The following is a 72089-nucleotide window of genomic DNA, read 5'->3' on the forward strand; positions in this document are numbered from 1 at the left end:
TCAACAAATGAATAAATTTGTACTAAGCAAAAAAAGCGAAAAGGACTCAGTTTTTATGTACATTTTGTACTACTCAAATAAATGAAGGAATAAATTTGGCTGGCACATTTAGTTTTGTACCTACTATGAGAAAAAAGCGAAGAAGGTCCCTTTCAACTAGCTCAATATTTTGTGCTCCTCAGATAAACGAAAGAATAAATTTGAATGGCCTATTCAATTTAGTACCAATGAGAAATGCCATTTTAAGTAACTTGCCATTTTTTCCTTTTTGTGCTATTTAAATAAACAAAGAAATAAGTTTTTACTAACCAGAAAAAAAGCGAAGGAGGACCATTTTTAACTAACTTAGAATTTTATATCTTTTGTAGTACTCAAATAAACGAAGGAATAAATTTGTGTGATCTATTCAGTTTTGTAGCAAGTACCATTTTGTACTAATCAATTAAACGAAGGAATAAATTTGGGTGTCTCATTTAATTTTGTACCAACCAAGAAAAAAAGCGTAGAAGGTTCATTTTTACTACCAGTAGCTCAATATTTCTGTACCATATTGTGCAACTCAAATAAACGAAGGAATAAATTTGGGTAGCTCATTTATCTTTGTACCAATCAGAAGAAAAGCAAAGAAGGTCCATTTTAACTAGCTCTGCATTCCTAATGAAATTACACTAAAAAGGTCTTGTTAATAGCCGTTTGCCTTCCATACTAGTAAGGTGCCCTATATTATATAAAAACAAATTTGCGCTCAATAGACTGTGCCTTAGGACTGTCACTACACTAAAAATACAAATGTTCGGTAACGCATTCGTAACGTTGCTTAAATATCTGCAGCAACCGAAAGAATAATAGTTTTGAGAGTTGAGTAATTTAGCACTATCTATAGATGGTGGGCAGCTTGGAACTTGAAAAACTTTTCTGTTTTTGATGAACTGATTTTTACTTTGATATGACCTCTTCTTCGTCTGGTTTCCCTTCTGCCTTTTTTTTATCAGCGCGATGACACAAAAATGGCCGAGCATGATGTTTCTTCTTTTTTTCTTTAGTACGTCTTCATTCCTTAATAAAGCTAATTGCTTTGGAGTTTGCTCTACAGACGCTACTCTTCTCTGTCACCAATAGTAGCTCTGGTTGGTTAAATCTTACGTTCAAATATGTAGTTAATGACCGGAAAACTTTGAACTTCAGTGTCGGCGTTAGTATATTGTCAACCGATACTAAATATAAACTTAATTCGCTAAACGCACATCTATTAACCATATAACTATGAGCCTTACTTAGTGACGGGAGAGGCAATTAAATTTTATTTAGCAGTGCTACTTTAAAGTGGCCCTTTCTCTGGTGACACAAAATAAAAAATCTAGCACCACAACTAAATAGACCACTCAAACTTATTCTTTTGTTTATTTGAAGCCCCAGCAAAAAATGCTGAAAAACCGACATTGTTAAAATAGGGGTTGAAAAAATGCTCATAAAAGGGAATGAATACACCCCTATAGTCTTATGTTCTGTGCTATGTTTAGCTCTGCTATCTTCGTTATATTAAAATAGGGGTTGGAAAATAAGCCACATTCTTTTACTAGTTCTGCTATGTTTAAACAGGGGTGGAACGAATACAGCCCTACTATGTTAAATAGTTGTGTGTTCGTAGTCTTATGTACAACCCCTTTGCTATATTACATTTGGAACTTGTAGTAGTTGATGACCAATTACTAAATGTGGAAACACCACCTCAATATGTGGATCCGTTTCCGAGTTTTTAGGTTTTAAGTATTTTGACCTTTGACCTCGATGGTCATTATTTTTGGAACTTGTAGTAGTTGATGACCAATTACTAAATGTGGAAACACCACCTCAATATGTGGCTAAGTTTCCGAGTTTTTAGGTTTTAAGTATTTTGACCTTTGACCTCGACGGTCATTATTTTCGAACTTGTAGTAGTTGATGACCAATTACTAAATGTTGAAACACCGCCTCAATATGTGACTCCGTTTCCGAGTTTTTAGGTTTTAAGTATTTTGACCTTTGACCTCGACGGTCATTATTTTTGGAACTTGTAGTAGTTGATGACCAATTACTAAATGTGGAAACACCACCTCGATATGTGGCTGCGTTTTCGAGTTATTAGGTTTTAACCTTTGATTTCGATGGTAATCATTCTTGGAACTTGTAGTAATTGATAACCAATTACTAAATGTGGAAACACCACCTCAATATGTGGATCCGTTTTCGTGTTTGACCTTTGAGCTCGATGGTCAACACTTTTGGGACATGTGCTTTTTGATGATCAATTACTAAATGTGGCTTCGTTTACGAGTTTGACCTTTGTTCACGATGGTCAGTAGTGTGGGGACATGCTTTTGTCATTTCTGCTATGTTAAGTTAAGGTTTGGGAACGAAATCTGTGGGGTGGAGATTGTGTTCATAATGTTATGTATATTTTGCTATGTTAAAATAGGGGGTTGAACGAATACAGCCCTGCTATGTTAAATAGTAGTGTGTTCGTACCCCCTTTGCTATGTTACATAGGTATTCATTGTCTTAAAATAGGGGTTGAAAAAGTGCTCATAAAGGAGGATGAATACACCCCTGCTATGTTTCGTAGTCTTATGTAATTTCTGCTATGTTAAAATAGGGGTTAGAAAATAAGCCATACTGTGCTTTGTTTAAATAGGGGTGTTAAATAGTTCTTTGTTCGTACCCCCTTTGCTATGATACATAGGTATTCATTGTCTTAAAATAGGGGTTGAAAAAATGCTGATAAAAGAGAACCAGTACACCCCTGAAGTTTCGTAGTCTTCTGTATTCCCTGCTGTGCTATGTGTTCGTAGTCTTATGTATTTTCTGCTAAGTTTGAATAGGGGTTGGAAATGATGCTATGTTAAAATAGGGGATGGAAAATATGTTCATAAAAGAGAACGAGTCCACCCCTAAAATGGACTATGTTCAAATAGGGATAAAAAATAGGTCATCTGCTATGTTAAAATAGGGGTTGAAAATATGCTCATAAAAGATAACGAGTACACCCCTGCTATGTTATGTTCAATTAGGGGTGGATTCTAATTTCTGTTATGTAAATTAGGGGTTGAAAATATGCTCATAAAAAGAACGAGTACACCCCTGCAATGTTATGTTCAATTAGGGGTGGATTCTAATTTCTGTTATGTAAAATAGGGGTTGGGAAAGTTCTCGTAAAAGAGAACGAATACACCCCCTTATTATGTTACGTAGTCTTATGTATTATCTGCTATGTTATGTGTTCTGTGCTATTTTAAATAGTGGTTATTAGCTCTGCTATGTTCATAGGGGTTGAAAAAGTGATCATAAAAGAGAACGAGTACACCCCTAAAAAGTGCTCATAAAAGGGAACAAATACACCCCTAAAATGGGGGTCGTAAAACACCGTGGGTGGACGGTTCAAGGTGCTCGATTTCCCATATCCCCCTGTGTCCCCCGGCATAGTGTGTCAGGCGACACTGGGAAATTCATTGTCTGCTTCAGGCGGGACTGAGAAAGTGGGTAGAGGGTCAGTGGCGCAGAAGCCCTATTTGTCTACTACTGTAATGCTATTTTATGTAAAAGTGGTAGTTAGTCCCGTGACCAGGTTGTTTCATCCCGTTTTGTAATGTTTAGTAATCAGAGAGTTATGAGGAGTTATGTGGGACTGGTCCACGGATATTCCATACAGTGAATTCAGTCAGTCAGTGAATACTCGATTTTCTCGCATATTAATATTTGTTCTTTGTTAAAATATGAATTTCTAAGAAAATTAAGCTTTCAGCATTTCTGACAAAATTACATCGTAGGAATTATGCAGAAGAGTAAATCAGTAGTGACGAATTTTTAACAGGATATTCTAACTAATGGTCCTCGTTCAAATCTAATCCGAAAACAAACAATATTAATTTAGTATCGACTACAGGATAATAGCAGAATTTTCTAAAGATAATATACCAAGAGGCATTTTTTTGCGTACTATTGATAGAGCAATCACTGAGACGGAAAAACGCTTTGGACAACGTAGCAAAATCACTAGATCAATCGCCACTCCACATCCAAAAAGTGCAAACTTCCTAAATTACAAAATTGTCGAGCCTATGGACCAGCATTATGGAACTGATCTGGAAATATTTAAATGTGAATACAAAATCCCCGCAAAACAATTAAGTCGTATGAAGACGAGAGAAACCCAAAGTTGATTTTTTGATGAATTTAAATCCTTAGATATTGTTGAAGTTGTTGATAAGTTTACTGCTGTCCACAAGAATAGAAAGATCCTCTTTTAAGTAGATGCATGAACCTATGAGTTATTTTCTTTACCTGTAAAAGTGTATTTCTCTGTTTCCACTTAAATCAACAAGCCACACTTGTTTTAAATGCAGTGATTAAATAACTACTTATATTAGAAATTAATTCTATTAATGTACCCTAGTTGTTTGAGGTAGTAGATTCTTACATTTTCACTGTAAAAGAGTAAAATCATGAACAATAAAGATGAAAACACACCCACCCACACCCACCCACACACATACACACACACACACACACACACACATATATATATATATATATATATATATATATATATATATATATATATATATATATATATATATATATATATATATAGGGTAACTTCGGAAAATAACACCATTTAAAGGTTTCCACTATGCTAGCATAAACGCGTGGTTCGTAAGGTGACCCCTTATGAGTGTATGATAAACAGTGATGCCTATTGTCTTTGTAAGCATAAAGAATAGAGGCAATCCAGGCGTCAGTAAAGAGAAACCGGTGAACAAATGTTGACGTGACAGCCGCGGAGCAGAGGAAACAGCTCGCAAATTTTTAGTATGTGAAACGAGGTAGGCGAATTGTTTGGGTAAAAGTGAGATTTTACTATTACTAAAGGCATGCGTTGATAGGGCCGTACTTGCATAATATTATGATATAGATAAAATATGCAGGACCACTATTCTTATATAGAAATAATGACCAAAACAAAGTCTATTGTTTCTGGAAATAACGCCACTATCGCGACGGGAAATAACGCCTCTTCATCTAATCGCTAATCGAAACTAATACTAGTGTTAAAAGTTTGCATTTCTTTGTGGTAGTTGTAGAGCCGGAATAGTCTAGTTTTATGCTTTCATGGCAAGACACTCGAATATCGTGTGCAGAAAGGCGGAGAATTTGAGCTATGGTAATCTAATGCGTTTCAAAAGAACTACGTGAACGAATTGTATACGATATTGGGAAATACACTTGATGCTGTGAATCTTTTGTGACAATCCTGAACTTATTTGCAATGCAGATTAAATGCAGGACTATAACTAACATACAACAGTAGCCTAACAATATTGGCACATAAAGGGAGCAAGCGAGTATTTAATGCCACACATGGCGAAAAAGGTGAAACTGTGAGTGTTAGTGCGTGCACTAATGTATCAGGTTCAAATTTGATCCCTTCGATGGTGTTATACAAGAGAAAGTATTAAAAAAATAGTTTAGTGATGATCTTCCTCCAGATAACACTTATGCAATGACACCTAAAGGCTGTGTTACAAAGGGAGAATTCCGTACATTTCTAGAACATCTCAACAGACATCGGATCCCTGGCCGAGCGCTGCTTATTGTAGACTGCCATCGCAATCATGTTGATATTACCATTTTAAATGCTGCTGAGACCATGTATATTAAACTGCTGTGCTTGCCTGCACATTGCACCCATGAACTTGAACCACTCGACAAAAGCTTCTTCAAATTCATTAAAACTGTAACTGCCCTGAAACATTTGACAGTAATCGACGAACGCATCCCGGAATAACACTTGGGAAGCTACAGTTTCCAAAACTGTTTTCACAGCCATGATTCCGTTCAGCAACACCTCAGACCACAATTTTGGGCTTCAGCGTTACAGGGCATCCTTTTTAACAAAAATGTCGCTTTTTCTACAAATGATGTCTCAGAGCAACAGCAACCTCCACCAAACCTCCAAACACATGACCAGCCTCCATCTCTCCTTCAACACCACCGAGTGCCTTCTCCATCCACGAGCTTCTACCTACAGCTAAAATAACTAAGAACAAATCTCATCCCAGGGGGATTTCTCTTACTGCCAGAGGAGTATTGGTAACACTAGAACTATTCGCAAGAGCTGCCTCTAACTTCTTCCGGCACGAAGAAACAAGCATCCTCTGGAAAGACAAAGGATGGAAATATGCTCCGTGGAAACTTTGGAGGATATTACTACGATCTCAGGGGTCTTAAAACGTGGATTCAATGTATTGAATGCAAGATTATGGTTTCACGACTTATGTGATTCTGACAGCATTGTTAAATATGGCTTCTGAACATTTTGTGACGCAGGTTGTGCATTGTTGTCTGCCTCCGACGAGTAGTGCTCCATATGACTGCAGCTGTTATGTTAAGAGGTTCGTAACCATCACAAGAGTTACCGGTTAACATGTACGATGACTATGAGTTTTGTGTACCAGCAAAGCAGGTAGCACATTGCCAAGAACATTATTTAGTTGTGTTCAAAATGTATTTCATTACGATTCCAACACCTTTCTGTTGTTGTAAAGCAAGTGGCGTTATTTGCCGACACGTCTGGTAATAACGCCATCTCATACTCACTCCGATTCTCAGTGCATTGTGGTCGACATTGTATGTGTAGGATCTTTGTTTTCTCATTTCATTATAGCGGAGGGTTCACTCCATCTTCCATGTAATGTGCACAGCTCTAGATATAAGAGCACTTGAACACCAGAACAATATGTTGAATTGGTGGCGTTATTTGCCGAAGTTACCCTACATATATGTCTCATTATGTTTTTCTGTTGGCGCGAAATTGCCTTTATCCTCATTGGTTCCCTCCGACCAATGAGAGAGAAGAAAGGGCGTGGCCTTTCACTTTCTCATGTATATAAGATCTGCTGTCACCTAAGATTAACGCCGAGAGAAGAGAAGACGCCGAGACACACCAGTAAACCTTGCGGTGTTAACTGAGGTGTGTTCACCAGCAGAGTGATCTCATAGCTGAGATACATTAAGACTCAATATAGAGTCCATTAGAGAAGAGAAACTGTGTTTCACTGTGTTCTAATAAAGGAAAAATTCACAACACATTTAACACACACCGCTTCCTGTGGAAATAGGCATTGTTTTTCGTCGGCTGGACCCCCTATTGTGAGTCAAGCTTCGCGCTGGCCATATAGGTTGTACAGCCTTTGGTGACAGTCGGCTGACGAGAACGAATACTATCTCCCCGGGACAGCTTAGAGAAGCACAAGACACTTATAATTAGAGACTAACGGGCCCTTTCAAGGACCAAGCCAACCCTATAGTGAAATAGTGACATTGTGTGTACTCAGAAAGTGTGGCCCTTTTCAGGACCAAAGTGCAAAGTGTTACCAATCATGCCGCGTCCAAGAAAGATGACTCCTACCCGGAGAGTGCCAACCGTGCAAGACAAGACGGAGCGAGAGGAAGCTTCCTTCGAGTTCACCAACCCAGATGCTTCAGAAGATTTTGACCTGCCAGTAACGCTAGCCAATCTTAGCGGAGGGTTCAAAAAAGGAAGGGACATCATGGACCTTGTAGCAAAGAAGATGGACCTAACAAACGTGAAGTTTAGAAAAACTGGACACAGGGAAATTACTTTTCTGTTTTCCAACCTCGTTACAAGAAAGATGTTCCTTCGGCTACTCAGAGCTTCCGAGTTCGGCCCACAAGCGTACTTTATGGAAGATGAAGAAGCCAACAACACAGAAGAAGAAGTCCACCAAGAGAAATACGATAAACAAGATCAAGATAGGAAGAATCCAACAACTCACAAAGAAGAACTTCCAGTCGGAAAGAACCAAGTAACCAATGAAGGAAGAGCTCCAGAAGAATCGAACGGCTTCACCCTGGTGAAGCCAAGAAGACAGAAGAAAGAAGCCACCCAAGAAGACAAGAAAAAGCACACCGGCCCTCTTCAGGACCAGCAACCCAGAGAAAACCAGAAGAAAGAGCATCAACCACCCACAACAGCCAGCAACCAAACCCACTCTTCACCCCTGCCAAATACTAGAGAGAATCATGATGGACCAATAGCTACAATAGAATCCAGGAGAACAAATCAAAGCAGAAGAACCAGCACCACGTTTACATGCGTTGTAAAGAGTGTACCTACTAACCTAGATGTGGAAGAAATAAAGATAGACTTTAGGAAACAAAAACTCAATATCCGGAACATCACAAGAATCAAAACGGACAGAGGCCCAACACCATTACTGAGAATTTTCTCTGACGACCCACAGCAAGTCAACCAACTACTAGCAACCGGAGTGAAGATACAACAAAAGCTATACAAAGTAGAAACTTCGAGGACGCTCCCAAGACCGATGCCATGTCATAACTGCTACCAGTACGGGCATTTGAAGTACTGGTGCAAAGAGGAGAGAGTATGCAACCGCTGTGGCAAACAGCACAAAGAAGATTGCAACAAACAAAGAAACAATAACTTCTGTGCCACGTGCATCAGCGATTCCCACCGTACTGGTAGCAGCAGTTGCCCAAAAAGAGCAAAAGCAGAACAACCAAGACGACCACCACCACTAATAACAATAGAAGACAAATCAGATCCAACCACCGGCTCTTTTCAGGACCACCAGTCACCACAAACGCCCACAACCAGTACAGAAGAAGAATGCAACAGTGAAATGAAGAAATGGATAGAAGCAGCAATAGAAAAAGCCACAAACAAAATAGTAACTTGGACGACATACATACTCACAACAACCACAAGTCAACAACAACGCAGAAACCTCACAATAGCCATAAAAGCAACGTCCAGAAAAATCTTCGGAAATGCAGTCAATGCAATTACAACCACTACAGGCCAGATATACATCAGCAACACCTACGCAGATACTGTGAAGAGGAATACAAACATAGACAGACCACCATTAAAGCAGAAGAAGCAGTGCGGAGATAACAGTATAGAGCAGGGGTAATCAACGCAACTGGGACTGATGCAAACCGATGACGACCTGGCGAGACCATGGACAATGAATACAAATATGCATGCTTAAAAAATAACAGACTTCCCTACTAACAAAACACATCCCAATTACAGACAACACAGCTAGTGTAACATTTACAGATAGGTTTTGTAATTTAAATTAAAATATAATTTATTAATTTATTATACAGACATTTTTACATGGATTTTTACCACCCTTCACAAGTGGTTTTGCCATGTAAATACTATTGCATGCAGCATGACCGATACAGGGTTTTTTTCCTGGATTCCAGGTTTTTTGTCCCTCTATCAAGACAATAAAATCTTCTTACGCGCTTTCCTATCTTCTAATTTACTCTTCTTTCTTTCGATTTACACTTTATTCACAGATACGCGTGTAAATGTCTTCCAAAAAGATAGAAACCGCGAGACATACCCACCGACAGCAGCTTTAGGCTACTAATTGCATGGGGGAGAGGCATGTAGAATGTTGGTTGATGCCTTACCCACTATCCAGGGCGCGGGCTTTCCCGAGGGGCGTCCTTATTTTTAACTTTTCTGTTTCTGTTTCTGTCTTTTCTCAGTGTTTGTGTCTGATGAAAAGGACGTTAGGTCCTTGAAACTGTAACACATTGTAAGTATAGTTTTTAATAAATTTCATTCTGCTCTGGTCAGAACTGTGTCTTATTTATTACTCTTCAAAAGTGTTGTTTCAAAAGAGTAATTCAGTGTTGCCAAGCGTAGCAGAATTCCGCTAAACGTAGGGACTTTTGGTTGCCCTGGCGACAAATTGGCGACGGACGAAATATATGGAAAATGTAGCTACTTTTGACAACCTATCTTAAAACTTCGAATTTTCCGCCATAGCTTGAAAGAAGTTAAGAAATTAGGTTATTACAAAACATTTATATTAGGTTAGAAAACATGTGACAAAATTTAATCAATTTGGGCTTTATGCAGAGTTGTTCTGACGCTTGATTAGCGCCATACTAAAGAGATCGTCTAACATATTTCCTGTAATAATCAGGCCTTTAGTATGACGCTAATCACACGTCAAAACGACTTTGCATAAGGCCAAATCTATCTTCTGCATTTAATGCTGATCCAGCCTTAATGAGAGTATTGTTTTCGGGAAAGAGGGTTCACTTGTTGTAAGGTATAAGTACTATTGAGACAAAAGTATAGAATTTTTTATGTTGTTAAATAGTATTTTATAGTAGAGAGAAATTAAAAACAAAGTAGGATTAAACGAAAAACTTCTTTTTTTAAAATAATTGTAATGAAACATTTTATAAATTTTATATTTGATACATGTATCGACATTATTTGCACGCTCATCTTTGTTTAATTTATGTCAAGTGACATTATTGTAATTATTCTTACATTAAAATTTAGAAGTTATTGTACGCAATAAGAATAAAACACATGTGTCCCTTTTCTTTCATTTCTTCTATTTTTTAGAAGAAAAAGATGTTTACAATTGCAACTGATGTTACATAATGTTAGTATGTTAGTATAAAATGAAATGAAATCTTTGAGTTTTACGTCCCTCGATTATGCCAGTTAGGCTAAAGGAGACGGTGATTATGAGAAATGAGTGAAATGGTGGAATGAAGAAGGTGGAAGAAAACGGGAGAGCCCCAGAATACCCACAAGCACGGTGTTTGTCCACCTCAAGGTCCACACGGCACGAGCTGAGATCGAACTAGGGACCGAGCTGAACGATCCACCACTGAGCTATCGCGTCTCCTTAATATGTTAATAAACAAAGTTATAATAAAAGAACGATAAGTATTGACCGTGACTTTTACTTTATTAATATTAACTGAAATAAGACTGAAGTTCTTTTTTTAAATCATGAAATTTAATGAAGTACTAAATCAAGGTTTTCCGTTTAGAATTTAGTCCTATTATTAATTTGTGAAATATTTTGCACTTTTGTTAACAGCGTTCTTTTTTTTTTTTACCATTTGTGTTTAATTTTATAATGCAGTGAAAAATAGCGGAATTTCAGTAAGGGTAGCGGAACGTGGCGGAATTTTGGCGGCCCAGTAGTGACTTCTCGACTTAGGGACCTGGCAACACTGGAGTAATTATATTGTAATTTATAAAGATGTGATTGCATGTTTGATTGCAAGTATAAAATTGCTTCTATGAACGTTCTTGTAAGCCATTTCATTAACACATGCACCATAAAATAAAATGGAAGTATCAAGCATAGTTGCAAGTTCGTATTAAATTTGTAGCGATAATGGCTGGTGAAGCATCTGTTAAGTTGGAATTTTTGTACAAAGAAGAAATTGATTATGGTTTTCCTCAGGAAGATCCACTCGAAGGGAAAGGATGGACGTACGAAATGATAACTGACAGTGAAGAATTAATATTATCTTCAACCGAAGGGGAGCAAACAAGAGAGAAAGATGTAGCTATGTATTCTTCGGATGTCAAATTAAACATTGGTATGATGAAATCTGAATTTGCAGTAAAAGACCCTGCCTTTGAAAATAATATAGAAACACTAAGAAAAGTAGAGGTTGAAGAGACTTGCGCTTCATTGGGCGATGACAACAAACAATTAACTACAAGTAGTTCAAATTCAGTTGGGACAGAAAGGTAATGTTAAATTTTATATACAATAACTGGTTCAGATTGATAATACAGTTACATGGGTACGAAATTTTATACTTGTAAGGAATACTTTTCGAGAAATAGTTACGGAAGGTAGATTTACGTGTAACGTAAATTAATAATCAACAGTTTGGAAGTGGCGCAGCACACATAGACTAGTTGTACCCAGAAGCACAATTGAGTGCACCCATCTTAATGAAGGAATCATTACCTAAAACTGAATACACATTTCAAACCAATTCTTGTAGATATTTTTGATATGGGTACTTTGCGATAGTGTTCCATATATAAAGGCTTGTTTAAGAAACCTCCGTGGCTGAATGGGATCAGAAAATTTCCGTAATACTACCGTGATTTTTTTTTATACCGGACCAAACGTATAGATGTTTGTAACTTTATCCCCAAGTTATCTCGAATACGCCACTTATCCGAAGGTCTTCTAAAGTCATTAATAAAACATAAGTCTAACTAAAAAAAGGTGGATATTTATTGAAAAACCTATACATAAATTCATTGCATATTTTACTTCATTTGCTGAAAGTCGGCTGTTTTTATTTTCAAAATCATTTTTGGGGGACGGAGTTGCACTTATCTATATAGTTTCACATCAGCACTTTAGTGTACGTATACACCAAGAATTATTATGTAAAAGACACGAATCAAATTGTGCTGGCTTGCCACTAGAAAGAAGTAACGCTGTGTATGCCTAAGTCAGGGCAGGACTGCAGCATGTTTGCCGGAGAAGGAGCGAAGTGTTGCGTAGGGAACAGGCGCGTCACAAAAGGTCAATATACATGTAAACAAGCATAGGACAAAACACTCTATATGGCATAAAGTGTATTATTTTTCATGCTGAATTGTGTATTTGTACGCTAGTAAAGATGTTATATGAAACATTCCAATATGTTGTCATTGCTTACATATTTGTGTTCCAATATAATACACTACTAACGTAAATTTTGCAATTATCTTGATCCTTTAAGTCTCGGTTTTTTCTCTAGTACCGCGACAATTACATTTATACTTCATTTCATTTACAATGGTTAATAGCTTCTTTGTGTGTGAATCCGCGCATAACAGGTTCGATCTTGATTAATTTATTTTTATGGAGGTAGGTATCTTAGAAGTAAGAACACAAGTTATTTACGATATCTATGTACTAGTCTATTAAAATATTATTTCGAATTGGGTCAAGATTTTACTTTGGCTCGGGCAGTGACTTCAATCGGTTCTTATGGGTTCAGTCACTTCCTGGAACTGTTTCCGCCTCAGTCAGTTCTTGGAACTGTTTGTGCCTTTGGAGCTTTCACGTGGTATATACTTTTCAGACGCAAATTCACTAACCGTTTTGTACATTGGACCTCGCGTTTGCAGAATTAACGTCTTAGTTTTACTTTCACAACACTTTCTCTAATTATTTAATTAATTAATTACATTAATGAATTTCATACAGTCCACGTTTCTATGACATCATTACACAAAGTCACACATATATATATATACGAATTGCATATCTTCCCTACACATTACATATATTAATACTTAGAAGTAAAATAGGACATTTTTTATACACGGAGCAAATTCAAATATGTCTAACATTTCTTCTCTTGTTACATTTGTGGTAGATATGAGGGTAAATATATATTGGAGGGCTCGACGTTTTTACGCATGAGTACACTTGAAGACCTACGAGCTTTTATTTTAGATATATATTTACTATTCTTACAATTCAATTACTCTTAGTATATGTACCTGTATTTATTAGTATTTTTATAAAATATATAACTAGTACTCTTTAGGAAATTGAAAAACTTATACTAGCAAAAAACATGTTTCAAATTCGATACTAGTCATGAATTTTGCTGAGCATAAGCTAACAGTCTTTTTTCAGGTCTTTGAAAAGATGCTTACAACCCATGGTACTTTGGAGAACACTTCTGGTGTAACCTCTCTTGACACAGAAAACACATTTTTCTTGTACAAGATTTGCACACTACTCATCGTTCTTGTGATGTATCTACAATGTAATGCGTGTCAGAGTTTCGAGCTTCGATAGGGATATACGATCTTGGACCTGGCCTAATTGATGTCATGTTTCCAATGCGAAGAAGACACATGGTAACTTCTCTCAAAAACTAGATATGTGAGTTCATTGTTCTTGTTAAATTCGCAATGCAATTTCCAAGAAGAATCAACTGCTAAATTGAGCGCATTATTGAAAAGATTCCACCACCGTTTCTTGGATCTGAGTTTGGGTCTGTATGATGCAAGAAGACGATCCATAACGTCAACTCCTCCCATTCCTTCATTGTACTTTTGAATAACGAGTAGTCGACTAATTAGAACCTTGGGCCGTTCGCCTCTGGTGCTTGGGGTCCCGGGTTCGATCCCACCATTTCATTCATTACTCATCATCACCGTCTCCCTTAGTCTAACTGGCATAATTGTGAAACTCAAAGATTTCATTTTTTAATTGGAACCTTTATTTTATGTACACGAGAGTATCTCCTCACTGATTCTACTGGCAAGTTTGTAAAACAGTTTGAACCAACAGTTACAAGCGGACTCTAATTTCACCTTACAAAGCACACATTACCATCACTTTTGACGTCAAACTTTCCTTTTTCGTCCTTAGCAAGTTTTTCTGTGGAGTCAGAGGACACTGTTGAACACGATTATCTCTTACATTTTTTTTGCTCAATTGCCTTTTCCTTCTAATTCTAAAACAACATCATAAGATGTAAAGAAATTTAAAAAAAAGACTTCGTGCTGTGCATTATTTTCTATGATGTGAGAGTACGAATAACTCGTTCCTAATGGGATATCCTCAGTAACGTTATCAGTACTATTGTCTTTTACACCATAGTGGTCCATTGCATATGGATAACCGTCAGAAGAACATAAAAACCATATTTCGTAACCAAAACGAATTGGTTTTCTACTAATAAACAGTTTGCATATGTGATGCCCATAGTACGGAACCATGCTTTCATCAATGCTCAGAGATTGGTGAAAGATATCAAACTACTGTCAAAGATATCAAAGATATCAAAGTTCTTCTGTAGCTCATCGTATATAGGTCTTATTTTCCCAAATTTTTCACCTCTTGGTAAGTTAGAATTGTCAACAATATGGTAATATTTTTTGTTCGAAACGGGCTCTTGGCTTTACGGATGACACATTCGGTATACACAGGTCGTCTGCTGTACTCCAATAGGACTTCTCAGAAGGAGAATATGATACCCACTGAGAAGTAGTAAACCAAAAAATTGTAGTAACTGTTCATATGCTACTTTTATGTGTGGAGCTCACTTCTGCTGTGCGTACAAATTATACATTAGAACAAGGTGCTCAGTGTATGATGGAGGCAAGATCTTGAAGAAATTATCTGTCGGAGAACTACCGTCAAGATGAGGATGAGAAACCCAAGTTTTTCTGGTGAACAAGAAATGGGATTGAGGCTAATTTTTGCAATTAGGCACACACTGTTTCTCTTCCTTTTTTAGATGATCAAGTTTATGGTATATTTTCGAGCTCATTTGCATCATAGATGTCATTATTCACTGCCTCTATCAACTCACCACATACGTCCTTACGCATAACAGGAACTAATTCGTCTTCATTTATGTGCTCCTCGTTTGAAATGTCATCTGTTCAATCTGGAGGGAGAATGTAAACATCCGTTTCCTCATGATCAGAAACACACAAAGTGTCCAAAGTGCCTACTATATCATCCAGCGTAAAAAATTGCCTTGCCATTTCGCGATTTCAGACAAATATTCAAACTAACTTGCTACGTACCAATGTTCCCAAATGGGAACATTAAATATTTCATTTGCGCAATAAGAAACGATGGTCTCAGACGCACGTTCTCACCCTAATAACAAACATTAAACTCTCAGCTGTCCAAAGAATGTCTTGCCAACTTCTATATTACGTCGTAAGCACGCAGTAATAGTACCTCTTGTAAAAAGCAGGAAAACATCAATTGTAAAAAAATCGAAAGAAATTATTTAATATACATTTTTGTGAAATTAAGGCAAATAAAGCAATTAACAATTCTTTCATTTATAATACCACTCAATGTTGGGCCAGAACTATAGAAAATATACAACGCTAGAACACTGAAAATTTCCTGCTTCCAAAAGGGAACAATGGTACCTAAATGGTTAACGAAAAAGTTACCTACTTACGTACGAATCAGCTGAGCGTTCGAAGGGAGTTAGAGGCCACGCAGGAGTAATTTCATTGCACTTTTGCCACCATGATAATACCACACGGCGTTACGTCACGATCGCTTGGAGCGACTGGAATGTAATTCCTCAACTGCACCGGGAACCGGGTAAGAGAAATCGGTTGCACTGTCCGGTCAAAGTAAAAGCTTCCCCGAATTTTTTATATATTGTTTATAATTCTGTGAATTTTACGGTAAATCTGTAAAAAATAAATGCTTGCTGTTGATTCCTCTGGTGTGGAAATTGACAGAGTAGAGTTCGATAGTTTAAAGTAGTTGTATCAAGAACATCATAGTTTGGAAGAAATCGTAGCCTTTATATAAACGTTTGGTTGTAAACTTTAACTGGAGAGAATGAAACATCAACGAAATAGGGTTGGTTCAAAATTTACACACACTCCCACTTATATATATATATATATATATATATATATATATATATATATATATATATTTATAAAAAAATCAATCACGTGTCAAACATGGAACTCGGTTCATATCTGATTTCAATCAATGAGTTCAAATACACATGTAACTACAAATCAGGAGAAAAGTACTATCTAGGTGAGAGACCCCTAGGGTTTGGAATGGGGGAAGATATAATAAAAATCGAAAAGGGCTGCTGTCAGTATCGAATCCATTGTCTTGGAGGTCACTAAACTAATCGGTGATAGATTCGGTAACTAAGCCGGAAGTAAGTCAAGAACAATCTCAATTTGCTTATTGATATTCATTTTGCTCATTTATAATAATAATAAATATAATAATATTTATTATTGTTATTATTAATAGCGAATTGTAATTTTACCGGATTAGGCACGGATAACGCAAAAATATTACTCTTCTGTATTTATTTTCGTCAGTATTTTTTAAAATTATTTTTATGCAACTGCTGGTGCTTCAATTGGAAATGATAAAATAGAAGTTAAGGCCGTTAACAATAATAATTTTTAGCTAACCAAGTGGCTTAAAAAATCTTTATTTTAAATTAGTCTTTTTGAACAAAGCACACAAGAAATATAGTTGCAAAATGTATATTGATAATCATACTCGTTGAGTATTTGACGAAACTACAGCATGCAATTTATTTACTGATATGAAAAACAAATACTCAGAAATACTCTCCCTCTTTAATATTGAGCATGACGCCAATGATCCGTAATGTTTCGAAACCCGTTTCAAGGAGGAAAAGCTAGGAAATAGTTCGTGACATATCTAGGTCGATATTTACACTCCTATAGATTCTAGAAAAGATGTTAACCCATTAGATTGTTGTAACAAAATTGACGTGATTTTAAATTGTACCCTATAATAAAAGAGAAATACACCATTAATCGTTCAACATTCAAGGCGTGTATTAATAGAACTATTGGTAATTTTTTCATGCCTCATTCATATGCATTCTTACACTTTTCTAAATTCTGAAAAGAAAACTCAATTTATTTCATTATTGAAGTTTCGTTATGATTATTTAAAATGAAACACTTCCATGATAGTTTCCCATATTGGCGTAAATAACAGGTCAAAATTTAGAATAAATGGAAGAAGAAAATAGAAGAAGAAAAGATTTTCGTTACTGGTATCTGATGACATTTTTACAGTAGATTGCATAAAATTATAAAAAATATTTTTTTTTTTCACTCAGGTAATGGGTATAAGAAAATTTCAAATTATATCCTTTGCGTTGAGAAACAGAAAAACTACCATTATAAATTCGAAGTTCGATAACATTTCAAATAGAATGGCTGGTAACTTTTTCGTAATGTTATCTGGACTTGTAGTTTTCAATCGGAACAATTCAACTTGAAAATGCGAAATGTATAATTTTTTATCTTGTAATTTTTATGAGATGAGTGCATTAAATTTCGAGCTTTATCTTTCCGGAATTGAGAAAAATGTAAGAATGTACTTAGCTACAAGTTACGAAGAGAGTTTAGTTCGTGCTATTTCAAACACATTCGGGATTAGAATATCTTGTTTGCACCTTATTGGAACCTACCGTCGAAATATATATTTGACATCATGCTAACTCTACTGGCAAGCTATGAGAAAATTCTGGATCGTAGTATATATTCTTGTTGCAGTGTTGGGCATCTAAAGTGCTTCTTTTCGGCTTGTAACTGCGGATGGTTCAAATTGAGATCCTGTCATTTTTTCGGTGAGTGACGTAAATTGATATTATTTTTGGGAATTTAGGAAACTTAAAGTATCTCTAGTACATGTCACGAAAAATTTCCCGATCGCTCTATTTCAAGTATATTTTTAGCTTTCAACCATCTTCTGTATTGCATTTTTTTTTGGCTTCTATCACGAGAAAATGGAACCTGAAGCCAGTTTTTCTTACTAGATGAATAAAATAAATTATGTGTTGTTGGTTTTCTAGATTTTGTACGTGAGAATGACCCTAGATACAAAACAACCATTTTTTTTTATCTTTTTCATTTGAAAAGTCTTTTGACATTATGCAAATTATTCTAGCCACTGCAGCTTGTAACTATATGTACTTTCCGCCTTATTTTACTTTTATTATACGAGTGAAATAAATAAATATTTTTGTAATCTCTTAGCAGTGAATCAATCACACTCTGCATTTTTAGAAATGTTTCTTGTATGCTTTAGTAGAAAATATATTGTAAAATCAAGGACTTTTTTTTCATTTCTTAAAAAGTTTTCGAATCTGAAATTCGAAAATTGTTTCTTCTGGTTTCGAATGTGACATAATACCACTAATTTTTGAACTGTATACAAAATTCTTTTTGGTAAGTTATGTTACATAATGTCCATAAAACCGAAGCAGCTTTTGTGACTTTTAAGCTGTTACGTGCATATATTTAATATATTTAAGTTTAAAAGAAAATTTTAATATATCGAGAAGCGGATGTTCGTGCACGATTCATCGTCTTAGCACAACGTTCAAGGCTATTCAAATTATTTATTTATTTATTTAACAATCACCAAATACAGCTCAGAGGCCATTTTATAGTGGATACCTAACAACAACAATAAAAATCAAAAGGAATAGGGAAGATGTGGCCCAGGGCCTCTTTAGTTGGTACTATCCTGATATTTGGCTAGTAGGATTGAGGGAGACTGGAAAACTCCAGTCAGGATGGTCGGCAACGAGAATGGAACTCAAGATCTACCGAATGCGAAGGCAACGCTTTACTACTTGCGTTGTTTCGCTTGGTTCTCCCGAAACGGAAAGTAGTTCAAATTTACTATGACGTCCGGTTCATGACTGATTCTCGTACAAGATAAACGGTCAATGCTTTCAAACTGATTTTATTATAAGTATTTCAGTGTCTTAAGAATATGTCTCATTTCATCCGTTAACCCTGTTTTCAAACCGAACTTTATTCAGTTTAGTCATTTTGATTTTAGCCTTTATTGCCACAGAAGGTAGGTGTAATACACAACGAGAAGCGATTGTTTGTAAACGATTCAGTACCTATGTATAACATACGTATCATGACTGTCTATAACTGTCAAATACGGATGTTGTTCAAATTAACTATTACTTCAGCTTTCACATTCTCTGCTAACTCCTATTCAAACCGGAGCGATTGAAACCGAGAATGATGCGTTTCGGTTTAAATATTTGTCACCATAGAACGGGAACGATAACAGATATTGACAAACGTTCTTTTTTACAGTCAATAGAAGGTCTAAAGAGGTTATACTAAACGCGCAACAATCTAGCAAATTCGGAAGTGTTTGAAATTTAATAATATGATTCGTTTCTATACTGACCTCTATCTACAAAAGACGGTAAGGGATATCGAGATATGCTTTGTTACAATCGGTTCAGTTCCCAAATGTAGGTTCCATCTTCTCCGTTAAGCCTCTATTCCGACCACTAGTTTTTTAAATGACCATTTCCAGTTTCAACATTATAGCTTCTGAACAAAGACAGACAAGCGTGTGTATGTGGATTTTTCTTGGTTCTTTTTTGTTCATTTCAATATTTCATTCCTTTGTCATCATTCCTTTGTCCTTTAGACTAGCTGACATACCCGTGAGACGTGAAGCTAAGGAATTCATTTAATTTAATTTTGAATGAAAACGGGTCAATGGTTGAACAATCACCTCTGATATATCGAGAGAGTGCTGCGATCCCAGTTCGCGCCAATCGGACTTTATAGTAGAAAAACACTGTGTAAGTAGGTTTCCTTGGGGTTCTTCTATTTTCTTCGTTTCAATATTTCATTCATTTCTCATAATCCCTGTCCCGCTTAGCCTGGTCGGCATAAGCGTGTAACATAACACTTAACATTTCATTTTCGTATCAAAACGAAAACGGTAGCAGGTAGGGTAAGGCGGGTCTATGAAAACAATTCGGCGTTTAATTGCAACATATGATAACGAGAAACACTTTTGTGCAGAGGATTCAGCTACGCAACACAATGTATGATGACTATCCTCAACATTCTTAAAGTGAGGCAGCACTGGCTCAGTAGTAGAGCGTTCACTTCTGGTGCATGGGTCCTTGTTTCGAACGCAAGTGCTGCCAAGTGAACTTTGTGTTGGACAAACACCGTGTGCGTGGGTTATGTCGGGCTTATCCCCCCATCCCGCTACTATCATTCCACAATTTCTTTCATTTCTTATCATCACTGTCTCCTTTAGCCTAGCCGGTGGAAACGTCGAACATAAAACTTCAAGAATTTTAAAATGGGAAGTTAATCACATTTACAATTACGTGCAATTTCAGAACTGATTTTCTTACAGCAAAAGCGCTAAAAGCTCTTAACTTGCAGTTTCTTGCAATCGATTTGGCATTTAAAGAACATCTTCAATTCCTGCGTTGAGATTCTATTCAAACAAGAAGTGATTAGAAATAACGAGATGTGGTTTCAACATTTATCGCCACACAACAAATACTAATAAATAGGGAGAAGTATTTTCTTCAAACGGTTCAACGTGACTATTTACAGCACTATGCGAGAAACGAAAGTCTTAGATTTACCATTGCGGTTTAAACACTGATTTCCGTAGAGCCAAAACGCTAAGAAATATGGATGTGTTCTTCGACTCGAGTTTGCTGGTAGAGAAAACGTTACTTTGCGTTGAAGCTCTATTCAAACCATAGGTGTTTAAAATTACCATTTTCCAGTTTCAACTTTTATCGACGTAAAACGAAAATTGTAACAAATAGCGTGTAATTATTTTATTTAAAAAGATTTCAGCCATTTCCAGCGTCTCAGGACAAGTAAGCATAACCATCGGCAACACTGTTCCAAAACAGAAATTGTTTCAAGCTTACCAGTTTTAACACATCTATAGAACAAAAACGATAAAACATATCGATATGAGTGTTTTTAATTCATTAATTTGACAAGAATTGGTTTTGTTTTACGTTAACTCTAAGATGAAACCGGAAGAGGTTGAAATTGTCCATTTCTGGTTTCAAAAGTTATCGTAATAAAACCCAAATGATAATAGATGTCGACAAATTATACTTGGAAATCATATAACTTCTGTTTCTTATATAAAACCTCACAACCCGCAGCAGCACATCGAAACTGGAAGTTGTTGAATGTATTAGTACTTCATTTATCAGATTTTCATAGAGAAAGACTCAAAAAGATTTAGAGAGATGCTTTTCAGACCTTTTCAGCGTCCCAAGTGTAGCTTCTATCTCATCCCTCCACCCTCTATTCAAATTGGAAGTACTTCAAATTAACGATAGTTTTCAACATTTATTTTCACAGAATTAATAGAGTAAGGGAAAATAACCCCTTCTTTACATGGAATCAATGTCCAAAGAACAAACACTATTTTTGACATTGTTTTCTATTGCAACCAGTATTTACAGATGTTTTACCTCCAGTCTGAATATTGAATTCGCTTAGTTTGGAAGTCTTAGTTTCACAATTTAAATATATATTCACTTGTTTAACTTGGGTATTGGTACTTAAGACTCGTGCAATATTTGTCACTAGGTTGACTCCTAGTCATAGATGAAAACAATCGAGCAGTGTAACAGATTTGTGGCAGACGTGCGAATTTTAAGCAAGATGTAGCTCCTTCACCCGTTTTTCCTCCAGTGCCACCAGTGATTGTTATTTTAACTACTATCCAAAAATAAAGCAACGATATTTAATTCGTCATTAAGATAATGATATATGTGTTACCCACGCTACGTTCTTATCGTTTCGACATTTACCTTGTATATCTTACACATTCGCTCACATCCTATCATTTATTCAATCAATTGAAAGCATTTCACGAACTTGTTTAACTTGATCATTTGTAGTTCTCTTACTGTAAACAAAATGTTTCGGTGAGATTTTTAAACAGCTTTTTATTTCCTCATTTTCATATGTACGCAATACTTTGTCCGCTTCTATCATTTTGCTAAGTATCTTATAAATAAAAGCTAAAACTATTGGGCTTTATGCAGAGTCGTTCTAACGTGTCATTAGAGCCATGCTGAAGAGCTCGACAGCCTCTAGCATAACGGTAATCATACGTCAGAACTACTCTGTATTAGCTTCCGGTAACGCACCGGACCTACAAGTGTAAGGTCGTGAGTTCGATTCTAATTTGGGTCACATTTTTTGGAATGCAATAATATATTTGTTAGTACATGTGTAATTATATCAGTAAAGTTTCGTCCCGTTCAATGAATTTTATTCATGTGTGTGTTAGAAAAGTTTACTAGCTTGTATAATTCTAAAGCAAAATACCAGTGGTGTGTTGTAGAAGAAATTTCCTTTGGATGTATAATAATTTATGTAAGTGATAGTTGTTGATGTAATCATGGAGATAAATGTAGATATTTGTATAGACCTATCACACAGCTACAGTTGTATTTTTAACATATGGCCTGTAAACATTACTTGCAATCGAGTAGAAAGAAAATACTGTCTGTTGAACAGATTCACAAGATATGTCAACTGTAAATAATGCACATGCAATACTACGTTGAAAAAGGGATCATTTACCCAACTATCTCGCCTTTAATTAAGCTGAATAACATTACATTGTGCAATATATTGTATTATATAGATGGGTAATAACATCAGGAAAGAAGACCTACGAAATTTCAAAACAAAATTTGAGTAAGTTACTTAACGTTATGTGAAGTAAACGAAGGTTCACGTCGCTAAATGTATAGTCGATGTCTATAAAAGAAAGATATCACATATATTTACAAAAGTATTGCAAACAAAATGTCTAAGTTAATAGTTTCACTTTGCGACAGAAATATGCATGGAAATTGTAATATTCTTCTGAAAGTATAAAACTATGTAGGCGGGTTTGTAGGTCAGAAGCAACAAGAGAGTATTATACAACAGGAGCCTATTAAAGTTCGTGATAGGAATCCAGGGCAGCTTGGTTTAATCGTGGATTATATCCAGTAGAGGTGGTTTCTTTTCTGACGCCATGAGCCTACGGGACCACTTAATCACAGGATGTTTGTGTTTTGTATATTACCGTATGTATACTTAAGTTTAACGATGAAGAGTATATTGCATTTTCTTCAGTTCTCACGTATGCAGGTAAAATTACACAGCAAAAATTACTATCGAAACTTCTGTTGGAACTCGGGTCTGTTGGAAATATTTAACTCTTTAGGTTCTCATTCATAATTTCGTGAACGTATGCACAATAAGTTCTTTGCTTGTAGCCAGTGAAACAAGCACCCGATACCTCTAAAACAGTATATCAAAAATACCAATGCTTAACTTCAACTTTTGAATTCCAGAGATCGTTCCGTATACAGAGCCAGGGTAAACTTATTGTACACTGGCTCAGAATCGTTGCACTTTCACAGTCATACTTTTGGCTGGATTGAAATATTGACAAGTTTCAAGACGCATTTCTACAAAGAAAAAGAAACTTTAACTGAGGAAGTATAAGTGTAATGTGTATTTTCTTCGGAATCCGTTGGTGAATCCTCGAAATACGATATTTTTTTAAAAATTTTTATTTTAAATGTGTTCTTCTTTTCTAGTTTCGGCCTTTTGAATACTTATATAAGTTAAGTGTTAATCCAACATTAAGAATATTGTATCATAATTTTCAATCCCTCTAACGCGTAAAAAAGGTTATACCATGTATAAGCCATTAAAACTAAGTAGATGTACTGAAGAAAAATTTCCCACAAGGTGCTCTCCTTTGAATATTTTTGTGTGTTAACTCGCGAACAAAACCGGTAATTTGAACTAGATTTACTTAAGAAAAAATTGTGATTCTGTGGCCCGTTTTGCCAGTTCACATAAGTAAACGGGAAATTGCGTTATTTATATGAATAATGATGAAAATATTTTGTTTGCCTGATTTTTTTTTAAATTTTGTGCCACGAGACCTTCTGCAGTTTTAGACGTTTTACATGTTAGAATACCGAAACTAGTCTATATGTAGTGTTTAAGATGTATGGGTTCACAGTTGAATAATTTTTCATAACATTCCAACAGAAATGTAGGTATCCTAGTTTATTTTCTTTTATATGCTGGCAAAGCTGTGATCACTAAACTGCATCAGATGGTGTTTAATGAATATCTGTGCAATACATCTTATTAGGAGATCAGATCGGAAAGCAACGCGCAGTATTTTTTCCCAAAAAAATTTAATATACCAAAACCAAAGAAAGCACAAAAAAAGTTACGTATTTGATCCACTTTTCTACAGTCACCAACTTTCTCCATACATGTCTATGAGCGTGGTACCGGTTTCAGGATGCCCTGTTCATGAAAGTCTGTTATGGTGGAGTATAGGAATGTGCGGACTGCTGTTTTCACTTCCGTATCTGTCGCAAAATTTTGACCGGTGAGGAATTTCTTCATGAGAACATAGAGATGTGAAAGTGAGAGACGAAAGAGACTTGTGGACTGGTAGTAATGATGAAGTTTGACGTTGTCACCATTATTGTAGCGGAGTTTGTCACGCAGGTTACGACGCAACGTTAACCAAAGTTTTAACTTACGCTGCAGCATTTACAGTTGTCCAGTGTTTTACAAATCCCCCCCAAAAACTACAAACGTCCCAGAACACTGTCACAAGACTTTTCTCGCAAATTGAATTACGTTTAGTTTTTGTCGAGTTGGAAACCAGTATGTTTCCACTCCATAAAGACGTGCTTGGTCTCGGGCGTCTAATAGTATGCCCAAGACATCCACGATTGCATACAGATGGCATAACGCGTTAGGTGGTCCAAGCATGTCATCATTTGCTGAACTTCGTGGTTATCTGTCAAGTTCGTAAGCACCTAGCGAGCACCAACTTTATGGAATTGCAATGTGTCCTGAGCAAAGTCGTACACTACAGCATAGTAAATGTTGAATTTGTGCAATAAGGTTCGCACGTGCACACGATGTTCACTTAGAATTGCTCAATTAGAAAAAAAATTGTGGTTTATCGATCTGCCCTCGAATTTAAATCATATGGTAATTTTATGTATTTAGGAAACAACGGGAATTTCCCGTTTCCGTTCCTTAAAGCCAATAACACTTGCCTACTGGTTTTCAGTAAAGATTTTAATTACGAGACCCGAAAATACCGTAAGAAGAATGTCTTTTTAAGCTGATGCTGGCAACCCTCCAAACTTGAAACGCCACTACAAACCGGGTAAGTGAGCTTGTACGAGGCAGTTAAAATCAGACGCACATTTTCTCGATTTATGTTGTTTATCCTCAATCATTTTCACGGTTAATCGTCTATCCTATCAGAGAAGTTCCCTCTGTCTATATGCTCTCTTCCATCCATATTGTTGTAAGTCGCCCACTACGATGTTCATCTTCGATTTCTGTTCTGCCTTCCGCAAACATTTTGTACCAACAATATACCTCTGCTATTGGTAACAGTATATTTCCAAAGGCCTGCTAAATCTTCCGGTACGTTATCGAGGCAGTCTCACCAAGTTTCATACAGAAGGCGATTGCGTAGCACTGGTCAATATTACGTGCTTCCGTTGTTGTGACGGGTCGAACATACGATCGCACTCTTTAACTTCTAACTTCACAATAAAAAATATTTCGTGCGTTCCACGTGCTGTGCTATTGGAGCAGGCCCAAGGCTACTCTCTGGCGTTTCACACTGCAGCGTTGCCAGCAGAAGCTGAAACAATTTTCTTATTACTTTCTTGTCGAACTTCGTATGTTGTAAATTTCACCTTCGTAACGTAGTCCACTTGTCAGATACTCTGCTTTGGCGTAAAGTTTTTCTCTTACTCATAGAACACTGATTCTAATGATAGTAACGTAAAAAGACAATAAAAAGTAACAAAATGGGGAGACAAAGTGCTCATCTGTGTAAAGTATACTTTCAAGGTATTCACATGTTTCCTGAAACTATAGCAGAAAATTTGTATCTCAACTGTAAGTACTGATAAATATTATGTTGAATGTTACTTTTCTCCCTCTTAAATATAACATTTTCCAATACACCTGTGCATTCACCCGTTTATTTTAAAGGATAAGCTTATGCTAATTTTCCTTCTTTGAAAAGAATGACACATGAGATGATAATTTTTGACGTGTATTTCTTGATCCTCCTTGTCTCCTTATAATACCAATTTGAATGAAAGCAACATGATAGAAACTCAGGTAAAGGTAGGTACTGAACAAAATAGCTAACTTATTTTAAAAAGTAAAGCTGCCTTTCTTTTATAATTAAATGTATACCATGTTTCTTTCGTTTTGTTAATATTCAGGGCGTAGCATTCTCAAACGTTCTTATTTAAGAAGAGTGCTTTTTTCACTTAGATGTATATCAATAGACTTGAAGATTGTATAACGGTTTAAATCTTAATATCTCAGAGCATTCAAATAATATTAGAAGCACTAGTAGAGATTAGCATACTGCTTGAAATGACGTATTTTGTACAAAATTTTAAAAATGGTTATAGTCTTGTTTTCTTTCTTTGTCATAATACGAACAGTTTTGGTAGTTGTAATTGCAAAAATCTCTCGGAATTGCTAAATTATATACCACAAAAATTTTTTGATTTAGTACACAAGTACTGTCAGTGAGAGCGTACCACCATTTTTACCTGTAATCAGATGTTCATTCCATGGTGTAAGGTGGTAGTATGCATTTGAGTGAAATCCGATAACTGATAGATAAATGTAGATGCGATTTGAGATATCAATTTAAAGGACATGCTTTTCTTTGGAGAGCAGAAATGATACTAAAACACCTCAATAGTTCTCTTCTCCTAATATCTACAAGATTTTATGTAATATTACAATAGTAATATAAATCAGTTTATGGGGGGAAAGTGCAAAACATCGTATCTCCACTTTTTATGAAATTTTAGATTTTGGGTGCATTCAATTTCCCACATCTGATTCTACGTGCGTGTGAGAGATCGTAAACGAAAACCCGGTAAAGAAAAACGTGAAAAAAATAACTTTTAAAACCTGGTATCGCAAATAAGATAGTGTAAAATCAGAACAGATTTATTGCTATCCTGAAAGTTTGGTTATGGTGAGTTATGAGGTATAGCACTTTCGCCATTCTAAAACTTATTATTACCTTGAAAAGCCTCACGATAAAAATTCAATACTTTTGTTGTTCTATTTTAGATGGTAACTTGTGCATTTCTTTGTTGTTCCATATAGTGTACCTAGATTTCCACTCAATATTTTACTGAATTTATTACAGGATCAATACAAATGAAAAACCTCACACATGCAAAGAGTGTGGACCCAAATTTGGTCAACGTTCATGTTCAGCTAAACACTTGTTGACACATACAAATGATAAACCTCACACATGCCAAGAGTGTGGAAACAAATTTAATTACCGTTCAGGTTTAGCTGTACACATGTTAAAACATACAGGTGAAAAACCTCACACATGCAAAGAGTGCGGCAAAAAATTTATTCATCGTTCACGTTTGGCTACACACATGTTAATCCATACAGGTGAAAAATCTCACATATGCCAAGAGTTGGTAGGAAATTTAATGACGTTCAAATTTAGCTAAACACATGTTAATACATACTGGTGAGAAACCTCACACATGCAAAGACTGTGGTGGGAAGTTTAGAGAACGTTCATCTTTATCTAAACACATGTTAATCCATACAGGTGCAAAACCTCACACATGCAAAGAGTGCGGCAAAAAATTTCGTCATCGTTCAACTTTAGCTAGACACATGTTAACACATACAGGTTCAAAACCTCACACATCCAAAGAGTGCGGCAACAAATTTAGTCAACGTTCACATTTGGCTACACAGATGTTAATCCATACAGGTGAAAAATCTCACACATGCCAAGAGTGGACACAAATGTGGTCAGCGTTCTAGTTTAGCTAGACACATATCAATACTTACAAAAGAAAAAGCTCACACATGCCAAGAGTGTGGAAAGAAATTTAATTACCGTTCTGATTTAGCTAGACACATATTAATACATACAGGTTCAAAACCTCACACATCCAAAGAGTGCGGCAACAAATTTAGTCAACGTTCACAATTGGCTACACAGATGTTAATCCATACAGGTGAAAAACTCACATATGCGAAGAGTGTGGTGGAAATTTAATCGGCGTTCAAATTTAGCCATACACATGTTAATACATACAGGTGAAAAAACTCACACAAGCAAAGACTGTGGTAAGAAGTTTAGTCAACGTTCATACTTAGCTAGACAGATGTTAATCCAAATGTCAAAAATTTATTGATCGTTCACATTTAACTAGGCACAAGCTAATACATACAAGTTAAAAATTCACATATGCTAGACACAAGTTAAAACATACATGCATATAACCTCATAAATGGAAAGAGCGTAGAAACAAATTTTGTCAGCGTTTAAATTTAGTTGCACACATGTTAATACCTACAGGGTGAAAAACCTCACACATGCTAAGAGGGTAGGAATAAATTTTTTCGACGTTCACATAGAGCTGCACACATGTTAATACATTCAGGTGGAAAATTTCACATGTGCGAAAAGTCGAAATAAATTTAGTGAACGATCAAAGTTGGTTAAACATACGTTGATACATGCCTGTGAAAAACATTACTTATCACAAAGGTGTGGGAGATTTTTTCGACGTTCAAATTTGACTAAACATATCTTGATACACAGTTAAAAAACCTCATACACTCCAAGACTGTCAGTACAGCTTTCGTCAAACTGCATTTTTTTATACATACGTTAATACATATAGGTGAAATTTCTCTTCAATGGCAAGAGTTTGAAGTTGATTTTGAGTTTAATGTCCCGTTCTGCAGCCAGACTAGGTGGACTTTCTTATAAGCGTGGTATCCAAAACACGAGCTACCGCCGGGAATCGAACCCAGGATTCCCACACCAAAGCTGCGTACGGTAACGGCTTAGCCGTGTAGGAGCTCCCATGCAAAAAATTTGGGATACGATTTGTGCAAAATTAACATTTGGCAGAAGGCAGTAATTAACACAGAAAAAGGAGCTCAGTGTGTGAAATGTGATTTGGTTTAAGTTCAATTTTGGCAAGTCATATGTTAGCACACACTAATGAGAAAGCTGATATATCGAAGGAGTGTGGAGAAGAAAGATTTTGGAGAAGATCAAACACTGCAAAGATATTAAAACATGAAGGTTATAAAGCTCACAGGTACCATGAGTTTATAAATTTTTCTCGCAAATTCAATTTTTGTAAAACACCCACACAGCACAGGCTCATTCAAAAATGATCCAGGAATTTAGCCGATTCAGGTCGTCTAAATGAATGGAAGATGGACCAACATGTTACGTGCGAACTGGGTCCATGAGAAAGTAAACATCCATTGATACTTAACCATGAATATATTGTGTACCTTAACAGAACACTAAGAGGATGTCCACTGAACGTTTGTATAGATCTTAATAGTACCCCATGCAACGTCCATTAGATGTCCGCTTTTTTAAGAGTCAGTGGGTCAGTGAGGGGTATTGCGGACGTAAGTAGATTTTCAGTATATGTGATCAAGACATCGATGTGTACGTTTATAGACGTTCATTTGTCATGGATGTGAACCCTAATAGAGGTAAATCTTTTGTCGAAAATTTTTCCAGTAAACCTTCAGGAATTAGAATGTGTGCCCAGTGGACACCAGATACGTACCTGCATAAAAGTGCAATGTATGCCGTGCGGATGTCAGTAACTGAGCTTTATGAACGTACACAAACACCCAGTATTCTGCCGTAGACGTAAGACGCAGGTAAAACGAACGTTTAGTCCACTGGACGATTCATATGTATATCGAGGGACGTTTCATAAGTACATAGAGGGACGTGCACTAGATATTAGACAATCTCTGTGTGTGCGACTATGGATGTGAAGAGGCGTCGAATGTCAAAATTAAAGACAGCTCGTAAGGGAAATCTTATAGGTAAAAATATAGTTTTCTCGTGCCGAACTCATCCATTAAACATATATTTTAATATAACAATATACAACATTAATTCAGTAGAAGAGGTTGCTTTTCTTTCCTTAGTTCCAGACAAGAAACCTCTTGATTTTACCGAAATGCTTTTCGTTAGGAGACGCCTCTAATTTTGGCTACATGCTTCGTCTATAGCGCTAAAACAGCTCCTCATACCAACGTACCTGTGGAAACAAAATTGACCAAGTCAGAACATTGAAGTCTACAATAAACGCTATATAAAAAGTTGATACCAATCGAGCAGTATTTCGAGAAACATTGTAAAATGTACTTCAGCAATCAGGTCTTTGACTTTCACGCGGATATTATATTTGTATTACATTAACTCTGGAATACATTAAGTAACCAAACAACTGTTAAGAATTACTCAACTACATATTAAAAATCTTCTACAAATAAAGATAAAAGTATATACGCCCTTGGTTTGGCTTTACTCTTCAAGATAATATCTACTACAAAACAAAGAATTAAACACTGCTTCCTCGCGCCTATAATACGTGTAATTCTTCCCCACGTGCAGGCAAAGCTTGATAGTATAATTATGAATACATGCATTCCATGTAATTAAATTATAATGGACAGGAGTGACTGACTGTATTTACGCGATTGACTGTACGAAATTGACTTCAATTTTGGTTATTATGTCCACTTGCTTCACAATTTTGGCCCACAAATGAACCTTTCATATTTTGTCCAAAAAAATCTTTCAAGTTAAACGTATAGTAAACATATTTAAACATCAAAAATGTCCTCGATAGGATTTTTTTTTTTTTGGTAATTTTCAACTGGCTGTCTTCACCAACGAAACTGAAATAAAAAATCACATATTAAGACATCAATATTGCCATTAATTCCTTCACATTCAGTTACACATACACATTCATCAATACAGTTATAACTAAAATTAAACAGGTAATTGGCAACACATACAGCGTACATATGCCTAAATATGTCCAGTGGAGATTCAATGTACGTGTACACTGCCTTAATCAAGGGTTTTGGGACACCCAAGAACGTGCCCCCTTACGACGGCTTAGCCCTTATGTATTGAAAGCGACGATATGAAAAACATCTTTGGCGAAGCATTTCTATAGCTAATAAGCTGGCTGGATTTTCTTAGTTTGCCGCCAGATGGAACCGTGGCGCTGGTGTAGCTCGTTTGGAACGCACCCTCATACCATCAACTTTTGTGGCTCCACTCCAGATCCACCTCCTCTGTTCTGCTTTGGAGTCCCCTTGTTCTCTCTCTTCCACTATTCTTACCCTAGGTTAATCTAGGAGGTAGACTATATAAGGAGTCTAGAGATGACATAGATAAGTTCCGGTTAGCAGAAAACCATGAACTATCGAACTGATCGGATGTGTTTTAAGCAGTCTCCGATAAATCAAGATATAGCGGGACTTAATCTTTTTGCTGAGACTCACTGTAGCATGTAGAGTTCGACTTCAAGTAAGTAAGATGCATCACCGTTCACACAGCAGAGGTTAGTCCAACGCACTACTCTTTCCTTTCGAGTTTTATTCCAATCGACTCTGTCTCTTCTTGTTATTTTCCTCTTTTACTACTTTTCCCTCATTCCGGAATTTGATCAATAAGTTGAAGGAATAACAGAAAGCGTGGACACATCCTTAAACTCGATTCTTTGGAACATAATGTTCATTTTACTCGGACCTCACTCACTCTCGCACTCACAGTGGCAGTTGGCCCTCGCCCTCATTATTGTCCTCATTCTGGAAACTTGTCCTCGCGAAGGGAGTTGTCCATCACCCTCGCCTCGTAGTGGAAGTTGGCCCTCGCTCTGGCGATGGGAATTGTCCATCGCCCTCGCTTGCCCTCACCCTCATGCTTGAAATGGGCCCTCGCAGTGAAAGTTAGCTCTCGACCTCGTTCAAACTCGTCCTCATGAGGATTTTTGTCCATCGCCCTCGCGTTCCTACTGGAAATTTCTTCTCGCCCTTGTTAACCCTCATCCTCGCGTAGGAAGCTGTCCGTCGCTCTCTCCCACATATCATTGAGGGCGAGGTTATTTTAGGGTAAGAAAGCCCTCGCGAGGATCAGATCCTCAATTTTCCAGCATATTTCCTGAAGTATTTCTTTAAAATACCTCCTAAACAAAGAAAATTAAACATTCCACCGTATAACTTGGTCCGTAATACCTAAAATGGAACAAATCATTGACCACTCGACGCTTAATATTACCATGAATATGTTCAGGTAAAATTTGAATAGAGGTTCCTTTAAACCTTTCGGTTCAAAACTTGTGTTGCCCATGGGACGAGTCGACACTAGAAATAAGAAAAATAAATTGAAGTGTTTGAGTTTTACGTCCCACGGTAATATGTGGTATATATTTCTTATTTGCAAAAATAATTGGCCCATTTTTTAATGTTAGTTTTGTGTGATGAGGAAGATACCTCTACTAAATTCAAAGAAATCTTTACGTTATCACAGGACGAAGTGTCGTTTGCCCCTCTCCTTAGTGTCCCTATTGCGGCAGATTCAGATCATCGGAGAAACCTTTCTCTGCCCCCAAAGAGTCCGTCGTGAATCCTGGTCAGGATTCCAGTCCAAGATTGCCTTATAGCTGCAGATAAAATCTTAGGCTTTATAGCTGCAGATAAAATCTTTTCTTCGGGTACTGTAAATTAAAGATTCGTTCTGACGACCTTTCCAAAGAATGCGTATTGGTTGGTTGGTAGGTAATATTGTCTGATGTCTAATAATAATACCGTATTTACTCGCGTAATTTTCGCACTTTTTTAGAGGAAAAAAGTTGTTTTGAAACAAGTGTGCGTAAATTATGCGAGGGGAAAATTTAGCCACATCAGTGAACATCATCTAATTTTTCTCCCACTCAAAATAACACGAAAATACCGGTACACATTTTCTTTGTAGCAAGAATTGACAACAAACAACTAATTCTAAATTTGTAGAAAAATAACATAAAAAAATTGATTAAGAAGACGTGTGGTTTCTTACAAATCACTGCCAAATCCTCGCGTGCGCAAATTACGCGAGGAAAATAAAATATACAGAAAATGCTCTTCAAAATTGGGATGTGAAAATTATGCGAGGGCGCAAATTACGCGCGTATTTATGGTAATAACATGTGCCCGAACGAACTCTATACTACTGCATAAGAACTATTTAAGAAATTATCATATTTAATGTGTTTTTAGCATTACAATATGTCTTCAAACAATTAAAAGTAGAGGCTGTTCCTAAGGGAACTCATATAGTTACAAATTTAAACCTTTCTTGCTTCAAAGTAACGGGTAAAAAGGTAGTATAATGAAATTAGAAGATGCAGGGCCCGACTGGGAACACTATTCCGGGACCACAGCTTCCCAACTAATTTGCAAATACAGTATATTGCATATACTAGAGTGCCCCAGGGTGTGTGTGTGAGTACTTTGAACGTATAAAACTTTTTTTGTGTGGAACAACAACATATTGCTTGTTTCCAGAAACTTAACATAAACTATTCATCTAATAATTAAGCGCAAGACGAACTGAGGGAACTGAACCAGTCGAAAGAACTGAGTCCGAGCCCGAGCAAGCCCTATGCAATCAAAATGGCAATCTCATTCAGTCAAGTCTTTTTCCATCTAATCTACTGCATTCTGTTGGTTCTCTCACTGCTTGTGTTCGTTCAGATATCAGCGCTCTTAAGATTATGTCATTTACTGCTGAATGACGTGAGTCACTGTCTGTCCATCAGTAATCTTTAAACGTGAGAGTGTAGACACTTTTTAACTAAAAAAGTCTTTAGATAGGCAGGGCAACAATGAGGCACACTCGCTTCTAAACGTAGCGCTATTTCTATCAGGAAACTTTCCTGACAAACATGTAAATATTATATTCATTTGCATTATTATTTTTAATAATTATGTAGAAGCACACAAGAGAAATTCTCCACTGCAATTAAGTGAAAGAAAGAATACGACTATTCCATAATCTTACTATGACATCAATTATTATATAGCGGGCATATCAGATGTTATTTTAAATATCATATTCTTCTAAACAGTGGTGAAACTGCAAATTCAAAATAGTTGTTGTCAAGAAGGCTTGTCCGTCTCCCTCGCTTGCCTTCGTTCTCGCGAAGGAAATTGTTCCTCTCCCTCGGGCAACCCACGCCCTCGTTCACTCGCCTTCGCGCACCCACACCCTTCCAGTAAAAATTGATCCTCGCCCTTGCGAAAGGATTTGTCCATCGCCCTCGCGCTGAAGACGCGTCCTCGCCCTGGCGAAGGGAGTTGTGCATCGCCCTCACTCGCCCTCGTATTGGAAATTTTCCCTAGCCCTTGCGCATCCTCTCCCTAGCCCTTGCGCATCCTCGCTGCCGAAACTTCTCACCCTCGTGCAATCTCGTCTTCGCGAATGACGTTGTCCATCGCCGTCGTCCTCGTGTTGGAAATATCTCCTCACTCTTGCTTACATTCAACCTCTCTTCATTGTGGGCGAGGGAGCTTGAGGGTGAGGATGCCCTTGAGAGGGCCACCCTCGCGATGGTGAAAATCTCTGGAATAGTGTATCGGGCAAAATTATAGACGTTAATCTTAGCGATTTATGTAATCACGACACATATAAGAAATTAATGTCTCACATAGTTATGTTCCCTCTCTTGTACTCATCTTGTATATCTATTCTAATATTGTAATAAACTCTGTTATGTCTCATTGAACTTCTCCTAGGGGGATATTATGATAATATGATTAGAGACAACAAACAACTGAGCTAGGACTTCTATATGTATTCTCTATGAGCTTCACGTCATACCAGCGAATCAAAAAAGATAGGAGTATCTGGATTAAATGCGGGGTGTTAACTAATTACAGCCGCGTTTGGAAGGAAGGAGAGAGAGAGAGATTTGAGTTGAGTTGACTTTAGTTTAGCGTCCTTTTCAGCAACGAGGCTATATGAGACGTGGATCTACTGATTAAAGTGGAATTCGAACCACATACGCTCCCGCCGGGAATCGAATCCGGGTCTCCCACGCCAAAGGCGCGTACGGGAGAGAGAGAGAATGAATTCCAAATCTATACAAAGCAAAGCTCTATAATGAAAATTGTCTTAAATGGAATAGTGTGTGCTTCTTGCCACGAACACACACTATGTGGTTCGTATCACGCCTCTCAAACACGTTGGAGCCCTCAAACAGTTAGTGATCGGCTGCCGGATTACAACCGCTGGACCGCGTCATCTTCAGTCACCAAGTCACCACAGCACCGTAAAGGTTGATGGAGTTTCGCCAGGTATGAATGGTGAACTCTACACAGTAACTATACACCCCAACAACCCCAACTGTAATAGTTGCTGTCTACCTCCGGTGGTACTGACGTTTTACTTTCACACTCGTTTGTCGTTTGCCCAGGCTTGTGCATCGGTGAGACCAGTTCTACAATGTACCAGAGGTACAGTTTTATTTTTATATGTAAAAATACACACTTGGTTTCAGCATTTAAGTATTACTACCGTTTTGTGTTTTTCTTACAAGTGAATCATGAAAATAATTACTTTCTTTGGTGTCGTAGTATACCTGCTAAATAGTATGTAGTCAGTGAACAGTGATGTATAATACCGGGATAGTGCTCAACCTACAAATACAGATATGAAAACGATTAAAATAAGTAAGTAGTTTTGAATGTAATTTCTCAATCGTTTCCTTATCTGGAGCATAGTATTAACGCACCATTATTCTCTTTGAGCTCTATTATGTGACGTTCGCTAATAATCCTCGATTAGATCAGAGCCTATGTTAATTTCGTGTTGCGTCAAAGTGAAACATCCTCTCTTTTAAGTATAAGACAGCAAAAAATATTGTATAACGGAAGTGAACAGATTACACGAAGTAAATTGAATTTTATTTTATCTATATTATCCAAATGATAATACAGCAATAATCTTAATACTCGTTCTAGAAAAATAGACAGGAGAAGGAAACGTAACTATCCTCTTAAAGCAGGAAAAGAATTCTTTATTTTTAATCTTCTTGTATGTCACTTCCTGATGAAGTAATTCTTCGCGAATTAAATTATTTCTGCTGTATGCATGTTTTTACAATAGGATCTAGGTTAAATCATAGCGTTGCTACAGATATATGTTGAGCCACTAATGAAATAAAAAGAAAAATTGAACACTAGAACCATGAGTTTTCCGCAGTAAATAAAAACGCTGGCGCGAAGTAGGGAAATCACATTGCCCAGCTGGCGATGGAAAACCTTATTATATATGGGATTCATATGGCAATGTTTATTGTTTATATAGTGATAAAGGAAAAGTATACGCTATTCCTCAATTTAGTCGATGGCAACATAGTAATGCGCCGAAGTATATTGATACGTAGGATAGAACCTTGTATTTAGATCCTCCCACTCCGACTTCTGACGTGCAAGAACCACCTGAGATCGGTTGTGAAACAACCCGCTTAGCAGTTTGTAATCATGCAGGACCTGCGCTTAATCCTCCACAAGGAAACTAGAAACCGATTCCATTACTTCGAACTTTGGTTCTTGAATCGGAAATAGAGAAATGCCGTCTGGAATGAATGCTAGGGAGTTGAGAAACAAAAATAATTTACAAGAGGAATTAGAGGTAGCCGAATGGTGGCTGGTCAGGTAGATACGAGGACCACTATAGAGTTATAATCTACATCAGGCGTTTTTTCCTATTAGAGAGTCGAACCCAGTTCGTCAGAAAGGAATAGACAACGAAATTTTAGAAAATAAATCTCCTAAAACCGACAATGACAGTAGGAAAGAAGCCTTCCTCTATTTGCGTGAACCTGACAGTCCGGAAACAATTTACTTCCCAGTAAAATACGAACCATCTGAGATTCCATCTCAACCTGCGTTAGAACAGTTTGACTAGGAAACTCATAAAGCTATTATTAGAAACTAACTTAGCGGCGTCGATATAAGCATTAAACTTGACTTGGCTGATACGGGTATCGAACCCAGTGCCTCCAAATAGCAACTACTAAGTGCATACAAAGAAAATGATCCGTACTACTCAAATATTAGTCAGGACGACGAAATAGTAAAACGACTTAGGACATAATGACAAACTGACTTATCGCCAGTGATAGGAGCCTTAGCAACACCACTTGTAACAGCCAAGGTGGGTAATGTTGCCATTACCGTCCCTTCCCAGAAAAACTAAATCTTTGAAAATCAGGAAAGAAAGTTTTACGTTCCCTTCCCTCTACTCAAACAAGTAGCCCCTCCGAGAAGAGTTTCCCGGGCCAGGTATGTGGTTTACAACGCCGCTTAACGCACGTAAAAATGTAAGTTACTGAAAGAGAATGGTATGCTAAAGTTCAACAAATAATAATACGTCTTCACAGGTTGCAGGGACATATCTTTACTTGATCAACACAAAAAAAGAATCCAGATAGCATTAACAAATTTTATTATTATTTTTTTTTTTTAAATAAACGTAATGTTGAATCTAACAACGAATTTGTAAAGTTCGTAAAAGTTTGTCCGATTTTGAAAAATATTTTCAATTACTAGTAGATTTAGACAATTTCGATTCATGCAAAAACCACAAGAAATTTATAATTACTGAAAAATTTATCAGGCACATGTTGCATGAAGTAAAAGTCCAAGATGGCTCCTGCCTTATCACAAGACATATTCAGCATAAACCATATTTGAAATACACATATTTATATTATAGAAATTCAATACCAATATTTGAACTGATGGTTCAATTAGAATATTTAACAATTTTCTATCTACATGTTTTTTTATATATATACTCACGGAAAAACCCAGAATAGATTTTAAATTCACAAAATAAAATATACTATACACAATATTAAATATGGTGTAACACATACCTCGCGAAGAGAACAAGTGACGGGCCCAATCACTTATTTTCAAGGCTCCTTCATCGGAAGGGTAAACAACCAATCAAATTTAAATATATCAATAACATGACATTGACAAAAGACTAACCATAATACCGGATCATTTAAATTGAGAAAACACCAACTCTCTATCGCAAAAATATACTGTAGTGGAATACAGGGAGGAAAAAGGAAGGTGAATAGGTTACCAAAATAATAATAATAATAATAATAATAATAATAATAATAATAATAATATAGAAGGAAACAGTATATAAGGAAACAGCGCTGTTTCTAATTTTAAATTAAATCCCTATTGTATTCATTTTACTCTATAATACCAATGTAAAGATCACTACGGCACACACTGATTAGAGGAAATAAAAATAAGGTACAAACCACCATGGTTCGTTGCATGGACTAGGGTGTAGAAATATTATGTTTACTTTTTAAAGCAGATCCGATCATTCCTAGCGAGAACTTATCACTAATAGATCATGTAATTGTAACCGCTATAGTGTAATCTGGTCGCTGTCCGTGGCTCGTGGTACTACCAATAAGTATCTTCCTGATACTTTAACTTACCTGGACAGGACGATGAAGGACCTCTCCAAGAAAAGGTTACAAACTGTTTCCAAATCGCTCGTCGGTCTCAATAATGCGATGAGCATTAGGCGCCGAGAGTTTCGGGCGTCTCGTCTCGAAAACCGCAGGGACGATCAGACGGTCATCCAGACCATAACGCACTCAAACATCACTCATACAAACAACGAAAACACGCTTGATTAAATAACACTATACTTATTTATTAGAACACTATTGTATAAAAAAAATAACGAAGAGGAATTGATGCAACACTGAACACTAAATATATATAATAATCTTCGTCGCTGAAATCACACTCTGCCCTTTTCAGGCAATATAGCTCTTTATATATATATGATTATAATTCAGATATCACTACAAATGCTTCTCTCACACCATTGACACACTTGGGGCATTAGCACTGGGGAAAAGTTGTCTGGATCGTCCCACGATGAATCCAATTGTTGTGCCGACAATCCCGCGGCGTAAAGATGCGTCTTCAGCAAATTAAAAAAGGTCTCCACAGTGGAATGCTGATGTTGGAGGGCGCGTGTATAACTTTTTAAACGCACAAGGTCTGCGGACCTGGGGCTTCACTAGTTGGGGCTAGCCGTAATAAAACGTCTTTCACCGGCTAATAGCTTGTGCCCCTTAACAAAAAGTTACATTTGAAGCTCGACGCGATATGCGTGGTTACGGCTTCCAGACCTGGAGTCAAACTCTCTGAGCATCCAAGCGCAAGCTACGGGTTGCAATGATCAACTAAAAAGTGTTGGCAGTTCATTTCAAAACTCACTCAGTTAACTCACCTGTATGCACATACAAACAGAATACGGAAGAGAATTTATGTTAATTTTAGTCAACTGCCTATAATGCACTAGACACGGCGATAACTTTGGCGTGAGAAAGTACAGATAAGGGACTACGAAACAACGCAGTCGGTGCCACTTTGGTTGCTGAAACATCTGGTCAGCCCGTATTTCTCTAATCTATTATAATGTTTCCATAAGCGATTAAAGAAAGCACTTAATTCAGTTCCAAATAACCGCAGAATATACACTGTGCAAATAATAAGTCAGGGAGAAACACTGAAATGGTTAGTCACTAACTAAAATGTTCTCAGTAAAAGCAATATTTTAAATATATATATATGAAAAATGATGAAAGACTTCTTTTTCCAACTGTGTGGGAAAGAAGCAATTCCCATCGAAGGAAGAACTTATGTACGTTGCAGAATAAAGTATAAATCGGAAATAAAGATCACTGTCTTTACGAAATATATAGAGTGTCCACAAAAAATTCTTCTATAACCTTGTGGCGTTATAGAGGGAAAAATCCTTCTATAGGGAATATCGACATCGAAGTTCAAACTGAATATCCCATGCGGAGAACGGACCGTAGTGTTCAAACCGATTCCCATAAATGATTAGCATCGAGACTAATCCGGATCTCAAAGCGTTATGTAGGGTTTCTACTGAAACCAAGCCCACAAGCTTTCCGCTGGAAGAAAAACTGTCGCACCTAAGAGACATAGATAATTTTCTTAGTGTAGTTAGGCGAGTTAGATGTTCAGATGAAATCATTTGTAATTCCAAATCCGAGGATGATGATACTGTAAAGGAAGCGTGGCTGGAATATAAATTGAACCGATTACAAGCTGAAAATGAGTCTCTCTCCGAGTTGGAATTAAAGCATTCCCACAGAAGTAACCCAGAGTTAAATCCCACCTTATTGAGTAACGAAGCAGCGCTGTTTACTCCGTTGAGCCCAGAAGACAACCTTAACTATTGTAATTGGGACACCTTGGTAGCATCCATGCCCCAGTGAACAGCTCGAGACCTCATTCCTAGTAAAGGTAACGAAGAAGATGATGACGCCAACCTTGATTTGATGCAAGACCTTCAGTGGAAGAGAATAAAGAAAATGAAGATATTTTTCCTATCCATCCTTCTAACCAGATAGAGGAAGAAATAGGAAGGGATAACAACGACTCGTGGTCGTAATCTAGTTTTAGAAAATATCGAAAAGATACCGGTATTTGAGTATGCGGAATACGGACCTTCCATAGTGTGTTTACAGGAGATAAAAAACCAAAATCTTCTTCACCTCCTTTACAACCAAGTATAGTTCAGGAAAAGATAGTGTCAGACCTAGTAGTAGTTTATTATGTACAGCCTATACGAGCTCGAAACATAGTAAAAGTTAATTACCGACCATTAAAGAAATGAAAAGGAACAGAAAAGTGGACAGTATATCGCGCTAAAATAGTTTGTTTCTCCACATATAGTGCGAGCTCTCCCACTACTAGTGGGCCCAATATGTTAGAAAATGCAGAAATGAGACCGGATCAAAAATACAGAGTCACAGAGTAAGTATTTAAGTAGGTTAGATTCGACGAAAACCTCGATGGAGGTCGACCCCCCCCCCCACAGGACATAAATAACTGAATTTTCTTCGTATGAAAGCTATTAAAAGGAAATGACCAGCAGTCAAAGGTTAGAAATAATTCAGGACATTAGTTCAAAACAAAACGATAACATTACTACTAAATCTGAAACATAATTTAAGACTAGTCCGTTTACAGAACCTTCGTCTCAACCTAGCTTAGAGAAACCTCAGATTCCAAATTTACATTTAGAAGAAAATTGGCCATCTCCACCACCCGCAGGTGGTCCGCACACTTTATTATTGTTACTCAATCTCGAGCATATCGTATTTACCCGGACGTAAAAATCCCGTTATTTTCAGTCGGTAAATATGAGGCTGTAAAGAATTTTCTTTCTTCCTACGAAATGATGGTACGCACATACGATTTGACACCCCATGAAATGGTGGATTATTTCCCTATTTGCTTAAATGGCCGGGCAACCGCTTGGTAGTTTGTGGAAAACAGCAAATCAGCCTACGTTGAACTATGCAGAGCTAAGAGGTAAGGTACAATTTGTTTTCCCGTCTATCCCTTATCGCGCTAATCTTAAATATGACTTAGAACATAGACCAAAAAAGTAGGCGAAGATATCATACGTTTGTTTACAAGTTAGGAAAAGATTTTAAATACTTGTGTAGAAGTACAGATCAGTCGGAAGTGTTGCATAGGCTCAGAGTGAATTTACTACCACAGATTTTACACCAACGAATGCTTAATGTCGAAGACATAGATAAGTTAGAGCAATGCATAGATTACCTGCGAAAATATGAAATCGCGAAAGGAACTGGTGGACATATTTGCAAACTAGTCCTGGCGTCGTCCGAAAAAATGATCGTGTAGACTGGTCCTTGCTTGAAACTACTGTGCAATCTGAATCTGTTTCAGTTTGCTATTACTCTTCGAATTATGCATTGCCTAAAAGTGATCGGAAGTCCTACCAGAATAATTACTCTAATGACTATGAGCTGGGCACTGGCCGAGGTCAACTCAGTACAGTTAAAATAAAAATAGGAGACCGCTGAACGTTACATCTAATTGACAAGGGGACAACCATTTCATCCCTATCTAGTGAATGCCTATCACTTAGGTTCCCAGTGTTGATTCGATTGAAAGGTTACGTACGAATACAAGTAGTAGGCTCCCAGCTTTCAGAATACCTACCGGAGGTCATAACGGCATGCTACATAAAAGATCACTTAAAAACCACTAGTCGAAAGTACATTGATGTAGTATGCTACCGCTATTCACCCTAAATATTTACCTCTCGCGGATAGTGATAGGAACTAAGTAGAATATCGCTGGTTCAAATTCCTCTGGGTCTTCGAAATTTCCGTAAGAACATGGTTTATAATCTAGATTTATCACACGTTGAAAGATATACAAGAACAAAACAAGTGAGAGCTTCCCAGACACAGAGATTTTGTGAACAATTGAGGGAAGGAAAAAGCTAACCACATATATCATACAACTATCCCAGTAATCCCCTGCTCAAATACGGCACTTTAGAAACCAGATTTTCACTAAAAAGAATCAAAACTTTTCCAATTTGGGGGACGCCATTTAAAGCTTTCACAAGGAAAAAGGAGCAAAATGTCCGCCCTACGACTATTATGTCACGAGTATTTGTACGCTTAAGGGAACCGCCTAAAATTTCTTTTCCGAAGCCTATAATTACCTTAAAGAGACCGTTTCAAGCGAAAGAAAGAGTAAATGGTTTCAGACTCAACGAAGGAAATATTAACTGCAGTACTCATGAACTGGATATTGGCAGCTCAATTACCGTGGTAGAAAATGTTTCTTACTCCGTTAACGGTAGAAGAAAAACCAAAAAGCCTGTCTCTTCGAAACTAGGGAGGAAGAAATATTCTCCTAGAATCGCCATTGCCAACAGTTCGATAGAATCATCTACCGAGAGCTATCAGACTTGCTCAATAGGTACGAATGATCAAATGTGTGAAACATATTCTAATGAGAAGGCGCCTCTAAACGGCAACTTATAGGAAGCTAAATTTCTAGAAATCTCTTCGTCAGAGGTCTCTTCGCATAGTCCCTTCGAAAAGGGCTCTCAAGAAACGATCGTTGGTGTAAGTGATGAGGTGGTAAAACTTTACACCAACAGCGTTTTCAAGATATAATTACCAACCAACCTGCGTGTCCCAGCCAACGTATGCTAAGGAAGAATTACGTAAATCCCTGAATTTTGGACCGAACTTACAACCCCATGAGAAAGACCAATTACTGGACATGTTTATGGAATTCTGAGATGTCGCCTGCGACAAACCATGTCTCTCGGCGACAACAGACAAATTCATGTGCCCGCCCCTAGAGATAACAAGAGATGTTCCTGTTTTTCAGCCTCCTTATATTGGGAGACTCAAGGAAAGAGAGAAATAATCGGGGCAGAGGTGCAGAAAATACTGGATAGCAACATTATACGAAGGAGCCGGAGCACATACTCCAGCTCCGTCGTTGTAGTTCCTAAAAATAACAATATGTATCGCTTCAGTATCGGTTACCGAAAACTTAACCTTATTCTGAATCCAAATATTTACTCGATACCGCGTATAGACGAGGTTCTAATGTTCCTCGGTGGTATACAATGTATTACTACATTGGACCGTTAATCGAAATACCACCAAATGCCCATAAAACCTACCGACAGAGAAAACTGCCTTTGTCTGTAGCAGTAGTAAGCTTGAATTTTTCTCCCGTCTGGCCTGGCTCCAGCGCCAGCTCTTTTACATAATATGATGGATGTGATCCTTTAGCATGTAAAATGGAAATATTTAATGGTCTACTTGAATGGTGTCATTTGTCCTAATCCGTCCTTTCCAGGTCTGTCAGATAGAACGGGAGCTATCCTAACCCGGCTCAATAAAGTTAATCTCAAGCTGAGTCCTAAGAAGTGTTTCTTCGCTTATGAAGAGGTCTATGTTCTCGGTCACATTGCTGGAAAAGCGAGGCGTTCGTGTAGGCCCTGCTAAAGGTGAGGCTATTTTGAAGGTGCCCCATCCGACAACCTAAAGAGGTTAGAAGTTTTATAGGACTTTCTTCGGGCGATTTTTTAAGTGCCGTCGATGTCAAAATTTTGAAAATGAAATGAAATTTTTTACTTTTACGTCCAACAGTTATGCCGGTTAGGCTAAAGGAGACGGTGATGATGAGTAATGAATAAAATGGTGGAATGAAGAAAGAGGGAGGAAACGGGAGAACCCCGAGAAAACCCACGCACACGGTGTTTGTCAACCACAAAGTTCATTTGGCGGGGGCTGGAATCGAACCCGGAACCCCAAGCACCAGAGTTGAACGCTCTACCACTGAGCCACCGCGGCCCGTCAAAATTTTGAATCGGGGGACAATATATTACACAGGGTGGTAGGTAACTCCACCGACAAATTTGGGAGGAGATTCCTTATGCGAAATGAAAGAAAAAAGTTTATAAACATGGGTCGAAAAACGTCTCCTTTCATAGTTATGAACTACCGAAAATTCGAAATATCACAATTCAAAACATCCTGGCTTAGAAACAATAGAGCCTATCCCAAGCGGTTTAAGGAATTACACAGGAATATATATATTGACAATGAATTTATATATGTAGTAGTATTTATTTATATAGTACGATTTTTCATAATTATAAAATAAATAATAAACCTTGTGAAACCACTTGCTAAGCATTTTTCTATTTTCAGTTTTTTAAATCGACGAATTTTACACAAAAAAGAGTTTCTTACTTATTTTTCCCTCTGCAAATTCCTTTATCGCATCAGAGATATCCAATTCATGAGCTCATTTTCGCTCAATATCTGTAGTCAGCATGGCCACACCCCAAAGGCGTTTCTTTGGTCATACTGTTTCTGTGATATTTATTGGTTAATTTTAACTTGGAGAATGCTTGCTCAGCAGTTGCAACTGTAACAGAAAGAGTTATATATAAACAAAGCACAATCATAAGATTTGGAAATGCTGAGCTGAGGTCAGATTTGGTAATAAAATGAAGAATCTCTTCGTGGGTTGAAAGATTTGAGTCTGTCTTGAAAAGTATCTGAAAGTCAACAGTTCTCGTGGAAAGTCAATGGATAAATTGTATGCATACAGAAGCACAAAGTCATATGACTGCTTGGTGATGTCTTCTTCAAGAGTGGTTCGTAACATTGACAGGCATAAGTACGAAAATCTTTCACAATGTTCTCTAATTCTTTGAAGCGTACCGTTATGTTTACTATTACGGAGTCGAGAATAGGCAATAGCACTTGAATCACGAATTCTTTAACAGGGTCAGTAAATCGCGTACCTTGTACCAATTGATCAAAGAATATTTTCGGCACTGGCTTCCTTCTTTAAAACTTATCTGAAAAATAAAATTTGTGTCAACAAGTACTGACTTCCTCTAATACTTCAGGCACATTCTTTCTAAGATCTTACTCCACTGTATAACATTTTTTTCTTTTCGTTGACACTGACAAGCCCTACTGAAGCTCTGCAGCTTTTTTATTGTTTTTACACAACATTAATGCTTCTTAGAACGTTTTCCTACAACACAAGCATTACCACGAAATGGAACTTTTCCATTTTTTGTTTAACGAAGGGTTTCTGTCCGTTATTTTTCTGTTGCAGTAAGGCACATGACGTTAAGACATTTCATGACGTCATACCTTTTTCTTTGTGTGAACACGGCATTGTGACTCCAATCCCTGCGTGTTTGAGAGAGTTTCTTCAGTGTCGTTTCATTTTCCAGGGATGTATCCTTGTGAATACAGTCTTGTAGAGTGGCAAAGAAATTAACAGCTTCTGTGTTAACTTTTGCAGCATCTGATAACACGAGGTTCAGATCATCTGCTGTTCAGTGAACATATATTGCATTCTTGACATATTTTTGAATCCGTGTTTGCAAGCCAGAAAAGAACTTCTCATTGGTGCTGCTCCATCTTAGTTTTGCGCTCTGCACTTCTTGATGTCAATCTCATTTTCTAATGGGACTTTTATTATTAAATCTGCATAATTTTCTGCACAGTGTTCGTCCATATCATAAAATTCAAAGAAAGCTTTTTACAATTTCGAACTGTGGGAAATGAAGAAAAGATGTCTTTCTGGCGAGTTCCGAATCCACCTATTCCTGGCTTATATTTTATATGTTATTACAGTGATATTAGAAAATACGCTCGAAAATTTATTTTGGGTTATTGTCTAGTCGTACTCTGACGTTGGCACCCCGGAGAGTTGCCCGGTTTTCCCGACCCTTGGTGTTTGTGCTTGGTTCTGTGAAGCCGCATTATCTGGCTGTGACTCTTAATCATGGCAACTCCTAACACTTTTTAACTCATTTTAACCCAGATCTTATAAATCATAGACTTTGTCATTATTGTTGAAAGCCTCTTGCGCAACGGAATTTTTTTTTTAGTTAGTAAAATCAGTACATGTAATATAGGACTGACATCGCGTTAATACAGGAGGATAAATTTCTTAATCACACAGTGCTATAACCTCGGCGAGTTTACAGTAATGCCAATAATTTGATATGGAAATGTAACAAACTAAGAGCGAAGTGAACAGGAATTTTTATTCTTGCCATGTTCCAAAATGAAGACAGCGAAAAACTTCTGGCTCCATTTATATAAATAACTTCTTTTTTTTATTAAAAACCGGGGGCGCTGCCTAATATACCGAAACGGCCTGAGTCCGTAGGCAATGCCTACCCTGCTACTCTATTTCTACGCCACTACTATTGGTGTGGAATGGACTATTTTATGTGAAATTGTTATGAAAGTAAAGAACTTTTTTTTTTTAAAAAAAAAAGAGAAAACAAACGAATAGAGAACTGACATTAAGTGTGAAAAAGAGAGAAAAGAAATCACTTTAAAAGTAATTTAGTTGTTTTGTAACGAGTATTATGTACTTTTACTTCAATAGTCAACTTTTGCACGCTTGCATTCTTCTTCGTGGCTGATGCCTTGGTTTGCTGGCGCCAGAAGCTTGGGAGAATTGAATGTTGCATTGAGGTGCTGTTTGATAGCACTCAAGCCATCCCAACCATGCTGTCTCTGTCTGTTACGTCAACGAGTTACTATATGCAAGTACGAGCGGGTGTGTGTTAAATCTAACAGGGATTCTTTCTAATTGAATTCATTTTCATTTTATGGATCTTGGCAATTCTACCGTTTGGATCTGTGCTGAACGTCTTTTGATTTTCTAAAACTTTTGGATTATTCATCGAGTGGGTTTGTTTCTGTTTGAAAATGTTAAAGGAGCTAGCTGTATTTTCACCTAAATTTCTGATCGTTGAGAAGAGATGTAGACAAGGGTCAGCAGTTGAAGTGTTTGCGGTAAGTAGAGAAATATTATATTTAGTATTTCTCTTTGTTTGTCTTTTTTTATGGGGGGGGCGGTTGTTGTATTCTCCGATATTAAGGTCAGGAATTTTCTCTGCTTGCTTTTGAGTTCACCAATTAGAGGATAAATTGCTTTTGTTTAATTAGTTTGCTAGTTTCAGTTTATAGTTCCTCTTTGGTTTTTAAAGTTAGTACTATTTCAGGTTTGTCAAAGGAATCATTTTTACTGATATAGCGTCCCACCTACCTTACTTCAATTTCGAGTATTTTTGCTTAGTTTCATTTGAAGACTTTCGCTTTAGTTTAACGTCCCATTTAAGTTGTTTCAGTTTCCAGTATTTTTGCGTGATTGGTTTGAAGCTTGGTTGATTTAGCTTAGCGTCCCAATTAAAAATGAAAATGAAATGAAATCTTTGAGTTTTACGTCCCACGGTTATGCCGGTTAGGCTAAAGGAGACGGTGATGATGAGTAATGAATGAAATGGTGGAATGAAGAAAGTGGGAGGAAACGGGAGAACCCCGAGAAAACCCACGCACACGGTGTTTGTCCACCACAAAGTTCACTTGGCTTGGGCTGGGATCGAACCCGGGACCCCAAGCACCAGAGGTGAACGCTCTACAACTGAGCCCCCGCGTCCCAATTAAGTTGTTTCAGTTGGCACCATTTTGTTTAGTTTGATTTGAAGAATTTTTGCATTTGTTTAGTGTCCACTTAAGTTGTTTTAGTCTCTAGTCGTTTTGCGTGATTGGTTTGAAAGTTTGGGGGCGAGATGGCTCAGTGGTAAAGGGTTCATCTCAGGTGCTTGAGGTCCTTGGTTCGATCTCAACTCGCGCCGTGTGGACTTTGTGGTGGACAATCACCGTGGTCGTGGGTTTTCTCAGAGTTCTTCCGTTTCATCCTACTTACTTCATTCCACCATTTCATTCATTTCTCATAATCACCGTCTCCTTTAGCCTAACCGGCATAACCATGGGACGTAAAACTTAAAGATTTCATTTCATGTCATTTTCAATTGTGGGTCGGATATCCTTGTGTGTGGGGGGTCCCCCTCACAAGTGTGATACATGTTCCCCCTTCATTTTGACGAGCTTAATTAAAATATGTCATTAAAAGTGCTTTATGGAGCACATGTGCAGCACAGGTCTCTACTAGTTTCTGGGATTTGAATCACAAGTTGAGAACTGAAGGGGTTGAAATAGAAGTTTGGCAGAATCCGTGCTTACTGTATGGATTGTATGTTTTACAGGAGTGAAACGCTCATCCGGAATTGGTAGCAACAACGATAGTACAATGTAGGCGATGTCATATTCACTTTAAATTGTGTTAATATTTTATATTTTGTAATTAACGATTAGCAAGTATGTATACCTACAGAACCTTTAGATACGTGTACTAGAAAACTCGTTAGTCACTTCGTGACTAATAGAAATAGTATATGGAACATAACGAAGAAACAAAATACGAAAGGAAACTGCAGAGACATCAACTAATCCAATGATTTTGAATTACCCAGGGTGCGGGAGCGAGGACTCCTCTCCACTTGCTTACCCAACTGCTGCTTCAACGAAGCCTCTCTGACTATAAGCAATGCATAAACTAATGTAGACGTGAACAAACTTTCTGCATGCATTTATTTGGTACTTATGAGTATTTTAAAATTAAAAAAAAAAAATAGTATTCAGAAATAGAGCACAATCAATTCTATATTGCTGTGTAAACAGCCGTTAAAACAACGAAAAGGTTGCGTGCACAACGTTAAATACAATCACAATCCATTTGACGTTGTTTGATGCTGTTTAAACCATGCGCGAGAAACCTGTTTAATCAATTCGCGAAGTGCACGCGTTCTTGTACAGACGTTCTTTCGGGTTATCGTTTTATATAGAGATTGCATATCTGTCATTAGTAAGCCAAGGTCTTATAGCGCGTTATGAATTGCGTTTTCGCTGGTGTTAGGTTCAATGGGATTGCATAGCGTTAGTAAATTGGATATGTTTTTGAATGCGTGAAGCCTCATAATGAATCCTGTGAATATAATTTTACTTTTACAAACTGCATTTCCTGCTCAAAAATATGTAGCAATAATTATTACAGATAAGGAAAAAGAATTGGCATCATTTGTCATTGATATTTTACAATGTGGATGAAAGATCCTATTTTCGTTGTCGAAAAGACGGCAGAAGTCGACATCGATAAATGCTTAACAGTGTCCATAGCCGTAGACGATCCGGAATGCGAAGTTGTAGAAGATGGCATCCCTAAAGGTGATGCAGTGCCAATAGAGTACAAGAAAAAAGTCGTCGATTTTTGGAAATCTAAATCAAGTCCTGGAAGTAAAAGAAAATTTTCAAGTTTTCAATGACAAATGTCCATCTATTTCCAATTTTGTGCATGAAAAGTTCATTGAAGCCATAAGAGATTTCATGCTGTACATGACATGGATATTCGGAAATGGGCAATTAAAAAAGCGAAAGAAATTAATCTTGAAAACTTATGGGTTCCAAAAGTTGGTGTGCCCGTTTTAAACGGAAACATAATATTGTGGCGCGAGAAATAACAAAATTCGTGTCGTGAGCAGACGTTGACAATTCAGAACAAATACAAAATTCGGCCATATCTTTCCAGCTAGAAGTCAGGGATACGTTACCGGAATTCGATATAGACAATACTTACAATTCTGATCAAAGGGGTTTTGCCATGGAACTGCACTATAATCGTATGTTAGCTATACAAGGTCAAAAAAAGTAGAAGCTTATGCACAATTCAAGAATGCGTTATCTCATAGCTATACAATAATGCCCCTTATGTCTGCCAGTAGAAAATTAGTTGTGCCATTATATATTTTATTGCAAGAACCGACAGGACAATTTGGACCACAATTAAAGAAAACTTTATTCCAGCCCCCAAATATTAAGCTTTCCGCATCAGAATATGGAAAGATGGGTAAGCTGCACTTGGAGGAGTGGATCGGTGACGTTTTGGTTCCTAACATGGGGGACAAAAGTGTCTTCCTCGTAGATTCGTGGTCATCTTTCAACAAGGAAGAGATGCAGCAACACATTCCGGACGACAAAACGCTATGTATCAAACAGATTCCGCCGGGAAGTACATGGGCTTTACAACCGTGGGATGTTTGGGGCTTTAGGATATGGAATAATTTTGTACCGAAAATAACAGATTTCATAATTTTACACCAAATTGATACACAACTTCACCAACGTAACAACATTATAAAGTTGCAATCGCTAGTTTATGAACAACTATCATCGCCAAGATATCATGATGTGTTCAAATATAGTTGGTATAAATCCGGATATGTAGATACGAGGCCGCCAGAATTTGTTAATCCAGTGAGTTTCTCATTTTCCTTAAACGACACTATCATATGCAATGAGTGCGAAGATATAACACTCCTGAAATGTAGTCGGTGCTGCAAAAGTCTTTGGGTGGAACATTTTTCGAGCAGTTTCATTTCTGTAAAACACACAATCCATAAAGTAAGCATGGATTCTGCCAAACTCCTATTTCAAACCCCTCAATTCTCTTTCAACTTGTGATTCAGCATCCCAGAAACTAAATGGAGACCTGTGCCGCACATGTGCTCCACAAATACTTTTAATGACATATTTGAATTTAGGTCGTCAAAATGAAGGGAGAACATGCATCACACTTGTGAAGGGGATCCCCCCACAGGGATCCCCTATCCACAATTGAAGTATCTTTATGCAAATGAAGACGAATGACAACGATTGTCGAAAACAATAAGTCAATTTTTAAATCAAAAGGCCGATTTTTACAATGAAAGCCGAAAATCCCAAATGGGGCACTGCCCTACCCAAATATGGGATTCCGCCGAAATTTGTTGTGCCGATCTTTATTCCATGAGCCCCCTAACGATCTGCACAAACTTTTTTGAAATCTGAGATTTACACTTCAGACACTCTCCTTATTAGGAAGTCTAAAAAGTAGATAGTTGGTGAAACTGTTACACGTTTGTTTTACAAAATAAAGTATATTTTTACTCTTAGTGAGTAATTAGATTTGAATAAGGTATAGAAAGCAGAGTTTTCAAAGAAAGGGAATTTTCAATAATTACATAGGAATTTATTTTCACAAAAATATCCCTGAAGTTATGTTTTATGTCAAATCTAACTCAAAATTAAGATAAGTTTTATTTGCACTCACAGAAGACGGAAAATATATTTGACGAACAGTATCACGGCACGTAGAGTGTCCGGGGCCAAAGTCCGCAGAGGGTAAAAGTCCTTTTTGGGGTTTTGGAGTACTTTTTGTTGGAGTTGTGCAACATTGCTTATGCTACAGAAAGATTAAATGGCGGCGGTGTACTTTTCATGTTCGTAATGGTGTGCGGTGAAATTAGTTAATACAATTTGGTAAGTTATATTTTGGCTTAATTTGAGTAATATTTTGTTTTATGGGAAATATTACTACAGTCTGTGGGAGAAGTTGCGACTTATTTTATGAAAACACTTTTTTAGTAACAATATTCACTACCTCTCCTTTTCCCGGTATCAGTTATGAAGTCAGAATTTCATTGCAATTAAAACATGTACGAATGAGGCAGAAGTCCGATTTTTATCTCGAGCAAAAATCCGAATGCGGACTTTTGTCCCAGCACTCGAATTTGTAAATAATTTTATTCTTAAATTTAAATTCCAGTTTCTAACAGTAGACCTATTTAAATTCGTTTGCTACGTAGGCTTTCTTTATCTTAACTAAAGTTATGTAGGCCTGTATGGAGGTTGATCTTTGAATTTGGGCAAGAAACGCTCAACACTGATCAGTGAATCGATGGCACCAAGGGCCCTACTCATATTTCAGCGGTCTAAACAGAGCCTAGGATTAATAGTCAGTAGTGCTAACACATACCCGTTTGTGTTGCTGAATCCATCTGTTGACATGTGAAAAGTGCTCTTGATGTCATTTGGTTCATCGGTGCTGAGAGAGTTTTGTCCTTTGCTATTAGAAACATGAAACACTACGAAAAAATATGGTTTAAATTTAAACAGATACCACATCTTTTTCGGAAGGTCAAGAAAAACATACGTTGTCGCTTTGGTGGGACGAATGTGATGGTTGGCTCTCAATTTACAATACACGTGTTTTTTTTTCTGGGAGTGTTAGTAGTTTATATTCTGATTATTGACAACAACGAACCTTTTTATATTATTTCTACAGGGTGGCCCGTAAGTCTTAGTACAGTGGATTGTTTGGGAAAAATCATGATTAAAGCAAATCTGACGAGTGGAAGGTTGGGTAAAGGAGCTACCGACTGATGCCTACGTTGTGAATGGCGGCCATCTTGATGGCCGTTATCATGGATCCAGGTTATTTTTTAATGGGAAGGTAGGCATGTGACACATCAATTAACATTGCTTTTTGCAGAGGAATGGAGTCCCGCAAGAAAAAGTGCGTTATCATGTCCCGTTTTAAAGTTATGATGCCCCGAAGTTGTCGGTTTTCAGTTTCCTTTCAGGAAGAGCGACATGGCACTAACGCTGCAAGAAAGACGTGATGCCCCAAATTTGGCAGTTTCTTTTCGTTGCAGATAGAACGAGATGGCTCTGACGAAGCAGGAAAGAATTGAGATCATCTTAATGTCTGGGCAAAGAAGCAGTCGTGTGATTGCCCAGAACTCCAACGCGTGCCACCTCCAAAGACCCGCAATAAGCCACAACACCGTTAGCTACCTCATTAGGAAATTCAGTGTAACTTGTAATGTTCCCGACATACCACGTTCAGGTTCCCCACGAACCGCAACAAATGAGGAAACATCCACAATGGTGCTTGCTGCTAGTGTGAAAAGTCCGAAGCGCAGCACAAGGTGATAACAGGCGTACCACGTGCTTCCGTGATGAGGATTCTCCATATGAACAAGTGGCATCCCTTCAAGCTGCAGCTTGTCCACAACCTTTCATAGGATGATCCAGACCGGCGCATGGAATTCGTGAATTTGGCTCTGTTACAATATGACCGAGATCCGCATTTCCCAGCCAGCATTCTCTTCACACGCGAGGCAAACTTTTATTTGGATGGGGAAGTGAATCGCCAGAACATGCGATATTGGTCGCATGCAAACTCACATGCGATCAATCCTTGCAAGAGAGTTACCCCTTCTCATATCATGGTGTGGTGTGGTATATGGAACACGTCGATCATATGACCCTTTTTCACTCCTGCTACCCTAAATGATGTTCGATATCTGGACATGTTAGAGGAGTTGGCGTTTCCGTTGCTTCTTTGCCCTGATGCCACTTTGCCGCGATATTTTCAGCAAAATGTTGCCCCACCGCACTATGCGTTGTCTCTGCGGGAATGCTTGCATCTGCATTTTCCTGGACGTTGAATCAATCACTGAAACCCTGTGGAATGGCCAGCCCGGTCGCCGGACCTCACTCTTTTGGATTTTTTAAGGGGACACTTAAAACACCTGTTGTATCAGAAGTTTCGGGATGTTGCACACCTACAGCGACGTATTCAGGACGCCTGTGATAGCATCACCCCTAATATGCTGTTATGGGTTCAGGAGAACTGCATTAAGAGACTCCGGTGTGTGCTGCAATGGACGAGAAACATGTGAAGCACATCCTGTAGACGGGACTTTGGGGCGTCATAACTTTGAGAGGGGACATAACAATGCATTTCAGCTTGCGGGACTGCATTCCCCTGCAACAAACAGTGTTAATTGATGTCTCGTGCCCTCTCTCTCTTTTGAAAAAAAAAACTGGATCCAAGATGGTTGCCATTCACCACGCATGCATCAATCGGTAGTTCCTTTACCCAAGTCCGCCCTCCACTAGTCAGGTTTGCTTTACTCATGTTTGTTTCCAAAATAATCCACTGTACAAATACTTATGGACCATCCTGTAGTTTATCAATACGAGGAATAGCTTTATACTTTGTATGTTTATTGAGTTCTTCTCAAGTGAGATAAACTTAAATATTTGCTTAGTCTACCTTATCTTTTAATACGCAAAATCACTTCATGCTTCGTATGCTCTTTGTTTATCTTAAGATTCTTGTAAAAAACAAAATAATTCAATAAAAATGCCTTATGTCGATTTCCTACTTCGTGTATTTCAGCGGACTTTTGTCCCATTGCGATAGGACTTCTGCTTCCTATACTGGGGTAAAAGTGCGAATTTGTCCATCCTTTTATAAATTGGTGTATTTTGTTAAGTAATAAATTGGTAGGCTTTCTAGCATTTTCAAAATATAGAGGAATGTTCACTTATACCTTTGTGCCAAATTCGTTATTTTGCCGTTATATCTTTCCGCTCCAGCGCGATTAAAACACCAAACTTCGGCTTCCCCCCCCCCCCGCTTTCTCTACATATTTCATACCAAGGTTGTTCGGATGCTAATAACGCCAGAGGCAAACACATTTTACGAGAGGGAATCATATCTTCGATCATCTCAATGTAAATGAATCGGTCGCTCATAGAATAGATAAAAGTTCCTGTCGCTTCTAGTACTAATTCGAAGAATTCTTGCATTAGTTTAGCGTCCCATTTAAGTTGTATCAATTTCTAGTATTATTTGTAATTAGTTTGGATGTTTGTTGCTTTGGTTTAGCGTCCCATTTAAGTTGTTTCAGTTTCGAGTAATCGTGCATAAATAGTTAGGTTTGTTAACGGTTCCGTTTGTTTTAGCTTAACACCCCTTTTTAGTTCTCGCAGTTTCGAGTATTTTTGCGATGTTAATTTGATTTGTTGAAGATTTAATATATTTTGGTTTAGCATCCATTTTGAATTGTCAGATTTTTGAGCAGTTTTACATTAGTTTAATTGTTTCTTTTAGTGAATGTTTCTTTCGTTTTAGTTTAGTGTCCCAGTTTATTACTCAAGTTCGGTGCTCTTTCCTCATTTGGTTTGGTTGACTGAAGCTAGTTTGCTCATTTAAATTCATGAAGGTTGAAGTTTACCCAGTGCATTAGCGTCCTTATTGGTTGTTGGGGGTTATTTTGCATTCCAATTTGATTATCTTTAATTATTGTTAAATCAACCTTATGAATTGGTCCATTAAAATTTGTTTGTTGGAATTTATAGTCCCTGTTGGTTTGCTTTGATTTCATATTTTTGATTTGTTTAGATATTTTGTTTCAGATTAATGTCCACATAGGGAATTTTATTGCTCTTGGCCTACAAAAGTTAGTTGGTTTGAAATTTATCATCTTTTTGTATAGATTTCGAGAAAATGGTGAATAGCTTCCCAGAATTATTGCTGTTCAGTGAAACTATTTGTCGGTAGTTATCATCAGTTTTATATATATTATTTTGAATCCTGCATTTATCAGTTTTCTGGGATTAAATCTTTTTCCTTGCACCTAATTAAATCGCTTTAGCTTCTGTTTATAATCTTTTGTTGATTAATAATTTAATTAGTTTGAGTTTTTGATTTGGAAACTAGCGTCCCAATCAAACATTAGAGAGTGTTAAACACTACTTACTTAATTTGACTTGTGTTAAATTTAGTATTTACAAAAAAAAAAAGTCATTGATTAAAAGCAATAATTCAGATGACCGTTTAATGTGTGACCAATTTCTGAGCTCGTCTTATTTTTGTTGAGTTTAATAACTTCTAATCGAGTTTTTCAGCCGCTGTTTAAAATCTATATGCTTAAGCATTCATTTGCATTCACCCCAGCTTTACTACGGCAGATCACGATTACTTCCGCACTTATATCTTATTGAAACCGAACCTGGGCACACAGATCAATAAAATATAAGCACCGTAAAATAGAAAAATATAAATGATTAATTTTAACACAAATATTAACGAACGAGAATTACCCTACAATATAAATCACAAAAACCTAGTTAATCTGTGCGAGAAATATAGTATTACTAAATTATGAAATACACCATTAAAATGACACTAAAAGATTACAAGCAACTTTTGTTTGTAATTTTTTGATCGTTTCAACCTTTCATTTTCAATCCTACTTGATCTCCTTCAACGAAGAGGTGGCTATTTAACTTTGTTAAAAAGTTAATGTTTCACTTACTCACAGTCAATCTTTGACCGGTCATTTAATCCATCGCTGATACCACTCGGGCCCTGGCGTCGAATCCACTGGACAAAAGATCCACAAAAAGTTCCTGTACTGGAGCCGGACTAAGTCTGGATCAGTGTCGATTAATTTCGAGGTCCCAATTCAGTTTTCCGCTAATAGGGGAAAGCGAGCGTCCTAGTTGGTGCTATTGGCTCCTGCTACTCGATAGTTTGAACTTAAAAGTCCATTACGAAAAATTGAGATCACAAACAAACATGAAAATGTTGGTACGTATATAAATCACTTCATTTAAGATTTTCGTACAATGTTGAGATATTTGTTCTCTACGAATGCGGAGAATATCACTAGCGATAACTATAAAAAAATTATTTTTACTTATGCCAATAACGATTCAGTATTCGAAGCTCAACCGTTTTAAGGGGAGCACTTTCACTTAAAAAGTAATACACCCCACTCGGCTTTGTGGGTGCTCTTCAAAGTGACAGGCATACGCGCGTACCAAACACACACTGAGCGTTCTAGTTAGCAAACCAAAGCTTGTGTATGGCCAACCTGGAAAATCCCGATTTTCACTCCTAGCGTCGGGACCAGAATTATTGTCCAATAAGCTTTTGGTTATGGAAATGCGTAGGTGAGAAGTGATTTTCCCGAAAATCAGACTCAAAGGAACATTCACTTAGCATGTTAAAATTGAAATGAAATCTTTGAGTTTTACGTCCCACGGTTATGCCGGTTAGGCTAAAGGAGACGGTGGTGATGAGAGATGAGTGAAATGGTGGAATGAAGAAAGTGGGAGGAAACGGGAGAACCCCAAGAAAACCCACGAGCACAGTGTTTGTCCACCGCAAAGTTCAATTGGCGGAGGCTGGGATCGAACCCGGGACCCCAAGCACCAGAAGTGAACACTCTACCACTGAGCCACCGCGCCCCCCCGACTAAGCATGTTATTATCACGTGAACAGTCCTTGTTTCTCGACCATTTATGACCGTAAAAATCGAAGTGAAGCCTACCAACACAAATGTACAAAATACCAAACTGATGAAGAAAGCTGCAAGATTGTTCCTTTTGTATACGAGGGTTGGATAATAAAATTTGAAATTAAATCTCCCTTTTCCAATGTCTTTTTAAATTTAAAAAAATGAGCTTCGGGTCGGTTATAAACTGATTGGAAAAAAATTAGCAAATCTTCAAATGAATCTATTTGATTTGGGGTAAGGAAAAGATAATCTGATTTTATCAGTTGACTATTGGCTTACTGATCATAATAAGATTTCAAATTGAAGTTTGTCCAGTCATAGATTTCTGATTGGCAGTGTCAGCATTTAAATTATTCTCATTTGTACTAAACATTTTGTTAGTTTCTGGTGAGACTTGTAACTATTAATTATCAGAACTGTTCCTATTCAATGAATAGAATGGGAGTGGAATTATACGCAAGATGATTAAAAAGTAATATTTATTGTAATTATTTTCTTCAATTTTCACGTGAAACTGTTAAAGAAAATAAATTGAATTTAGTTTTTTTTGAATTGATAGGTTACTTGTATAAATCCTGTAAAAATAGTTATTTCTTGACTTTGAGATTTATTTTTTGATGTGATGTTTTCATATTGAGATTGATATAGTGATTGGCCGAATCGTCCTTACTGGTAGTTAGTTTCACCGGACTTCTTTTTTTGTGAGATTGTTGGACGAATTAGATGGTTTCTCACTATTAAGCGCGGTAGAGTTACAAACATTCTTCCAAGATTCTCACCATAAAATTTTTGTCTACCATTTCACTATATTTGTTTTGTGTCTCACCATATTATATTTGTCTTGCACCTCCCCATTTTTTGGCATTGGAAATTGTTGATCTGAATTTATAAATTGAGCTGGGATTGTTTCAGTTAGGTTTTTATTCGGTTTGTTAAGTAATCAGTTGTTTGTGTCTTTACGAATATTGAGAATTGTTTGGATCTCTGCAACCACGTCAATTTAAAATAGTCTTTCAAAAAAAAAACGAAAATAAAATAAAAACCTAAGGTAAATTTTGTATGAATGGAAGTTTGAATTTAAAACAAGTTATTATTTCTGATAGCAGCTTATATTTGAGGGTCGATCTTTTTCTTCTTTCTTTAGAAATTAGTAGTTAGCGTAGTGTGAAGTAGCTTGTTTGTTATATATATTAATGTTAATTAAGTGTTACAATAATTTAATTCTTGATTATTGAATTGATATTTCTTTTGTGGAAAGATTTACTGCTATTTTTGTAAAATTTTTTTGTAACATTTGATCAACTTTTGTGTCTTGAAATCAGATTGAAAATGTCTTCACGAGAGGAGTCAGCTCGTATTGATATTTCAGATAATAATCTACAATTTGTTACTATAGATCAGACAGGGCACATGACAAATGATACTTTAATTAGTGCAACTATGAGCCTGACCCCTCCTCGAAGTCCCTTTTTCAAGTTTTGTGATCGTGTAGAAGATAATTCGAGAATTTATAGTTTAGAAGAACCTTTTTCTAGGAACTTTAGTTGTCTTGCTTAACCTCCAACACCAATTCGAGCGGAGACTAGTCAATTACTAGAGATATCTTAGGTTTTGGTACAGGTATTAATCAAAATTACTGTTTTAGTCCTATTATGCGTGGGGACGTTGAATTTCAGTTTTCAGAGAATAGTTCAGAATTGCCAACTCGTAGTAGGCCAACGAACAGTGCTTTTTGATTACTATAAGAGAGTTTCTTTAGTTAAAAATTCGACTCCTATAGTCATGTTTCGGACGGGTAGGCCAATGCCTCATGATCATAGATGTTTTGATAGATTGCCGAATAATTTTTCAAATTATGATAGTCATGCTCAGAGTAATAATGCAGTTGTTAGTACAATTCCGCATTATATTAGTAAATATTCTTTCCAGAAAATTTTTGAATGTTTTGAATCAAAAATAAAAGTATTTTAATTCATTGGTGTCAGAAATCGTTTTTTTTTAAAGTTCTTCATGTTCTACTGATAATTGAATAAATAGTGGAGCAATTTTCTTGCCCAATCACAGTTGTCTATAGTACATTGTTAACACGTAGTGAAGGATATATCGAAGTGGAAATACAATATGCCGTCAATAATAACTATTCATGGGGTTTATTTAAATGTAGAATACTTGATAGATTTGCGTCAAATACAGTAAAACATTCCTTAGTATCTGAAATATTATTCAGGAAACAAAAGTTAAATGAAGAGATGGATCAGTTTGTTGAAGATTTATTATGCATCTCTTGTTTCGAGATTTAATTGTAGTGATTCCCAACTTATTAATATCTTGTTAATGGGATGAATCAATCAGAATGAAGATGAATCAGTTAGATACAGGATGCTTCAGAAACCATTCACCTGGTTCAAGCGTTTCAACAGTTGTATCAAGTGGATTCCATGTCAGAAGGGCCCGGACAAAAGGGCGAGGACAGAAAGGCCCGAGTCAAAACGGCCCCGCGTCAAAAGGGCCCAGGTCAAAACGGCCCCGCGTCAAAAGCGCCCGGGTCAAAAGGGCCCCGCGTCAAAAGGGCCCCGCGTCAAAAGGGCCCCGCGTCAAAAGGGCCCTGCGACCAAAGGGCCCGGGTCAAAAGGGCACCGCAACAAAATGGCCTGAGTCTAAATGCCCCCCCTCAAAACGGCCCCGCAAGAAAACGCCCGAGTCAAAAGGGTCCCGCAAAAAAGGGCTTGAGTGGAAAGAGCCCGGGTAGAAATAGTCCCATGGCCAGAAAGCCTGAAATCAAAACAGAAGTGGAAATCAAAGATGCACGAGTGGATAGTGCCACCTTAGTAAGTAGAAGTGATTGTCTAATAGAAGGAAGAATATTAGTGTTTATTAGAGACAAAAAGGAAACTTGAATGGTGATCTTAATTTTGTTTGGTTGCTGTTTGTTCTGCAACAATCCCTATCGCTTAAAACGTTTCTCGATGAAAGTTTGCTTTCAACCGCGTCTCTCTGAGTTTGTATACGTGGAAGACCCGGGTTCGATTCCCGGCGGGATCTCATGTGGTTCGAATTCCACGTTAATCAGTAGGTCCACATCTCATACAGCCTCGCTGCTGAAAGGGATGCTAAAGTGAAAATCATATCATATCATATCTCTAAGTTTGTATTCTCGAGACCTAGCCCAATCAGACTATTTATTAATGATTGTTCCCTTAGTTCTAAAATTCAATTTCTGCCCTTGAATCAAAGTAGAAAAATACGTATTATATGAATAATATTATATTGAAAACGTTTCTTTAATTTTGGTGTAAGAACATACATGTGGATCTCCATACAGGGTTAGTCAAAAGTATTGGGACAGAACAATAATAACGACACGCGTGGACGGGGGGAAATCAAATGTTGCAATTGGTGTTATTGCAAGAACTGCATTGGCTTGGAGTGTGGTCACCGTGGAAGCCATTTTGAATTACACTATATTGCGGATCGTACATTTTTTAATGGAAAAGGCTATGATCTTACACTTCAGTTTAGGCTTTATATTTCCACAAATGTGAAGGTGAACTCATTTTTGACACATTACCATTTGTTTATGAGACAGGGTGTTTGACATATGTATCTAATAGAAAAAAGTATCATGACAGGGCAGTAACAAAGAGACAAATGGACAAAGAAAAAGTAAATATTACAGCTTGCTATTGGTGTTAAAACTGCGTTAAATGATCATGGCACCCAACTTGAATTCCGCATATTATATACCATAAAATATTTTCAAATAGACAGGGGTACTTGTGTCACATAAATTTATGCTAGAATCTTGCTCTAAACGATAATCTGAATTAGGGATGCGCACGAGACAAGATTTGAGGCTGTCTCGTCTCAAATATGTACTGTAAATGTGATGTCTCGACTCGAAAAATGTGCATTTTTCTATTGGAAGAGCTGTCTCGACTCGGATATTCTCAGGAAAATTCTGTCTCCACTCGTCTCGTGCGCATCCCTTACTGAGTCGACTTTTGACCGATCTCTATTCATTTACGCGATAGTGTGTGCTAAGTTTGACATTTGTTTCTAGTAGAAGAAAGTATTTAGACAGGTAACTAATAAATAGTACTTCATTGTGTTCTTAACGTTTCTGTTTGTTTGCTTACGTTTGTAAAATATTGAGAAGTTACCACATATGTATAACATATTTTAATAATAAGTATATTTGTGATTAATTGTTACTTTACTACTAGGCCTATTAGTTAAATAACTCTACATCCATGTCCAAGGGCAAGCAGGCATCCGAAATAATAAAAAGAGTATTAGAAAACATTGCGGTGGTAATCCATTGAAATCTGAGTTGACATTTATAAATATTTTTCCAATGGTTGTACCCACAGCTGCAAAAGAAGAAACTTAATTGTGAAGAGAAAGGAGAAACTGCTTAGAATGAGTTTCTGAACAGCTTCCTACGTGAAGACACAGCAACGGCGTCACACTGGATTGCACTAAAGAATTAAGCTTATAACATTCAATACAACCTGTAAAATGCGGTGACTGTGAAAACAGATTTACCCCAAACTTCACGGAACGACTACGCTAATAGCTATGAGGAATTACAATTTGAATTTAATTAATCAGTTATTTCAATAATTTTGAATGGATTTTTCCTTCATTATTTTAGCCGCTGTTTATTTCTCCCCATTTCTGCATATATTTTCCCGCTTGTTGCGAATGAATGTCTTGTTATATGCTGTTTCTTTTCTGTGTGTGTGTGAAACTGGCTTATTTTTGGATTAGATTTTCATGGAAAAATGGTGAAAAACAAGGACATAAATAAAACTGATGCACTAAAACATACATTAGGAACAATTTTACTTACACCATAATAAAAGTAAATACGCAACAAGAAAACAGTTTAGACTAAAATTTCAGAGCCAGAACATCACAGGAGAATTTGAGAATATTCGTATCAGACTAAGAACTAGTGATGGGCAGTGGGAATATTCCCGGTGGGAAGGAATTTAAAAACTTGAATATTCATGTCTTTTTTTCCCTGGCCTATAAATTCCCGGGAAAGAATTTATTTCCATTTGTTTACTTTATCTTCCAAATTATAAAAAAACATATGAAAAAATTACTTTATTTTAATACATTATGATTTACTTCTAAGTTTTAAAGAATTTGGAGGTTAGAAACTTAAAAATTCTTTAACTGTACTTATATAACTAAATATGATTTTTTAAGTTCCATTTCCATTTGCACTAAATGCAAGATAATTGTAATAATAATACTAATATTGGGGAGCCAAAAGTAGCAAAAGGTAGGATCATTTACGGAACAAATGAGTTGATAGTTGTGTTCAAGTTGTTAAGAACGTATCGAACACATTTTTTTAGGGCAGTATGGGATTTGTACAAACCGTAAAGGTAAAAGGAAGTGATTTATATGAGAAAAATGTGAATTCTTGGTAACTAAGATAGAAAACAACGTGCCATGCGATGCTCTAACCCGCCTTCACTCGTTAACGCTCGCTCTGCAGTGCTGTCTGAATTTAATGTCGGTATCGTAATTTAACGTATGAAACCATAAAACAACCGCGTCGGAATAGAATATCGGAAAAAAGTAGGTGCAAAAGCTGGCCCCCAAATGCTAAAGAATAGCCAAAATTAGCAAAGTACTAATTTACAAATGATGAAAAGGAACAATTTTGTAATGTAATGTAGAATTATGTAAAAATAGAGATGAAGTACCATTAATAAACCCTGAACCACCGTTAGTAATAGACGCCGGTCTGTCTCCTCTCTCTGACTTGAATTTCTGAAGAGGTACTCGGAGTTCTCTTAAATGTGAATTAATGCATGAAATTTCGAGAAATATGTAGGAAGAAAGGTCGTGTATGGCAATGTTACGTGCTAAATTATAAAGATAAATCAGTATCTTGCAAATTTTGGGAACATAAATGCGTATGGGCAAATGTTGATAAATTGGTGAGACATGTAGGCCTATCCTACGGCAGTTACCCAATCTAATTTGTTTATAACATTTAAAAATTTAATATGTTTATAATATCAGTAATAGAGTAAAGTTTAGAAAATCCACTTACTTATAACTTTAAACTGTTTAGCGGTGTAAAAATATGTGGACTTACTATACCATTTTTACACATATTTACTTTCATAGAGCATATTGTAAGTAAATATAAATTTATGCGTATTATCTAAACATAATAAAGTATTAATAAAGCAACATAGTACCGTTCAGAATATACATTTTAAAGAATCCCTTGGGGACAAGTGTAATAATATACTGTGATAAAAAACGAATTTAACTTCGAAATATTAATATAGTAATAGAATGCACTTTTCTTTGGGATTGTACATAAATTCCCGGAAAAATTCCCATTTTGGGAATCTTCCCGGGAATATTCTCGAAAAATATCTTCCCGGGAATTTACCCATCACTATTCAGAACTTTATATTGCTAGGAAGAGATCGAAAAAAAACAAAAGATACAGAAAAATCTAGCTTCCAAAGATGTTTAGTACAAAGAGCAGCATTTGTAAGGGGAACGCTTTTGCCCACAGTCTTCGAAAGGAACCAAATGAGAAAGTAGGAAAATGTGACATTGGATTTTGAAATCAGGACATGAAATTGTTGGGAAATGCGTAAAAAATAATCTAACATCGTACGAAAATCGAGTGGAAGCCACAACTTGCGATATCTGCCGTTCTCAAATAAATGACATTAGTAAACTTACGTTGTGTGAACTGATTTCTTCCTATATTCCATTGATTAATGCTAATAGCTATTCTTTCTGTGGCAAATAAAACAGCAGGACTAGAAATAATGTCTTTTTAATGACAATTTAACATGGCCTGTCCGGTTGCCATGATGTGAATAGAATTTGGGAGAGATGGCTGAAGTTCCGCTCAAATGTAGAAGAGACCATGTAAATTTCAAATTGTCCTAAAATGAATGGAATATAGTAATAAACCACAAAACATGAACATTAATGTCAATGGAAAATGAATGACAAAAATGAAGTCGCCACCTAACTCAAAAACTATACTAAGGAGATGGCTAATTGAAAGATTATTTCCAAGGCGTAATGAAGAGCTTAAAAACAATGTATAGCACGTAAGGTAAATATGGAAAGAACATTCTCAAAAGTCAAGTTCTTTGAGTAAAATCAATAATATTGAGAAAGCAGTGGCGGATCCAGGACGGACTTCTGGGGGGGGGGTAATACTGCCTACTTAGAGGTACTTTTAAGAGTTCCAAACTATCGGATGGGTTTTGTTTATATATAAAACAAGGAAAAGTTTTCTCTTCCGGGGGAAGGAATGATTGCCCCCCCCTCCTATAAGAATGTATAATGTATTTTCTGAGAATTACCCACGACGACCCACGTGGAGGTCAGGTAACGTGCTTGAAATATCACACGTCTGGATTTTGAACCCTCAGACTCGATTTAACACGCAACGTGAATTTTGACGGGATCCTTTGACGTAGTCTATACATGGCAAATCGAATGGGCTCTTTTGAACATATTGTGATTTAACGTTATACATAACAGAAGGGTTGGGAATCACCGAAATGACTACAACCAACACCCCTTACAAAAAATAAATTGCAAGATGAAAACCTTACAAATTTGAAAAGTTAAAATGCGAATTTCACTGTGTCGAATTACCGTACATTTTCTTACGTAACCTCCACTTTTTACAATTCTTGTGAACTTCGAAATGAACAATACAAACTAATTGAAGAATTATCATTATGTTTAAAGTGCATGACCTCCATCGATGAAATAAATATATTTTTTTTAAACGGTTATTGTAATTTCGATCTCATCCATTTGCTACTTGAAAATTCTTGGGATAATTGAAAATGATCTTGTGCTGCTATCTAGAGAGCAGGCATTAACTACTACAGAAAAAATGTTTTGTATTTATAGCGAGAAAGTCTTTCTCTCACACAATGTGATAACTCGTTGGATTATCTTAGTTTTATTTAATGAGGCTTTACACTATATGACAGTGGTTGCCAACCTTTTTTGTCTGACGACACGGTAGTGAATTCTCACAACATCGCGGAAAGTTGTTTTGGATTTTTAAAAATTAATGGCAATATAAAATATAATAATCGAACCCTTAATGTTTTTATAAAGCACGGTCGTCAATCCAACTGGGGACACCACCGACGTGTCCCCCCTAAGCACTGACGTCTTTGGCATATAATTTTTTTGGGGGGGGCATCAAAGATAGTTATTTAATGGCACTACTTAACCTAACCTGTTCATTAACTTCGATTCTATTTGTTACCTTTTTACTTACCATCACGGACCCCCTAAGGTATATTAGGAACTCGATTACAATCGTAGGGGCATCGGTGGCTCAGTGGTAGAGAGTTCACTTCTAGTGCGTGGGGTCTCGGGTTCGATCTCAGCCCCGCCAAGTGAACACTGTGGTGGTCAAACATTGTGTGCGTGGGTTTCCTCAGGGTTCTCCCGTTTCCTCCCATTTTTTTCATTCCACCATTCCATTCATTACTCATCATCACCGTCTCCTTTAGCCTCACCGACATAACCATGGGACGTTAAACTCAGATTTCATTTCATTTCATTTTTCGATTACAATCGTTTGATAGCCTGAATATTATATTCCAAATAAATATAATTATTATTATTTATATTTGTATTTTGTCGTTTAGTAAATAAATAAAATTAGAATAAAATATTGAATATTATGTACTTCAATATATTGGGGGGACACATCCCGCTCGTTCCCTCCGCCAGATACACCCGTGCCCTAAGATTTGTAAAACAGTTTCGTCATCCCTAATATTTCAAGTATCTTAGGCAGTGTTCGAAGTGGGAAAAAAGGCAGAGGCGGTATATTTTATTACAATTTTCATTCGACATACCGATTATCTAAGTGTGAGAGTATGTTACCTAAAACATTGCACTTCTATTTATATAATGACTTAAAACCATGAAAGAGCTTTTCCGTAGTTACGGCGAAAGGGAGCATGGAGGATCTTTGTTCCCCGACCCCAATTTTCTGAGAAAAATTAAAAAAAAAAATATTCCGTTATGTTGTATTATAGAGAATTACACATGAAAATGCTCAAAAGGGAGTTTTTGTATCAACAATTTTTAAACAATGTTTTTGTGGGACAACTCTCGGTCCCCCACTTAACTGAGGGTATTCCAGACCCCCGGAAAGTTCGCTCCCTTCCATAGCAGACAATCCGAATTCCGCTCATGTTCACATTTTCAGATTTTATTTCAGCCATGTACGGTCTTTAAATTTGGACACACATTGTGCTTTAGTAAGATAATAAGGAAATTCAGCAAAATCTGTGTCATGAGGATTAACTTCCTGATAAATGAATTTATTGGGGATGGATGTAAGGAACTAAAATCTTCTCCACATTGAAAACATTTAACTTCCATTAACTAACAATATCAGATCGAATTAAAAGGAAACACAACACAGCTCTAAATGTTATTTATACACTCATGCACACGTATTCACAGTGATATCCAATTATTTGAAAGACGCAAAAACACTTTTTGAAAATGAAAACAACGGATTTTTGATTAAATAAACTATATATTTTTTTCTCGCAAATACCGGATTTAGTTACGTATTTCTTTATCATAGTAGGCACTAAAGAAATCCCGACCAAGAGTAACTATGCCATGTGTGCAACACGTGCGTTTGTACGGGGCAGCAAAATCTGTCATTAGTTAAATTAAATATTTCTTGTTGGAAACAGACTTCATGATGATGATTAGTTAAATTTACTAAGCTGACCTTCTGTTTTAATACTACATTAATAAATCATGTTTAGGTCGATTGAAACTCGATATTGAATTTTATAAAAAAGATAACCATCTTTCCTCTGCAGGTGTATATGCTAATCTTTTGCTAACATAATAGATTATTACGAGATTGCATTTGTAGTGTTTTAGACCTTTCAGAGCACGAGTGCGCCTTCCCTTCTTTTCGTTGCTCTTGATGGTGGTAGCACACTTAAAATTGTAGACTTTTAGATTTGTTTTTCTGGAGAAAGGGGGCGGCAAATGATTCTATTGCACGGGGCGACAAACTTCCTAGTGCCGGTTCTAGTCCCGAGGAACTCACAACAATCCCTTCCGATCCTAGTTTAAATGAGTCACCCCTATACGCTACCTTTTTGTTTGGATTGGGCCCAAAAAGCAACACAACAAATACGAGTTCTTGTATAGGAGAAATGGGTGAACTTTTTTGTAGACATCTCATTTTAAAAACAAAAGGTAGGGAAAATAACAGAAATGTCGGTGTTGGAAACTTAGAAATTATTTCTAATAAGAAATTAAATCTTTGACGTTCAAAGCTATTTGTCAATTACTGTGTATAAAAATGGATTTATTAAATTTATATTAGCATCCACTTTCCAGTGACGGTATGTCTTGATCACTGAAAAACCAGAGGCGGTATGACATACCACCGCATACCGTCTCACTTCGACCACTGATGTTAGGTCAACTATGACCCAAAAGTGGTTCAACCATATATCAGTTTATCAAGTTAACAAAACAGTGTTAGCAGTGGTCGAAATGAGACGGTATGCGGTGGTATGTCTCTGGTATTTCAGTGATCAAAACAAACCGTCACTGCAGAGTAGATGCTAAATACTTTTAATAAATCCATTTGAATAGCCAGTAATTGACGAATACCTTTGCATGTAAAAAGATTTTATTTCTTATGTAGAAATAATTTCTAAGATGACAACACCGACATTTGTTATCTTTTTCCTACCTTTTATTTTTAAAATGAGGTGTGTACATTATCTAATATATATTGCGATATGCCACACTGAATTGTTTTTCTTATGTATGTATGTATGTGTCTTTTTGCCTTAAAGCATATAAATGTTGTGTTTTGAGCATGGACGGATTTAGGGATTGTCTGCTGTGAAGATAGGATGTTCCAGGGTTTGGAATACCGGTTCCGTCGAGTGAGGGATCCGGAAGTTTTGCAGCAATAAATTGTTAATATAAAAACTCGGTTTTTGAGCGTTTTCTTGTAAATTCTCTATAGAACAGCATATGGGATATTTTTTATTTTCAGAAAGTTATTGGCGGGGGATCAAAGTCTCTTCATGTGACCTCCCCGAAACTGCAGAGAAGCTCTCGAAAGGTTTTCAATCATTATGTAAATAGAAATGGAATATTTTAGGTAACATACCCTCACTGTATTTCAATATTTAGATAGCCTGCATGTCGAGTCAAAATCGTAATAAAATACATCGCCTCTGCTTTTTTTCCACTTCAAACACTGTGCGTTTTCAGAAAGTGGATATTATATAAAATCACAAAAGTTTCTTTCCAATTACGAAAAAAGGCAGTCATTTTTAGGCCCTATGAAAGTGAAGGTGATGTAACCTGTGAAACAACAAACTGTCTTTATTTAGATAGCGAGTAGCAAAGCGAATTAATTTAGCTTTAAAAACATTTTTCAACTAATTTTTTAGCTACCGGTATGCATTGTTGGGTTTCATTTACATTAGTTGTAGGCTTATAGGCCTACGCCAGAAACCTATTTTCAAAACTCCATTGTTCGTGAGTATTCACTTCACTCTACTTTTATCATTAGGCCTATTTTGTTTTTGAATTAGGGAAAGGAGAGGCAAAGCGAATAACGTAATTTACAGTCAATTGAATATATATTGCAGGAAATGGTTGACCAACCTTATGACGTCATTAGTGGAAGAAGAGAAAGACGTTAATTCCTAATGTCTACGTGTTTTTGTTTCCACGAGAGGGAAGAAAATTCGAATTTTGCTTAAAAAAATTCACGGGGTAAATATTTCAAAATCTCTTCCTATTATTTCGTACAATGTTTGCGAACATAGCATGCATGAATAGTGTGCGGTCTTATGTTTATCATCATATTTGGAAGTAATCGTAACTACGCAGTTCATGCGCTGTAGATATTCTTTTGTTTCGTGTGGCAGTGTTGTGTAAAGAGAATAATTTTAGAAGGGACAAAACGAATAGCGATTCACTGTCAAGGAATCTTTACCAAAGAAGAGTGCAGAGAAGTATATCAAGTCCACTAAGTCTACCGAAGCAGGTACTTGTACACTTTCCGTGAAGGAACTACCAGAAAAAGAATGAAATGTACCGGTCAAAGTTTTTCTGCAAGAAGAAATATTTTTGCTGCTGCCATAGATATACAAAGTACATCTGAATTTGCAGAGACAGTAACTTCAAAAATGATCAGAAGAAGACAGTGGTTACGAGGGTCACTACGAAAGTTTAGACATGTGAAATAACTTACATACTTAAAATCAACTTAACACTTACATTTTCTCAAAGTATTCACCATTACACTGTACACACTTTTGCATCCTCGAAAACCACTTTTGGAAGCAGATTTGCCAGTCTTTTTCTTCAAGTGTTGAAAGTTAATTCTCGTAAGCCACTACAGCTTCTTCAGGGATGCAAAATCTCTTTCCACGCATGCGATCTTTGATCCTGGGGAACAGAAAAAATCACACAGGGCCAGGTCAGGGCTATATGGCGGATGAGTCATAAGTTTGACCTCCGTACATTCTGAAAACTGAATTTTGATGTTGGCCGTGTGTGCGGACGCGTTGTCATGAAACAGGATCCCACGCAATCCAGTTCTTGTACGCCGTTCCGAAGCTTCTGGAACCCTTTTGTTAGGCAAACAGTGGCGTACCACTGAGCAGTGACAGTCCTTTGTTCTTCAAGTGGAACAGTTGCAACATGGCCAGATTTGGAGAAGGTTGCGATCATCTTCTTCCCCACACTTCGCGGCCGCTTCACTTTCGTGGGTGGATTTTCGTCTGGAAAGATCCAAACTGTAGACTGGCGTAAAATTGATACATTCAAGTCTCATCACCAGTAACAATGTCAGAGACGCGTCGAGAATTGCCTCCATCAAATCTTCCAAGCATTTCTTCACACCATTCCACACGCATGCGCTTCTGCTGTTCAGTCAAAGTGTAAGGCACCCAACGAGATGAAACCTTCCTGAGCGGAAGATGATCATGAAGAATTTTTGTTACTGCTGGCGATCCAATGTTCACTGTAGATTCAATGTCCTTGAAAGTTATTCGAGGATTTTCTCGAATCATTTGTTCCACAGCGGCAATGTTTTCATTTGACACAGTTGTTGCCGGACGTCCAGCTCTCTCTTCATCTTTAAGTGATGTCCGGCCTCTTCTGAATTCACCAAACCACCGAAAAAATTTGCACGGGAAGGAGCAAGGTCCCCAAATGCCCCCTGCAAACAGTCAAGGCTTTGTGTTTCGTTCAAACCAGTTTTGAAATCGTAAAGGATCATTGCCCGAAGATGTTCCCTTTCAAGCTCCATTCTAGACAGCCGAATACTGCTCACATCAACAAACAAGTGAAGGCGATACGGCCACGTCGATAAGCGAGGCGAGTAGAAATTTGCTTCGCTTCTTCTCTCTGGATACCACTATCGAACACAATTGTTGGAATTCAGATACTGTGCCACAACAATTCGTATCTCAAAACTTTAGTAGTGACCCTCGTACCATGGCAAATGTTGTCATGAATAGTATTCACACCCATCTACTGAAGACTGTGACCAATGCTCTATTTCTCTGTCATGGTTTCACGAAAATTGCATTGATTGAGAGTCAAGACATTTACGTTTTTGATATGTGCAAACCAAGCACATGATTTGATATTCTCATCCCTAACTTGTTTTATTCACTTGGTTTGCAGTTACTCAGATTGTTGTAATTAAGGGTACTTTAGATTAAAATTAACTAGACACATAGAACACTGCCTATTTCAGTAGAAAGTAGACCTATATGGTCTTGAACTCTTTAAATATGTTTATTTCTAGTGTGTATGCAAGCCTAGTGTAGATACAATTCCGTATTTAATTGTATTAGACTAACACTCACAAAACGTTAAGCATTTCAATATTATTGTATTCAAGCAGTTCGTTTAAATGGTAATTCAATAGTATTTATATTCTTATATAAAATTTATAGTTTAAATATTTGTATTAAACTCTTGCCTTTAATACGTGAGTTTTAGCTTATTCACTTTGTCCCAATATTATGATCCGATTTGTCCGACCATTGAGGCAAAGCGAACAAATTCCAATAGTTCACTTAATACGTATACGTAATATCACTTGTGTACATGAGGTTCTCATTATTCTTATATTATTATTTGGAAGTTCTATAATCATAAAATATTTCCTCAAAGTTTTAATTTCCTCGTTTTATTTTAGCTGTCACTTGAGGCAGTTGAAGTTAACTGGTTCGCTTTGCCCTCCTTCAGTTGGTGTCATTTTAGTTTAACTAAAATTGTCACATAAGGTTCAACAGTACTATTTGAATAAAAAAAACTGTAAAGTTTGCGAGTGTGTGTGTTTTTAATACCTTTTCAAAAAACAAAAAACAACAAAGATAAAAATAGGAGTATGTGTAGCAGAAGGGGTCCAGAAGCACGTAAAATCACAAAATTTACAGGAGAATTCAATGACGCAAGTACTTAGACGTAACATAATGTAACGAAATCTAACCTCACCTAACCTACACTAACCTGAACTAACCTAACTAACCTAATATTACTAGAAACAAAAGAAATTCTATCATTTTTTGGAAA

General features: G+C 37.0%; 1 protein-coding gene across 2 annotated transcripts; it reads left to right on the top strand.

Moving 5' to 3' along the window:
- The first annotated feature begins 11086 nt into the window (after positions 1 to 11086).
- Positions 11087 to 29551, top strand: LOC145681239 (uncharacterized). 2 transcript variants are annotated; one of them, XM_081752789.1, is made up of 3 exons: positions 11087 to 11617; positions 17951 to 18024; positions 27477 to 29551. In XM_081752789.1, the coding sequence occupies exons 1-3, from the start codon at positions 11256 to 11258 to the stop codon at positions 27560 to 27562; spliced, it is 522 nt and encodes a 173-aa protein (XP_081608915.1). In that variant the 5' UTR covers positions 11087 to 11255; the 3' UTR covers positions 27563 to 29551. The 2 variants fall into 2 exon arrangements, with proteins under 2 accessions (XP_081608915.1, XP_081608914.1); XM_081752788.1 differs by lacking the exon at positions 17951 to 18024.
- Positions 29552 to 72089: the final 42538 nt, after the last annotated feature.

The sequence above is a fragment of the Thermobia domestica genome, chromosome 3 (assembly GCF_964235325.1).
Source record: "Thermobia domestica chromosome 3, izTheDome1.hap1.1, whole genome shotgun sequence".
Classification (NCBI taxonomy): domain Eukaryota; kingdom Metazoa; phylum Arthropoda; class Insecta; order Zygentoma; family Lepismatidae; genus Thermobia; species Thermobia domestica.

Excerpts from the sequence above, each read along its gene's own strand:
- LOC145681239 (XM_081752788.1), top strand. The coding sequence starts at position 11,256 with ATGGCTGGTGAAGCATCTGTTAAGTTGGAATTTTTGTACAAAGAAGAA. Across the intron at positions 11,618-27,476 it reads AATTCAGTTGGGACAGAAAG|GATCAATACAAATGAAAAAC; the intron begins GTAATGTTAAAT and ends AATTTATTACAG.